This window comes from Leiobunum rupestre, chromosome 2 (genome assembly GCF_980474605.1).
Source record: "Leiobunum rupestre chromosome 2, qqLeiRupe1.1.hap1, whole genome shotgun sequence".
Classification (NCBI taxonomy): domain Eukaryota; kingdom Metazoa; phylum Arthropoda; class Arachnida; order Opiliones; family Sclerosomatidae; genus Leiobunum; species Leiobunum rupestre.
In genome coordinates, this window is record NC_143385.1 from 16,819,555 (window position 1) to 16,880,502 (window position 60,948).

At 37.5% G+C, this 60,948-nt stretch overlaps 1 protein-coding gene and 1 long non-coding RNA gene across 2 annotated transcripts; one reads left to right on the forward strand and one right to left on the reverse strand.

Moving 5' to 3' along the window:
• Positions 1–34,618: 34,618 nt before the first annotated feature.
• On the reverse strand, positions 34,619–35,899 carry LOC149956243 (uncharacterized protein F54H12.2-like). Its single transcript, XM_090166814.1, has one exon. It carries the CDS (start codon positions 35,897–35,899, stop codon positions 34,619–34,621), a length of 1,281 nt encoding a protein of 426 aa, XP_090022940.1.
• An 11,832-nt stretch (positions 35,900–47,731) lies between these two features.
• LOC149956244 (uncharacterized) lies at positions 47,732–48,058 on the forward strand. The gene is made up of 3 exons (XR_016478254.1): positions 47,732–47,824; positions 47,884–47,961; positions 48,018–48,058. It is a non-coding gene; the product is annotated as an uncharacterized LOC149956244 (long non-coding RNA).
• Positions 48,059–60,948: the final 12,890 nt, after the last annotated feature.

The following is a 60,948-nucleotide window of genomic DNA, read 5'->3' on the forward strand; positions in this document are numbered from 1 at the left end:
AAGAAGGTACCAGTAACTTCTCTTTGACAGTAGTTTATTTTTTAGTTCTAATTTTTTCGTCGCGTACCCATTTTACCCAGAAATTGCACCACTTGCTTAAAAAAAATTAAATAATCCGCGTGGACGGATTTGAAAAAATTGCGAGGGGGCTCCTTAATTTGGGGGTGGCCCTCCAAATGGTTGGCCTACCGCCCAAAAATCCTGGCGCCGCTACTGGACAAGGACGATAGCTATCGTACGTCTGTCAACGCTGCCCTCAATAGGGAATTCATGGAAGCGCAATGAGCAACCAACGGTGTTTGAAGAAGAACCTGCTTTTGGCCTTGAGCGAAGGCGGTCTGTCTCGCGACTCGAGAGACCCGGGATTGAATCTTGATGCTGCCAAATTTGGAATTGTTAACGAATGGGTAAAATTTAAACGGCACTTCGATAATATCTATAAAAGTGTGTGGCTTGTGTAACATCTAACTACTATCACATTTTTTACAAAAATTCCCATCCATAGAGTAAACCACTCACATAGAGGGGAAAGCTATCAGCGAAACTTGTTAACACTTTTCGTACCCAACGTCTTGTTTTCCAGGCGTGAAATAAACAAGTTTACCTTAAGGTAATGTACAATATCTAGATAAAACAGTCAGTTTGTACTCTAAAAAATGTAAAAACAACACCATCGCTCTTCGGACTATATTTATTTTCGCCTCGAAATCAAGTTGACCCGTTAGGACGAATGTTTCATGCGCTTCCATTGGGCCTTCCACTCTATGTTCCCATCCTTGTTCAGAAGGATATTTCTCAAAAAACCGCAAATTTCATCTAACGTTTTTACCAACTTTTTAAAGAATTACTTTATTGAATTTACTAACATTTGTTGATCTACCTGCAAATTTGAAATAAAGGTATTAAAAAAAATTAATTGTTAAAAATACTCGCAAAAAGTATAATCATACCACCTTATTTCAGTTATCCTAGTTGGAAATTATTGAATAAACCATCGGCTACCAAGTGTTTTTTCTATGTAACCCCAAATTATCCACCTAATTCTGGCGGAACCCCAACTCATTTTGTCCCCTCGGAGGGGTTATACAATCACCGTATCTGTCTGACTGTCTGTGGGCTGCGAAAGCGTTACCGGGGGCCCGGGGCAAAGTCCAAAACGCGTTACCGGGACGATGTCGAAAAAACGTGTTTGCAGATTAAAGGGAAGCAAAACCAACGTGTAACGGTGAGCGTTAACGGATGAATTTGTGGTTGGGGCGGGTTTGGTTGTTTTTTTTTTCGTTAACGCTCACCGTCTCGACTCTTTTTATTGGAAATTTTGTTATTGTAATGGTTATGTATATTGTGGGAATGTAAAATTTGTGTTAAGGCGGTTGTGGTTGATGAGTTTGTTGTGTGTTCGTTTTGTATGTATGGGTATTTATTCTCCGACTTCTTCTTATTGACTTTTGGGACGGCCCGAGTGCTGAGGGTTACGGTAAACGTCTCAACGTCCAAATGGTGGGGTTTCCACCAATTGTCCACGGTATTCGTCTTAGTATCAAATAGCGATTGCTTCGAGCGGGATTCACACCCGAGTCCTCCTGCGTGACAGGCAGACGTTCTGCCACAGAACCACCGATACACGTTACGGTACATTGAAAATGATAAACTCAGCATAAGCGGAAGATTATATCCACCCAAAAACCATTCGGTTAAAAATGGCAAGGTCCTTTAAACAAAAACGTCACGTCCTATATTACTCTAGGCCGTAAAAGTAGTGAAATCAAATAACGGGCAAGATCTGTAATTATATTCCCATAAACGTCAAAAACTGGACATATTTAACGACAAGTGATGTGCTCTGAAGTAATATGCTAGTCCTTGCGCGTCCTAAGTTTTTTACTGAGTTAAAATCCTTTGTACAACCATAAAACATATATTGTTTGGATCGAAGTATATTATCTACTCTGTTTAGATTTACTCTTTTACCTTAAAAGCATAGTAAACGAGTTTAAATAATCAGAGTCAACATAACTTGGCAGTGAAATAAACGTTGGCACGTGTTTAATTCTTGTCTCGCTCAAAGTACAACCTTGGCCAACCGAGAGAAAATAAAAACACTCGATAAAATTACTGAAACTGTCCGTACTAGTGGTACTCGAACATTTCTGTACATTATCGATAGGTGGCGCTGCGACTATTGAAACTGGCAATTACTGAAAGCAGACAAGTTGTTGACTGCAGTGTTGTAATTACAGCAGTCAACAACTTGTCTGCTTTATTTAATTATGGTTTTAAGGTAAAACAGTAAATTTAAACCAAGTAGATAATATATTTTGATCTAAACAATATATTTGATACAATGCGATGCGATTCTAATAATAGCCCATCTCTTTGAAATGTTTTATGGTTGTACAAAGGATTTTAAATTAGTAAAAAACTTAGGACGCGCAAGGACTAGCATATTACTTCAGAGCACATCACTTGTCGTTAAATATGTCCAGTTTTTGACGTTTATGGGAATATAATTACAGATCTTGCCCGTTATTTGATTTCACTACTTTTACGGCCTAGAGTAATATAGGACGTGACGTTTTTGTTTAAAGGACCTTGCCATTTTTAACCGAATGGTTTTTGGGTGGATATAATCTTCCGCTTATGCTGAGTTTATCATTTTCAATGTACCGTAACGTGTATCGGTGGTTCTGTGGCAGAACGTCTGCCTGTCACGCAGGAGGACTCGGGTGTGAATCCCGCTCGAAGCAATCGCTATTTGATACTAAGACGAATACCGTGGACAATTGGTGGAAACCCCACCATTTGGACGTTGAGACGTTTACCGTAACCCTCAGCACTCGGGCCGTCCCAAAAGTCAATAAGAAGAAGTCGGAGAATAAATACCCATACATACAAAACGAACACACAACAAACTCATCAACCACAACCGCCTTAACACAAATTTTACATTCCCACAATATACATAACCATTACAATAACAAAATTTCCAATAAAAAGAGTCGAGACGGTGAGCGTTAACGAAAAAAAAAACAACCAAACCCGCCCCAACCACAAATTCATCCGTTAACGCTCACCGTTACACGTTGGTTTTGCTTCCCTTTAATCTGCAAACACGTTTTTTCGACATCGTCCCGGTAACGCGTTTTGGACTTTGCCCCGGGCCCCCGGTAACGCTTTCGCAGCCCACAGACAGTCAGACAGATACGGTGATTGTATAACCCCTCCGAGGGGACAAAATGAGTTGGGGTTCCGCCAGAATTAGGTGGATAATTTGGGGTTACATAGAAAAAACACTTGGTAGCCGATGGTTTATTCAATAATTTCCAACTAGGATAACTGAAATAAGGTGGTATGATTATACTTTTTGCGAGTATTTTTAACAATTAATTTTTTTTAATACCTTTATTTCAAATTTGCAGGTAGATCAACAAATGTTAGTAAATTCAATAAAGTAATTCTTTAAAAAGTTGGTAAAAACGTTAGATGAAATTTGCGGTTTTTTGAGAAATATCCTTCTGAACAAGGATGGGAACATAGAGTGGAAGGCCCAATGGAAGCGCATGAAACATTCGTCCTAACGGGTCAACTTGATTTCGAGGCGAAAATAAATATAGTCCGAAGAGCGATGGTGTTGTTTTTACATTTTTTAGAGTACAAACTGACTGTTTTATCTAGATATTGTACATTACCTTAAGGTAAACTTGTTTATTTCACGCCTGGAAAACAAGACGTTGGGTACGAAAAGTGTTAACAAGTTTCGCTGATAGCTTTCCCCTCTATGTGAGTGGTTTACTCTATGGATGGGAATTTTTGTAAAAAATGTGATAGTAGTTAGATGTTACACAAGCCACACACTTTTATAGATATTATCGAAGTGCCGTTTAAATTTTACCCATTCGTTAACAATTCCAAATTTGGCAGCATCAAGATTCAATCCCGGGTCTCTCGAGTCGCGAGACAGACCGCCTTCGCTCAAGGCCAAAAGCAGGTTCTTCTTCAAACACCGTTGGTTGCTCATTGCGCTTCCATGAATTCCCTATTGAGGGCAGCGTTGACAGACGTACGATAGCTATCGTCCTTGTCCAGTAGCGGCGCCAGGATTTTTGGGCGGTAGGCCAACCATTTGGAGGGCCACCCCCAAATTAAGGAGCCCCCTCGCAATTTTTTCAAATCCGTCCACGCGGATTATTTAATTTTTTTTAAGCAAGTGGTGCAATTTCTGGGTAAAATGGGTACGCGACGAAAAAATTAGAACTAAAAAATAAACTACTGTCAAAGAGAAGTTACTGGTACCTTCTTTTAATTTTCAGTGAAGTGTAACTGTATCCCTGGTTCTGCGGTAGAACGCTCACCTGTCGTGCAAGAGGGCTCGGGTTCGAATCCTGGCCGATTAAATAATTATACTACACCCAATGACAAAAAGAGGGCGCTTTTGGAAAAACCTTTTCCCTGATTCTAAGAAACTGCGAACGCTTTCGCAGGCCTGACAGACAGACCCACACAGACAGACAGACAGACACGGTGGTTGTATAACCCCTCCTAGGGTACAAAGTCCCCTCGGAGAGGTAAAAACAGCAGTGTCGTTAAGCGAATCACTCGCATTGAATATTGTAAAATTAATAAATAAATAAATTAGTTCGCAAACAAATTACACGATTTTCTGATATTAAATAATTTGGGGCCCATATATTATATTTTAGAGGCCCCTTAAGACGAATTTTTGAGGCCCGTACCGAAATTTCAAGTAGGCCCAGGCCTACCCCGGCGCCGCTACTGTAATTGTCGATAATATTTAACCACTTTTTGGAAATTAATTTCAAAACTTTTCCGCGACTCTATCCTATCCGGGCACTCGGTCACTCACGGCTTATTATTATTATTATTGCCAATTTGAAACTTCTAGTTAGAAATAATTTCAGAATAGCTTTTGCTTAGAGCTCCGTTATTTAAGTAAGATGAAAAATATTAACGTTAAATCAAAAGTATCAATATTGGAGTGTATAACGTAAAATCATAAGTAACAATGCCCAAACGTACGACACTAAATGAAGCTGTGTAACGTACAATCTTAAGTAACAATATTCATAGGTATGACTTTAAACGAAATTGTGTTACGTACAATCATAAGTAACAATATCGAAAGTACGACACTAAATGAAGCTGTGTTACATACTTATATTTATATATATATAGAGATATATATTTTTTAATTGCGGCTCAATTATTAAAATTGTAGAAGTTTTTAAGATGTAGCCTTTTGAACATGAGATTCCAAATTGAATTAGGGATGGTATACTTTTCATTTCTTTCCGTTGATTTTCGATATTATTTCACGGAAGCTAGTTCCACCACAAGGGGTTGCGGTGCTTCCGTGCTTGTATTATAATAGATCGTACGGTGTACTTAGCCATAATTAGTAAAAATATTTCAGCATAATCTTTCGTGGAATTTATCCAAAACTGGAACACTGTGCGGGGGAAAATTCGCTATCGTAAAATGTAGATTATATATAACTTAACTTCCCATAAATTAACATAATGTATTATTATACATACAAATATTCAAACACGATCTACGCTCTAAGGTACTAGATTTGATTATAATGTATGAATTTGTAGGTCCCTACACTGCTAGATTATCACTTTTTGAAACAAGAAAGTGTCTTGTAAGAAAACGAAATTCGAGAGTCTGAGTGAATTAACTTAAATGGAAAATCTGACTTCAAGTTACAGATTTAAACGTAATTAAGTTAAAGAATACACATAATACCTGCCCTAGATTCAAAATCATGTTATCGCGCTAAGTCCATATCGTTTACCAACTAACTGCCGGAACTCCGGAAAAATTAGCTCCGTAGTTACCAACTACAGCAGCCAATTCGTCGGAGGTCACTTGTCGGAAGTGTGTAATCGCTTCATTATAAAACTGTCAATCCCCCTGTAGCACAAAGAGTCGATTTAGGGTCGGGCTTTGGTCGAAAAGTCGCTTTTGGGTCGTGATTTCGTCATCTTTTCGCGTCTGCTACGCAGTCGGTTTTTATAAATCAGGCAGGAAATACGGATTTTTTACTTTAAAGGCAGAACACCACATTATCTTTGGTTCAACCAAGAATGTATTTTTTTGCGTCACTCGTGCCAGCTGTTATTTTAAAGGAACCAATGAGATTGCAGTATTATTTGAATTGTTTTAAGCGGAGGAACATACCGAAAGTCCCAACGGGTGGAATTGGAGAAACGCTTAAAATAATCTCGACATATTCATTCTCCCTGAGTATAAATTAATTAATTCTTTGTTAAACAGAAGTAGAAAAACATAAATTGAGAAAACTAATGTGGAAAATAAAATTAATGATTTTTATGAAAGTATTATAGGATTAAAATGATTAGAAAATCAGACTAGTTTATAAGAATTTAATTTTATTTCACTTTAACTACATTATTACAAGTTTGAAATTAAGTTATTTTGTGAATTTCATATTAAGAGCACGTGCATATTGACAAAAATTGGATTAAGGTCAATAGGGGGCTAACAAAAAGTAAAGGCAGAGTATACATTCATTGCGGGCTTGCCTCTTTGCAAGAGCAAACGTTTCCCGTATTCCCTTCGGCAAGTGTTTGAGGAGCACACCCAACTGGTTTCATTATTCCTGAACAAATTTCGGTAAGGGTATCCGACACGGAATTAGTGCAATCATCACCCGGACTGCAGGGGCACAAACAACTTCTATACTGGTCCTTATCAACCTCCGCGCATATTGCCGCAGTGGAACCGGGACATGAAATTTTAGTGCACTGTGAATTACTTGTGCAGTGTGAAACAATAAAAATAAAATGAAGAACGACATCAAAGGGTTTCATCAAATCAATTTAGGTGTGATCTTGGGTATTGAGTACTTGTGACCTTACGTAAGCGGTTTTCTTAAAAGGGTCTCGAAAATTTTAAGTAATTGTCCACCGAAAGGTCAAACAAAGGGCCCCAAAATAAGAACCCACGAACAGAGCAAACTCTGTGAATATTTGATTTGATTAAATGATAATAATTTTTATTTTATAGCAGAATTCTCGGCAGCACTTAAAAAGGCTTTTTTGAGTGAAGCAAAGTACACGACGACGCATTACGCGGTTAAGACAAGTGTACAAATTGACTGTGTTTTCAGCTTATTATTTTGCAATTCCAACGATTTTCTTACAATATCCGGTTACCTCGTAAGAAATTCTTCCACCACCACTGGTCACTCTCCAGAAAACTCTTTAGACTATTAGAGACCGCTGGGCCAAGCTGTGCACTCCGCGCCTCTCAAACGGCTCAGTAGCCTCTAGAATCGGGGGGACCCTGGTTATAAAGGTATTACCTTTATTTTCCTTACGTAAAGACGGGAATGTATCTCTATTGATGTCTATAAATCCAATTACCCTTATAGTAAATAAAATGAAAGCCTAAGAAATCGGAAACATTCCTATTTAGCCACACAGCGTCATTTTAGCAGACGAAAATCCATCAGATAAATAACCTTCTCTTCTTGGCCGCTAATTAAGGCTACGGTTTAGCGAAAAAGGCTAATTGGGATCCCAATCGGGAACATGGGTTCAAAGCAAAACACGAATAACTTGAGCGCGTCGTCCCGTGCTTATTTCCAACCTTTTTTCTAGGATATTTCTGTAAGACTGTTTATACAGATGAGTGCAACCAATAACAGATGCAAACAGCGAAGTTATAACATTACCTGTGTCATCTATTTTCGAAAGTGCATTATGAAATGCCAGCAGGAAAATTACGCAGGGAACGACTAAAGTCATCTTTAGCCTGAAATGAACAATTTCAATTTTTATTAACCAAACAGATTGACTCAAAAGTTTAATAACTTTCACTTTCTTGGTTAGGTATATTTGAAATATATTGAGCTTAAGAAAACCTGTTTGAAGGATTCTGCTCTACCATTTTTTCAGCCTGCTTAACACGAAATTATAACTAGGTTTACAGATTTTACACATGGAGATTCTATTCCAACGCGACCCTATCGAATGTAAGAAAAGCTCACCTTCAGAGGTTAATATTTCCTTGGACTCGAAAGGGAAAACTTGCACGAATGTCGCAACAACTCAAAGTGACTGCGATGAAGGAAAGAATGAGATTGCTTCGACTAACTGCTTCGTTATATCTATTACGTGGCAGATGGGGTCCGATTGGCAGCCGTCATGCGCAACTATCCCAGTTGACACGTGACGCGCTCACTTTACTCTGTGGCACCTTCAGAGCCCACCCTCCTGGTCTAAATTTATGGTTTAGCGTGGATTGGGGTACGTGGTTTTTAATGGAGTATTGTTGTAATATTTCGTGTGATGGCCGTGAAAAACCCGTGCTTTGGAAAACCTGAAGTAGATCGCTATACAGTGTCGCTGTAATTGAACATTTCACAATTTTTGTAAGTGTATGTTATATTTTTGTTATAAGGCTGCACTTATCTTTTGCACCAATCAATGTCATCGTACCAGCAGTTCATCAATTTTGTAGTATGGAACATTGAACGACGTATATCGCATCATCATGCCTCAACGCAAGAAGTCATCGATAAACCTATAAAATATGGTAATAAGAGGGGGTGGAATCAAAAGGAGTCGAACTTCTGTTTGGGGCCAACTTATGTCGTTTCTGCCTACTTGTTTGTGGCAAAAATTGAATGTTAACTGCTAACATGATCCGTCGCTCTAAATTGGTAAAAGCAGTAATTTCAACAGATGCCGCTAAAATTTACAAGACGTAGCGACATAAAGGTTGTTCTTCGAGTATTGTTGTATTATTTCGTGTGATAACAGCAAAAGGTGTGTTTTGTAAAACAAAGTAGAACGTTATACCAAGAATGTATTTATTTATACTCAGGGAGAATGAATATGTCGAGACTATCGACGGACACGTTGAGGCCCTAACCCCGTCAAGCTAAGGTGGGGGGAAGGAAAAACGGAGGCGGTCTTTTTTTTGCGTCCTCGCAGCAGCGTTAATCACTTCTAAAAACGTAATTTTTGAGAACCAATGAGATTGCAGTATTATTTGATTTGATTAAAGCGGAGGAGCATACCGGGGGCCCCAACGGGTGGAATTGGAGAAACGCTAAAAATAATCTCGACATATTCATTCTCCCTGAGTATAAATATATACATTCTTGGTTATACAGTGTCGCTGTAATTGAACATTTCACCATTTTTTATATTATATTTTTGTTGAAAGGCTGCACTTAACTATTGCGCCAATCAATGTCATCGTACCAGCAGTTCATCCAATTAGGAGTGTGCAGCATTGAACGACATCTATCAGATCAGCATGTTTGAACGCAATAAGTAAGCGATTAATTTAAAAAATATGTTATTAAGAGGGGGCCAAATCAAAAGAAGTCGAACTCCTGATTGGGGACAACCTGTTTCATTTCTGTCTACTTGGTTTGGGTCAAAAATTGAATGGTCACTGCCAACATGATCCGTCACTCTAAAATTAATTAATTAAAATTTTTATTTTCGGTTATTATTACGTTTTAGTTTCAACTTGGTAAAAGCAGTTTAACTATAACATTGCTTGACAGTAATTTCAACAGATAGCGCTAAAATTTCCAACACGTAGCGGATTGGTAAAGGTTTTTCTTCGGCAAAACGCTTGACCAATCCATGGGCAAACTACTACAGGACTCGCAATGTAAGGCTATAAAACTTCGTCTTCCAAATGTCGCGTGGATATTTTACGTGACGGGCAGCGCCACCTAGTGAAGTTCTTTGGACTTAAAGATTTGGAACAAGATGGCGGCCTCCGTGGAGTTAGAGATTGTGTTATTGAAAGGTAAAATTAATGCCTAATTTTCATGTTGAGTTATTCTTTTCCATTTTATAAACTAATTTGATACGTTTTTCAATATCATAGATATTCTTGATGATAGATTTCAATCTATTCTTTGTGAAACGGTCGAAAAACTTGAGGATGCCCAAAATAGCCCCCGTAACGAAACTTCTAAAAGCCTTTTAAATTGCTTAATATTGAATGGATATTCATTAGAATATTTTAAGTTAAAGAGTACCGCTCAAGACGTTATATTAACCTCATTAATCACGAGTAAAGCAAAATTTTCCATTAAAATGGGTATAATTCTTCAAAGTCATGATCTTCAAATGAAAGCACGCCAAGTTTTATCAAAAATTAGTCAAAAATGCATAGTGAGTGTTTTTTTAATTACCTGTTATAAGTACAATAAATTTAACCCAACATCCTTAAATTACAGACTTCACCCTTTGATTTGGGCAGCATTCTTAAGACGACTTTTAATAGTAATTAATTACTATCTGGAATCTGGAAAATATAATTATATTTCAGCTCCCAAATCAAGCCAAGATAAAGAAAATGTCTCTGAAGAAGCTTTACATTATGTAATTGGATTTGTAATACAATCACTAAAAAAAAGATAAAAGGTAGGATCTACGCAAAGACGTTAGTTTTAAGACTAATTAGCAATATGACTTCTAAATTTGAAGAAGAAAGACATGACTATGATGACCTCAGCCGGTCTCTTAACCGTGGAGATCTATACAATTTAAATGAGTCTGCGTTCAAGATGTTTCAAGTAATGGCAGCTATTGCAATGAAATATTATGATTCAGCGGGTTGCAAGTTCATAGAAAATAGGAAAAATAAAGCAGAAAATGACATTATGAAGAACCCAGCAGTATTACATACATGGGAAATTGTCTGTGATGGCCTTCCAAATGAATTTAAAGAGAAGGCTTTAAAATGTGTCATAACCACGTACCTAAATACACATGGTAAAGCACTTACAAATTTGCTAACTGAAAAATATCAACGCGATACCACGTAAAATATAAAATCTGTTCCTAGTCTAAGAAAAGTTTTAAGTAATTGTGAAAGCAATGCAATATGAAAATTTAGAACGAAGGCATTGATTAGGTGAATAGTTAAATAGAGAGATTAAATACGGTTAAAATTCAAGATATATTTATTTGTTTTGGAGGAACTATTCATTCAGGGAGGAGGAATAGTTCCTCCAAAACATTGGATATAAAATATATTATGAAATTTAACTGTTTTTGTTTTCTCTTTAATATGAAGCAATGATTTAATAAAAAAGATTTTAAATACCTCTGTAGATGTGTTTCCTCCTATTGCGTTTGGAAGAATTTCCTTTAACAATCTCAATTTCCCAACATTTTGACCATATTGGTTGACAGTGGGGTTAGTATTAGAACCGCAAAGGCTTCTGTGCTTCCCAAACTCCTGTTCTATAGGATCTTGATTTAGTTTTCTGGTTAGAATATATTTAGCTCCTTTCGAAAGCATGTATTTGATAACCTTTATCATTGACCAAGCTGTACAAAAAATATCAAATAATTCCAGAAAAAAATTACAGAGCAAGCTTATAAACAGTTATGAGCTTACTTGTTATTTTGAGTACCTCCGATGTTTCAGTGCTTAAAAGCATACTCTTGCGCTGTGCATTAGTATATCCCTCTAGAGCTGCTACTTCATCCTCCCATTCTTTAAAGTACCCCAGAAAATCATTATCAAGCCACTAATGAAAACAAGAAACTAAATAAATATAAGAGAAGAAGAATATATAGATTGCTCATCTTACCGTTAAACGACTATCATCTGGAAGCTCGTATGGTTTCAAATTAGTATTTCTTTTAAAGCGCGATTTAGAGAAACTAGAAACATTCATAACATCAAAGTATTTGTTCATCATCGAACAGAATTTCGCTGTTTCCTTGCCTTCTTCTCCAACTTCTTTCCTAATTCCAGTAGCCACCTTATCGGACAACACTTGGACTGCATACTTAACTCTCATTTTACCACGTGATTTCAAATTAATGTGGGTAAGTCTTAATTTTGGGTAAAGTCTAGGAATTCTCTTTGCATCATTGTAATATACTTTACGGATATGGTCCCATAGTATATGTTTCTTGTTTTTCATTAAGAGTCTTGTGGGCACCTCAACTTTGGGTTTTGTTGGTGGTTTTTTAGGTGAAGTTTTCCTCTTTCTTTGGGTCTTCTTATTTAGAGTACTGCATTCCACATTATTCCGGCTGGTTTTCAAAAGGTGTGGATTGTCAAATAGGAAAAATAGTGGTCTAGGATTTTGCTCGTTTGCAAAATAATTATGCACATAATGGGCTAAACTATTATCATCTGGAGTTACCATATTGTTCTTAAAGAAAGAACGGTTTGTATTGGCACCATCTCCAATAACTGTTAAAACCCGACAGTCTATGGCTTCTAATCGTTCAATAGCTTCCCAGATTAGAGCATTTAAGTCATCAGCGTGTAGACCGCTACATGGGAAAAAGGCCAATGAGAACTGTAATTTGGTTGTAATGCCTTTGATCATTATTTGCAATACATTAGTGGCCAGGTCGATATTATTTCTCTTCTTCTCATCATTCGCATCACTTACACGTCTTACTTCATTTAAACTTTCACCCATATCTACAAAACCTATAAGATCACCAGTTGTACGTTTATAAACTAGTTCTTCTTTGATTTTCATCTCATCTATTAAGATAGAGACGTATTTTGTATGCTCTTCATCAAAACATTTCAATTCACTCATTTACTTTTTTAATACGGTAAAAGATTCCGCTTGAAAACCTGGCTTTGCGGTCAAGGGCAACGCATAATTGTAAAGTGTTCTTTGGCACGGTAAAGTAAGAGCTTTAGTTTTTCTCAAGCATTCATAGGCACTTGGCGATTTACTATGAATTAATAAGCACCACTTTATTACACTGGGATGCCATCGACGTGCTCTACTATTTGTCACCTTAATAGCTGATAGCTGTTGTTTTAAAAAAGCATGTGAAAAGTCTTGAGTCGAATCCATATTTGTTTAAACAATTTTTTCAAAGATGTCACTGTCTTTTTTGGATATTATGTGGGCCTCTTCACGAATCATTTTGCGGTACTTCAGTCTTATAAGTTTGGTTTGTTTTGAAAAATACATTTCCCTTCTGTTTCCCTTCTTTACGCTAGAAATTAGCTGTTTTTTAGTCATGAAACTTAATCGCTTCTTTGGGGCAGAAACTTTATTTCTCGATACTAGTTTCCGTAAAACATTGCGGGTTTTGCAATTTGTACAACGCTGAACTCTACCATCTTTTTGGAACACTAGTAAACATTCCTTCGAGTGAAGAGAGTCACTGAGATGATTATAAACACCACTTCCAAATGTTACAATATTTGAAAAAACTCCCTTCGAATTCCCGGGGCAAATACAAAATTTTTGAAGATATTCAAGGTTCTTGGAAATATCAGCAATATTTTCTATTTTATTCTTTATTTCTTCTATAATCCAATTTGAAGAAGGTACTTCTTTCCCCAAAATAGTCAAGCGAGTTGTTTGATCTTTATAAATATAATACGACAAGGCCAGAACCTCTCCTTTGGCTTTAGAATATTTGTCTAGGTCGTAGTAAGTAGTCCAATTTGTAGGACACCCAAACTTCTTATTTAAAAGATCAATTGAAAATAGTTCCACATTTTCATTATAGAGGGAAGAAACTGCTATTGGAAAGTCATGAGTTTGTTTACACTTTTTGACGATATTGACTTCTACTTGATATGGATCACTCCTTTTTAGTGACACTGAAGTGGAAATGTCTTGCCGCTCCTTTGTCTGTAATATAAACTTAATCAATTTTCAAGAAATGTGTACATTTTTGGAAGAAGAAAAGCGTACATTTGAATTTTCATATTCAGGGTCATTTGCATTTTCATATTCAGGCTCATTTGCATTTTCATATTCAGGCTCATTTGCATTTTCATATTCAGGCTCATTTGCATTTTCATATTCAGGATCAACACTGATTGTCTCGGGCAACTGAATATCATCACTAGAAGTGGCACTTGTTTGATTAATTATCACTGGAATTGTTTCTACATAATCCTTTATGATAACTTTTCTACGATCATTCCAGATTACAACCTATAGATAGAAATACAGATAATATTTTAATTTCTTTAGTATATATGTATAACAAATGTAATTTTAATATCTGATTACCTTTCCATTTAGTTGAACTGGATTCGGATTTAATTTCGAAGGCCCATCGCTACCAAGAAAATGTTTCGAGCAAACATACCGAGCCGATTTTGAATAATTAAATTTTTCAGATGAAGCCAAGTCCCAACCACTGGACTTTAACCATTGCTCAAACTTTATGGGTTGCTTTTGGGGATTAGGATATCGATAAAATTTCAAATTTGCACCTTTTAATAACCTAGTATCACTTCGACAATCACCGTAATAACATTTTTTAGGTGCCATAGCTAAAAAAATTATATCTAAACTCTTCAATCAGGCCAGGGAGATACTCGCCATTTGGCCGACCGATTGTGTTCTAGATTTTTAACTCCCGGGAATTACGCATGACGGCGCTCCAGTCGAATACCGCGACCGTTCAGAGAGAAATACTCTATGAGAGCTTTGTACAACATTGCGAGTCCTGTAGTAGTTTGCCCATGACCAATTCCTGTTAGTACACACACCCTATGTAGCACATTGGAGTCGGGCCGACGTCGGTCAAAACCCTCAAATGGCTTCGTTTTTACAGTCGAAACGTACCCTTTACCGACTATAAATGTGATCGTTAACCGAGTCCGACCACGTCGCCGGCAAGACTCTATAAAATTGCCTATTTCTGACTCAAATTTAACTATAATAATGACTAAATGTCATCTACTACATGAATTACAAATCAAATAGAACAACGGAGGCCTTTTTTTTCCTTCTAGTTAACGTATCATATACATACAAGTATATACATAATGTTTTTATTTGATCACTCAGGCAATTTGCTCTAAAACTATAATACCTAGAAATGTGAAATTTTCAGAATGTACACCATCGGGGAAGGTCGTTGTTATTTGTAAATTTGAGGAAAATCGTGACATTTTTCATGTATTAGGAATTTATATTTTTTTTAACGCTAGGTGGAGCATAATCGAAAACCTTAAATTAAATTGGTTAAGCCGGAAGAGCTCAATTTATTATTGAGATATTAGGTCATGAAAAATAACTTGTTTGTAGTAGGTGGCTCCAACCTTTCCATAACTAATTAAAAAAAAACTTTCTAAATTGTAATGTTTGTATGACTGCTAAATAAATGAACGTTTTTTAAACTTATTTTTTTAAAGGTTTAATATTTTGAGATTAAAACAATTCCCGAAAGTGTCACAAAATTTGAAAATGTACCAGTCTTATACTAAATGTGGTTCAATAATTCCACCATCCGCTGCTATCTACACACGTTCGTGTGCAATGTACCATATTTTGAAATGAACCACGGACCATATCTCGCTACCTGAGAGCCAAAGTCAAGTAAGTCGAGATACGTGACTATTGAAAGAAATTCAAAATAAGAATCCGTGAGTGTTTTTAAATTAAGGTGCCTCAGTACAAAATTTTCAATCTATATTTTCACTCTATTTTAATCAATTTCCGTTATTAGATTATCATTGTTATTATGGTAGTCTTGCTAGATTTCGAACTTAAAACTGGTTTTACACAAATAGGGGTTTTCAGACTTGCTTGACTCTTGTTGTAGTGATCTAGTCAAAACGCTGCAATAATTTCCTGGCGCAAGCCTTCTTTGCTAGTGACTGGCGTCTTATAAACTTCCTCCTCCCTGAATCCGTACAGGAAAAAGTCAAACGGTATCAAATCTGTGGACCTATAGGAGGCCATCGCACTGGACCGTTCTTTCCAATCCAACGCCCAGGGAACTCGACATTAAGGAATTGTACTACACCTCATTTCTGAAACCAAAGGTGTGGGATGTCAATCAAAGGTACACATATGTTCCAACGCTTCTGCAAGTTCATTCTGTATAGAAGACCAAGACGTTTTCCCCATTAAGCCGTTTCAGTATAAAAAATGGTCCAATAGCGCGATCTCCTAGTAGATCAGCCCACACGTTGAAGCGAAATTGGGCGTCATTGTGGTATAAGATAAGTGTGAATTTTCATTGCTCCACATGTGGCTGTTCTGTCTTTTAAACGGGCGGTCACGAGAGGCACACGGAGGAAATTATCGATTGTATCGGCCATGGTTTGGAACCAGTTGCGAAAGCCCAATCTAAGTTGCCTATCACCATTGTGAACTTCTTGGTGGAGCGTGGCACGATATGCATGAAAGCTATGGTGGTCAAGGAAACTTTAGACGTAATACGTTGACAAGTCCAAATCGGAGTATGCCGTTCTTATATTTTGTCGAGGTTAGGTGACAAAGTAGGCGATGACTGTGTCTTGATATCAATGTTCTGATATCCCCGTCTGCGGAATCTAGGATTCACATTGCCATCATCTTCAAAGTCACGAACAGCACGGATAATAGTGTGGTGATCTGATCGACTGTCAGGATAGAACATTTGAAAAAACTAACATACTAGACGTGCGTTTTGATGGCCATCACCGTAGTATAACTCTATCATCTTGGACCGGCTAAAACGAAGTTTTCGTAATTACTGAAGTACGTTGAGATAAAAATTTTGATGTCGGTGACTACGCACTTTAATCAGTTAAATAGGAACAAAAGCTTGACGAAGTGCAAATGCTGAGAAAGCTTTGGTAAATTCAATTGGATGTAGACTTCTTACAACGTCTTTTTATAATTTCGTAACACTTTCAGAAATTGTTTTTTATCTCAAAATTAATTACAATAAAAAGATTAGTTTTAAACAAGTTCATGTTTAGCAGTCATACAAACATTACAATATATATATGTTTATTTTTAAATTAGTTGTGACTTAATATCTCAGTGACAAATTGACTTATTACGATCAAACCAAATTCATTTATGGTTTTCGAGAATGCTCTACAAATTGGACAGTTTTCGTCTACCACCTAACGTTAAAAAATTAAAAATTCCAAAACCGTGAAACAAGTCATGATTTTGTTGAAATTTACAAATAACAATGACCTTCGCCAAAGGTGTTTATCCTAAAAATTTCCCATTTCTAGGTAATATAGGTTTTGAGCAAAATGCCTGGGGCAATCAAACTGAAACACCCTGTATATGTATACATTTGAAATGTGAAAAGGAAACTATGGTTTTCCTAATGATTCTCAAAAAGCGTGGTATAGTTACCGCTGAGATTATTCGCTCGCAACGAAGGCTAGCCAACGTCTTAGATTCGACTTAGATTTAGCTCCGCCCTTGCGCAGAACACAATGTATAATTTCCCGGAATAATTCGCTAGCTTCTCCGATGTAGTTCCTGTGATCTAGAATTTGCTACAGACAAATTAAAAAAATTCATAAGAATGTTTTTTTAAATGAACTTATCAAATATAAGCAGACGATGTAAAAGTTATATTAAAATGAAAACATTATTTATAAAGTCGAATTTATGAATAACGATTAGGGAAAACTAACCTATCTAGGTTTCAATGGCGAACAAAAGGGGGCGAAGCGATAGTTTTCGGTCGCGAATATTCCCCGCCTACTCACAGAGAAAGAAAGAGAGAGAGAATCTGTGATAGTATTGCCCCCCTCTTACCTGCAGAAAGGGGTAGGATTACCCGAGGAAATACAATCCCTTATTGATTTAGTTAGTACTAATCATTTCTGAACTACGTTTTCGGTTGCATTAAGAAATTTTATTTTTAAGTACGATTTCTGGCCAATTCTCGGGAGCTTATAACCCGCGTACGCACTATGGTCATATTTGAGTTTCGTACCAATTGATACATTCGCCATCTAATTCGTTCACGTTTTCTCTAAGAATTAATGTAAATTAACGTGCTCTCATTTCGCTACCTTATTTCCAAAACCAGGTAAATCAAAAATTCAGTTTGTCTATAAAATACTTTATTTTAACGTTTGTTTCGCTTCCTTATTTCCAAAACCGGGTAACTCGACAATTTAATTTTCGATAATATTCCTCTTGGGTTAATTAATTTAATGTACAAGATGATTAAAAGTCGTAAATCAGTCTCGTACTACAGCGCCATCTTTACACTAATATTTTATGAAACTTTATAAAACACGTAGTGGCTCACGTGGTAGTCCGTAGTTGACGGAAATTCTTTTTGCGATTAACCCTATGTCTGTTTGGAGTATTGTATTTTCGCCATGGAAAGTTGTTAATGTACAACCAATTGCCTCAGTGAAAAGAGACGAAACGTTTGCACTTTCCGAAAAATAAAAGTTTTTGGGCGGAAGCATACTCCGTCATCGCACATTTCTTGACGCGCGCCGCGCCTCTAGTGGGAATTATTGAAAACAGAAGGTTGACTGGCTAAACGGGGATGCAAGTTTCACCCCTTACGAGCCTAGTGGAACCCTTTAAAGAGAGATACCATGTGGCGAATTCACTTAGTATAAGAGATATTGTGATCGGTAACTTTGGATCATCAATATTATTCTTTAATAAATTTTATGGTTTGTTGGATGTAAAGTTAGGGTAAAGACTAGGATTAGATACCCTTCTATGCTAACTTATATTGTTTTAAGGAATAATTTTAAAATTAAAGAATTTGGCGGTGTTTTATCCTCCTAGAGGAACTTGTCCTGTAATCGATGTACCCCGATAAATCTTACCCTGGTTTTTATTAAGTAATTGAGTTTATATACCGTTGTTGTTGGATTACATAGCTAAATAAATTGTTAGTTTTCATTATAGATAGGTTGGTTTTGTTACTTCAAATCAAGGTGTAGTTTATGCTTGGGTAGAGTTGTGTTAATTTAGTAAAGGTTTGGATCATGAATTGAATTTTTGTGTGAAAAAGGATTTATTAGTAAATTTTTATTAATAAGATGAGTTGAATCAGGCTCTAGAACATGCACCTATCGCCCGTCACTCTAATTTTAATATTAGATAAGTCGTAACAAAGTAGATGTAAGGGAACTTGTATCTAGAGGTTAGAGTAGAGCATTAAAGCGATTTATTTACATTAAATAGTTCTTTGTATAACGGAGTGCTCTTATGAATATTTTTTAGTTTGAGTATTAGGGGAAATTTGGTTGAATAAACTAATTGTTTTTTTGCTTTATTAAATCTTTTTGAAAAAGTTAGATAAGTGTGAACTGTGAAGGTGTTAAAAGATTTAGTTAAAAGTAAAACTTTTTGTACCTTTTGTCTCAGGGTAGATTAAAATTTTAGATATATTTTAGTTTCCCGAATTATAATGAGTTAGATGCTTAAGTGTTAATTGTGACAAAATTAATGGAATAAGTATTTAGTAGTGAGATGCTAATCGAATTTTAGGTTATCTGGTTTCTTTAGAAATTAAAAAGGTAAGTGTTATTCAGTCACAAAGAATAGCAAAAAGTTTGTCAGGGTTAAGCTTAACATATGATTTTTATATTTTTTTAGGGGTAGTTAGTGAGGCTTAATAGTGGCTTGTTGTTTAATAACATTTTTTTGTTAAGAATTGAAGGGTTATAAAGAGAAGATTTTAGTTTTAAAAAATTTTTCATAATGATTTAATTAGTTGAGATAAGAACTGGTTCTTTTTTGGTCAAGTTTTAGTTGAATTAGTTTGAATTTAAGTTTAATAGAGGAACTCGGCAATCATTTACCTTAACTGTTTATCAAAAAACATTTCTTTAAGGATAGTTATTTAAAGTAAATTCTGCCCCCTGGTTATACTAAAGGGCCGCAGTAGCCTGACTGTGCTAAGGTAGCATAATCATTTGGTTTTTAATTGAGATCTGGTATGAAGGGATAAATAAGGTGTGTCTATCTTTTTTAAATATTTTGAACTTAAGTTTTTAGTAAAAATGCTAGAATTAGTCTATGGGACGATAAGACCCTATAAAGCTTAATTGTTTTAGTTTTAAATTTTTTTTCTAGTTTTACAGCTAAGCTAATTGTACTGGGGCGGTAGCTTATAAACTTAGTTCAGTTAAAATTAATGAAGATCCATTTTTGGTGAAATAAGACTAAGTTACTTTAGGGATAACAGGATGATATACTTTTGGAGTTCTAATCGAAGAGTATGTTTGTTACCTCGATGTTGAATTAATGAAACTGTAAGGTGAAGAAGCTTTACTAGTTAGTCTGTTCGACTATTAAAAAATTACATGATTTGAGTTCAAACCGGCTTAAGCCAGGTTGGTTTCTATCTATAGTTTTTAAAAAGTTTCTTAGTACGAAAGGACCAGAATCTATGAATTATTTATATTATGTTAATTAGTAAAAATTTATTTGGTTAATATGGCAGATTAGTGCGTTGAATTTAAGCTTCATTTATAAGACAGTGTCTTTTTTAACAATTTTGTTAATTTTAAACTATACTTTGATGTTAGTGTGTCTTCTGGTGAGTGTCGCTTTTTTACTTTACTGGAACGTAAAGAATTAGGTTATATTCAGGTTCGTAAAGGGCCTAATAGGGTGGGTTATATGGGTCTTTTACAGCCTCTTTCAGATGGCTTAAAGTTAATGACTAAAGAGCAGGTTTGGCCCTTATATAGTAATAAAATGATTTTTTACTTAAGACCGGTGTTAGGCTTATTTTTAGCTTTAGCTTATTGAGTTTTATGTAATTTAGGGGATATGTTTTTTTTTATCAGTATGGTGTAATTTATTTTTTAGTTTTGTCGAGTTTAGGTGTTTATTCTCTTCTAGGGGCTGGTTGGAGCTCCAATTCTATTTATAGAATGTTGGGGTGTTACCGGGCTGTGGCTCAAACTATTTCTTATGAGGTAAGTTTAGCTTTAATTTTATTGAGTATTGTCCAGTTGGTGGGAAGTTTTAATTTGGGGGAGAGTTGGAGCTTTTCTTTAGTAAAGTTGGGTCTTTTACTAGTTTTATTAGGGGTGTGGATTTTATCCTGTCTTGCCGAGACTAACCGTAGTCCTTTTGATTTTGCTGAGGGGGAGTCTGAATTGGTGTCGGGGTTTAATGTTGAGTATGGCTCGGGGGGCTTTGCTTTAATTTTTATTGCAGAATATGGAAATATTATTTTTATAAGTTTGCATAGTTGTTATTTGTTTTTTAATATAGACTTTTTTTATTTTTATTTATGGTCATATTTTTCTTTTTGTGAGTGCGGGGTTCTTTCCCCCGTTATCGTTATGACAAACTAATGATGTTAGCTTGGAGGTGTATTTTGCCTTTGATTTTAGGGTATTTTGGGTTTTTATATGGAGTGTTAGTATAAGTTTTTAATTACTTTAAAAGATAGATTGAGTTAAATTTAGAATTTAAATAGGGCTTAGGTCGGGTAATAGTATTAATAAGAATGTTAATTCTCCCTTTATCTCTTTTGCTTATGGGCGTTGTAAGATCTAGATTAGAATTAAATAAATCATTAGGTTACCTATATTTTGCTTTCAAAACAAATTGCTTTTACTTAGCTAAATGATTAGTTTAGTCTATTATCTTTAATCATTATAGCTAGAGGTCTTAATACGAAGTAGGCGAAGTATGCCACTGTAAAAACTTGTCCTAAATTGAGGTAAGGTTCCTCGATGGGCGAGGCTCCAATTCATGTTAATAGAATAACTAAGGTAAGAAAGCTTCACGATATAATTTGGATATGATGAAAAATTGACTGTCTATCCCCCCCCATCTCCTTCTATTAAACTGTGAATTATTTTAACATAAGCATACTATCTCAAAAAATTAAAAGTAAATTATTATAATAAGTAGTAGAAGGAAAGTAAGGGCGACACTCCGATCCCCGGTTCGGGTTTGGGTTCGGGATCGAAATCCGGGATTTAAGGGGTGAAATGAGGGTAAAATCATCGAAAAGTCAATGTATTTAGGGTATTTCTCGCGACGATTTGTTTTCCCGTATATCAACATATTGTGTCCAGGCCAACTTGTTCATTTATCTACGCTTATCTCGAAAGATACTTGAACGTATATCTTATCAAGTTTTATCGTACGGAATAAGTTGAAATGATGTAAAAATTGATAACCTAGGCGACGCGTGCGCAGATTACCCCGGGGGACGCGGTTAATTTGAATTTAAGAGTGTTTTGACGTCATGGAATATTCGTTGTTAAAGTAGAATGGAAATATTTTTAAACTTCATTTTAATATCATTGTAGTACGCTTGACACTTGAACCAATCTCACGAGTATTTCTTAAAACGAATATCTCGATCGCGTTTTATCGTACGAAATAAGTGGAAATTATGTAAGTTGTATGATTGATAACCTAGGCAGGAAGATAGCGCGCGCGTGCACGGATTACCTGGGAGGCGCGGTTAATTTGAATTTAAAACATGGATTCCCTCTCCGAAATAATTCATGTACCCAAAATTGGACCGCAAGTTTTTTTCTTTTAGGGGAATCTCTATGGGAGTTTAACATTAAAATAAAGCTAATAGGTCCAGTTTGGGGTACTTTTGGTCCGAAATGGGGTACATAGGGCCGAAAATGGTGACTTTGGTCGTTTTAAGGGTACTTTTGGTCTATTTTGGTCCATTTTTGGGTACATCAGAAAAGCAGTTGGAAAAACGAAGAGCCTTATTTTTTTTTCCACCCATCTCCAAACTCCAAAAATTTATTGCTATAATTTATTTATCCCTTCCGTAGGTATAAAATAAGATAAAAACCACTTACCTATATTTTAATTACGGTAAATTAAAAATACTTAATTAGTGTACTAAGTTACGTTTAAAAGAACCTTTTGTAACAATTCCAATATGTAAATATAGGTATAAGGATTGAAAAAATACTTAAAGTGGTTTTACTGATAAACTCTAAAGGAATTTAACTTTAAAGGTATCTTAGATTATTGTTTTTAATTTTATTCAAGTTGAAAACGTATTAAGAGTCCTTCAAAGTACTATAAAAGGATTTTATTTACGAACTTAATTCATATTTTCTTCAAACTTTCAATTCGCTTTTATTACTATTTAAATACGGTAAAATATAATTCTTATACACAAATATAGTCAGAAAGATACTATAAAACACTAAAATTAAAATTAAATTAAATTTGTGTGGATAAGATTTGTAAATATCATTTTGAAACTAATAACTTTCACGCTTTATTTAAGTCAAGCCAATAAAAACAATTACCTATATTTTAAATACGGTAAAATATAAATACATTTCCGATATGTAAATAGGTAGAATAACACTATGAAAAGTTCCTTTTTCTTCTTTTAATACGACAACACACAACTCTGATACGCAAATATATAAAGAAAATATAAAAAAAGTTTACTCTACGTTCGATACGTTAAAATACATTTCCGATACACAAATATAGATAAAGAAATACTATAAAATGTAAAAAGGTAGAAAAATACTACACATTAACCATTATGAATTTAAGCTTACAACATCCTTCACGTATAGAGCATAACATATATGTTCAGAGTTAACTTGTTTCCTCGTTATCTTAATCGCATGTGTTTTAAATAGCGTATGGAATAAGTTAAGAATGTACTGAAATGGTGTATGTTTAAACCTCGTAGAATAAAGAGTAAAACATATGTTCAGAGTCAGCTTGATTACTAAAGCGAATAACACAGAGACGTTTCCGGTGTAGTCACGTAGGAAGAAAAATACTACAACACTCTCTATACTCTACATTCAACACGTTAAAATATACTTCCGAAATGCCAATATAGGTAGTAAAATACTACAAAATCTCTATACTTTACCTTCAATACGTTAAATTACATTCCAATATGTAAATATAGGAGGAAAAATACTACAAAAGCCTCTTTTCTTGGCGTTCAATATGTTAAAAAAGATTTCTGAAATGCAAATGTAGGTAGTAAATACTACAAAATCTCTATACTCTACCTTCAATACGTTAAATTACATTCCAATATGTAAATATAGGTAGTAAATACTACAAAAGCCTCTTTTCTTGGCGTTCAATATGTTAAAATAGATTTCTGAAATGCAAATATAGGTAGTAAATACTACAAAAGACTCTTTTCTTGGCGTTCAATATGTTAAAATAGATTTCTGAAATGCAAATATAAATAGTAATTACTACAAAAGCCTCTTACTCTACGTTCAATACGTTAAATTAATGATATGCCTCCGATCGAATCGTTCATTTTTTCCTATTTAAATATACGCATTTAAATTAGAATTGCTTCTAGTGTTCGGCAGTCGATTAATTTTTATCCACAAATTTTCCGATTTATTTAAAAAACGTTGGTAAAAAGAATATCATTTTAACTTTTTTAATTGTGTTTTTTACCCAACCAAGCATTTATTTGAATAAAAGTGGTATTTATTTAAATAACCAATAGTTAAATAAAAATTGTTAAATGTTTAAATAATCGAAAGTGAACAAGCCTATTTTTTAAATAAAACAAACAGACTTTAGAGTTGATAAGATTTGTAAATATAATTTGAAACTAATAATTTTCACGCTTTATTTAAGTCAAGCAATTACATTTTTAAAAATGAAAGAAGTTAAACAATATAAAAATTTGTAAATATTGTAAATATTTTTAGGTAATAAAGAAATTAAGAAATGTTTTAATTAAAATATCAAATGCATAATTTAGTGAAGCAATTCTTATTTAAATACTTTTATTTAATTAATTTGTGTATCTGAAATGTAAATATTGAAAAATAAGTGGGTTTTACTATTTATCACGGTATATATATATATATATATATATATATATATATATATATATATATATATATATTGGAATTGTTACAAAAGGTTCTTTTAAACGTAACTTAGTACATTAATTTATTTTGGAAGTTCAAAACGTATTAAGAGCCCTTCAGAGTACTATAAAAGGATTTCATTTACAAACTAAATTAATATTTTCTTCAAACTTTCAATTCGTTTAAATTTGAATTTAAATGAAAACATCATGGATTATAGCTGCGTAATCTACTATTAGACCGAACGGATTAAAAAATACTTAAAGTAAGTGGTTTTACTGATAAACTAAAGGAATTTAACTTTAAAGGGTATCTTAGATTATTGTTTTTAATATTATTCAAGTTCAAAACGTATAAAGAGTCCTTCAAAGTAATTTAAAAGAATTTTATTTACGAAATAAATCCATATTTTAGAAGTTAGTTTGTATGAAATACTTACTAATACCTGAAAAATGGACTTTAGAGTTGATAAGATTTGTAAATATCATTTGAAACTAATAATTTTCACGCTTTATTTAAGTCAAGCAATTACATTTTTAAAAATGAAAGAAGTTAAACAATATAAAATTTTTTAAATATTGTAAATATTTTTAGGTAATAAAGAAATTAAGAAATGTTTTAATTAAAATATCTTTCATTTTCTACTACATTTTTAAAAATGAAAGAAGTTTAACAATATAATTATTCTAATATAATTTCAAAATCAGGTATTATTTAAAGTACAAATGCATAATTTAGTGAAGCAATTCTTATTTAAATACTTTTATTTAATTAATTTGTGTATCTGAAATGTATTAATTGAAAAATAAGTGGGTTTTACTATTTATCACGGTTTTATATATATACTGTATATATATATTGGAATTGTTACAAAAGGTTCTTTTAAACGTAACTTAGTACATTAATTTATTTTGGAATTTCAAAACGTATTAAGAGCCCTTCAGAGTACTATAAAAGGATTTCATTTACAAACTAAATTAATATTTTCTTCAAACTTTCAATTCGTTATAATTTGAATTTAAATGAAAACATCATGGATTATAGGTGCGTAATCTACTATTAGACCGAACTAATTAAAAAAATACTTAAAGTAAGTGGTTTTACTGATAAACTCTAAAGGAATTTTGGAATTTTCTAGAATAGCAAAGTAAAACTAAAACGTAAACCAAGTTTAAAACGAAACTAATAACTGGGAGAAAGTTTGAAGTAAGTAATTTTTTTGATTTTTCGTTTTTTAATTTTTGAGTTCGCTATATTATTATAAACTAAATTAAATATAATTTTTGAAAATTTGTGATAAAAGATCTGCTCCTTCGTGTTTTACATATATTTAAAAACTCGAGATTTTAATTAATTGTTTTCAAAGCATGAAAAATATAGCAGATCCTTTGATTTTAATTGTAGTTAGTAGTTACTTAAAAAAAGTCGCTAGCTGACTTGGAGCTGGTGTAGTTAAATTTTAAAAATGTGTATTTTAAATTTTGTTTGTAAAAGTTTTTTTTTTTAAAAGTTTAGTATTATAGTTTAAATTTATTAAATAAAATAAAATGTAAATTATACATTTGGTTTAGTATTTTACTATTGCAAGTAAAATTAATAGTAATTTAAATTACTTTTTTAGTTTTTTTTTTGACAAATATGCAAACTATTTAGTTATTTCAAAAACAAATACGTCGAATTATTTGGTATTCGAAATACTATTGGTTAGTTTTTATATCTTTAATTTTATTTTTCAGAACAATTTCTCTTTGTCTAGCTTCTTCTAACTTTAATTTAGATGGCCTTAAAGCCAAGTATTTAACAAATTTTGTAACCAAGTAGATGGAGCTTTAAACAATTTTTCAGTCATGTAGTCAAGGAAATGTTCAAATATACGTGTATTTGGTCATTTTTATGGTCAAATAGCCCAGTATGGAACTGCGAGATGATAGTCAGACATTGAGACGCGGGTGGCGCCCGTGCCCCAGCGTCCGTGCCAGCCCCGTCGGTGCCCCATTTCACATTTCAGACGTCGACGGAGGCTCGGGGCACCATCAGGGCGAGGGCGCGGACGCTGGGGCACGGGCGCCACCCGCGTCTCAATGTCTGACTATCATCTCGCAGTTCCATACTGGGCTATTTGACCATCAAAATGACCAAAAACACGTATATTTGAACATTTCCTTGACTACATGACTGAAAAATTGTTTAAAGCTCCATCTACTTGGTTACAAAATTTGTTAAATACTTGGCTTTAAGGCCATCTAAATTAAAGTTAGAAGAAGCTAGACAAAGAGAAATTGTTCTGAAAACTAAAATTAAAGATATAAAAACTAACCAATAGTATTTCGAATACCAAATAATTCGACGTATTTGTTTTTGAAATAACTAAATAGTTTGCATATTTGTCAAATAAAAACTAAAAAAGTAATTGAAATTACTATTAATTTTACTTGCAATAGTAAAATTAATAAATAATACCTGATTTTGAAATTATATTAGAATAATTATATTGTTAAACTTCTTTCATTTTTAAAAATGTAGTAGAAAATGAAAGATATTTTAATTAAAACATTTCTTAATTTCTTTATTACCTAAAAATATTTACAATATTTAAAAATTTTTATATTGTTTAACTTCTTTCATTTTTAAAAATGTAATTGCTTGACTTAAATAAAGCGTGAAAATTATTAGTTTCAAATGATATTTACAAATCTTATCAACTCTAAAGTCCATTTTTCAGGTATTAGTAAGTATTTCATACAAACTAACTTCTAAAATATGGATTTAGTTCGTAAATAAAATTCTTTTAAATTACTTTGAAGGACTCTTTATACGTTTTGAACTTGAATAATATTAAAAACAATAATCTAAGATAACCTTTAAAGTTAAATTCCTTTAGTTTATCAGTAAAACCACTTACTTTAAGTATTTTTTAATCCGTTCGGTCTAATAGTAGATTACGCACCTATAATCCATGATGTTTTCATTTAAATTCAAATTATAACGAATTGAAAGTTTGAAGAAAATATTAATTTAGTTTGTAAATGAAATCCTTTTATAGTACTCTGAAGGGCTCTTAATACGTTTTGAACTTCCAAAATAAATTAATGTACTAAGTTACGTTTAAAAGAACCTTTTGTAACAATTCCAATATATATATATATATATATATATATATATATATATATATATATATATATATATATATATAAAACCGTGATAAATAGTAAAACCCACTTATTTTTCATTATTTACATTTCAGATACACAAATTAATTAAATAAAAGTATTTAAATAAGAATTGCTTCACTAAATTATGCATTTGATATTTTAATTAAAACATTTCTTAATTTCTTTATTACCTAAAAATATTTACAATATTTACAAATTTTTATATTGTTTAACTTCTTTCATTTTTAAAAATGTAATTGCTTGACTTAAATAAAGCGTGAAAATTATTAGTTTCAAATGATATTTACAAATCTTATCAACTCTAAAGTCTGTTTGTTTTATTTAAAAAATAGGCTTGTTCACTTTCGATTATTTAAACATTTAACAATTTTTATTTAACTATTGGTTATTTAAATAAATACCACTTTTATTCAAATAAATGCTTGGTTGGGTAAAAAACACAATTAAATAAGTTAAAATGATATTCTTTTTACCAACGTTTTTTAAATAAATCGGAAAATTTGTGGATAAAAATTAATCGACTGCCGAACACTAGAAGCAATTCTAATTTAAATGCGTATATTTAAATAGGAAAAAATGAACGATTCGATCGGAGGCATATCATTAATTTAACGTATTGAACGTAGAGTAAGAGGCTTTTGTAGTAATTACTACCTATATTTGCATTTCAGAAATCTATTTTAACATATTGAACGCCAAGAAAAGAGGCTTTTGTAGTATTTACTACCTATATTTGCATTTCAGAAATCTATTTTAACATATTGAACGCCAAGAAAAGAGGCTTTTGTAGTATTTACTACCTATATTTACATATTGGAATGTAATTTAACGTATTGAAGGTAGAGCATAGAGATTTTGTAGTATTTACTACCTACATTTGCATTTCAGAAATCTTTTTTAACATATTGAACGCCAAGAAAAGAGGCTTTTGTAGTATTTTTCCTCCTATATTTACATATTGGAATGTAATTTAACGTATTGAAGGTAAAGTATAGAGATTTTGTAGTATTTTACTACCTATATTGGCATTTCGGAAGTATATTTTAACGTGTTGAATGTAGAGTATAGAGAGTGTTGTAGTATTTTTCTTCCTACGTGACTACACCGGAAACGTCTCTGTGTTATTCGCTTTAGTAATCAAGCCGACTCTGAACATATGTTTTACTCTTTATTCTACGAGGTTTAAACATACACCATTTCAGTACATTCTTAACTTATTCCATACGCTATTTAAAACACATGCGATTAAGATAACGAGGAAACAAGTTAACTCTGAACATATATGTTATGCTCTATACGTGAAGGATGTTGTAAGCTTAAATTCATAATGGTTAATGTGTAGTATTTTTCTACCTTTTTTTACATTTTATAGTATTTCTTTATCTATATTTGTGTATCGGAAATGTATTTTAACGTATCGAACGTAGAGTAAATTTTTTTTTATATTTTCTTTATATATTTGCGTATCAGAGTTGTGTGTTGTCGTATTAAAAGAAGAAAAAGGAACTTTTCATAGTGTTATTCTACCTATTTACATATCGGAAATGTATTTATATTTTACCGTATTTAAAATATAGGTAATTGTTTTTATTGGCTTGACTTAAATAAAGCGTGAAAGTTATTAGTTTCAAAATGATATTTACAAATCTTATCCACACAAATTTAATTTAATTTTAATTTTAGTGTTTTATAGTATCTTTCTGACTATATTTGTGTATAAGAATTATATTTTACCGTATTTAAATAGTAATAAAAGCGAATTGAAAGTTTGAAGAAAATATGAATTAAGTTCTAAATAAAATCCTTTTATAGTACTTTGAAGGACTCTTAATACGTTTTCAACTTGAATAAAATTAAAAACAATAACCTAAGATACCTTTAAAGTTAAATTCCTTTAGAGTTTATCAGTAAAACCACTTTAAGTATTTTTTCAATCCTTATACCTATATTTACATATTGGAATTGTTACAAAAGGTTCTTTTAAACGTAACTTAGTACACTAATTAAGTATTTTTAATTTACCGTAATTAAAATATAGGTAAGTGGTTTTTATCTTATTTTATACCTACGGAAGGGATAAATAAATTATAGCAATAAATTTTTGGAGTTTGGAGATGGGTGGAAAAAAAATAAGGCTCTTCGTTTTTCCAACTGCTTTTCTGATGTACCCAAAAATGGACCAAAATAGACCAAAAGTACCCTTAAAACGACCAAAGTCACCATTTTCGGCCCTATGTACCCCATTTCGGACCAAAAGTACCCCAAACTGGACCTATTAGCTTTATTTTAATGTTAAACTCCCATAGAGATTCCCCTAAAAGAAAAAAACTTGCGGTCCAATTTTGGGTACATGAATTATTTCGGAGAGGGAATCCATGTTTTAAATTCAAATTAACCGCGTGCCCGGGCAATCCGCGCCTCCCAGGTAATCCGCGCACGCGCGCGCTATCTTCCTGCCTAGGTTATCAATCATACAACTTACATAATTTCCACTTATTTCGTACGATAAAACGCGATCGAGATATTCGTTTTAAGAAATACTCGTGAGATTGGTTCAAGTGTCAAGCGTACTACAATGATATTAAAATGAAGTTTAAAAATATTTCCATTCTTCTTTAACAACGAATATTCCATGACGTCAAAACACTCTTAAATTCAAATTAACCGCGTCCCCGGGGTAATCTGCGCACGCGTCGCCTAGGTTATCAATTTTTACATCATTTCAACTTATTCCGTACGATAAAACTTGATAAGATATACGTTCAAGTATCTTTCGAGATAAGCGTAGATAAATGAACAAGTTGGCCTGGACACAATATGTTGATATACGGGAAAACAAATCGTCGCGAGAAATACCCTAAATACATTGACTTTTCGATGATTTTACCCTCATTTCACCCCTGAAATCCCGGATTTCGATCCCGAACCCAAACCCGAACCCGGGATCGGAGTGTCGCCCTTACTTTCCTTCTACTATAAGTAACGATATAACGTTATAACAAATTCAGGCCACGGGAAATCTAGAGTGTATACTTCAGTTTGATAGCACCCACACTAGAAATTAACGTAAGGCTACCTTTAGCAGTGTTTTCATGCGGCAGCGCAATTTGAATGGACCCTTTACTTATGAATGATATAATTATTTAACAAAATTATTAAAATGCCCTCATTTGACCTTTTACTATTTTATGAGGTTTAAAAATAAAATAGTAAAAAGTCAAATGAAGAATAACTATATAGTCTTTACTGGAAGTATAGATCTATTAATTCGTTAAGTTTAATGTCTATATTAATATTAAGTATAGCAATATACTCTTAATATAATAGTATTAATAAGAATGTTAATTCTCCCTTTATCTCTTTTGCTTATGGGCGTTGTAAGATCTAGATTATAATTAAATAAATCATTAGGTAACCTATATTTTGCTTTCAAATCAAATTGCTTTTACTTAGCTAAATGATTAGTTTAGTCTATTATCTTGAATCATTATAGCTAGAGGTCTTAATAAGAAGTAGGCGAAGTATGCCACTGTAAAAACTTGTCCTAATTTGGGGTAAGGTTCCTCGATGGGCGAGGCTCCAATTCATGTTAATAGAATAACTAAGGTAAGAAAGCTTCAGGATATAATTTGATTTAACGGATAGAATTGGAGTCCCTGAAAGTTTCTTTTTAACAAGATTAAGATAGAGAAATAGGCCTGGCCAAGGATAAGCAAGATTATAGAGCGATTTTATAGATAACCAGAATTATAGATAAGGTCCCTTATCCATAACCACATTTTTTATAGATACCAAAATTATAGAGCGATTTTTATAGACCCATCGAATTTATAGATCCAAAATTTCGGAGCCCTCTAACTTCACCTCATTTTATGGATACCTCCACTTACCTATCTATATGGATACCTCCACTTACCTATCTTTTTTTACCTAAAATGTATTGGAAAAAAATAACGAGACGAATATTATACTAAATCATTTTTTATTACACTTTTCTGTACATGTTTTAATAAAATAGGCTGTAAAATATTATTAAGTAGGGAGATTCTTCTTTTAAAATGGAAATTATTTAATAAGGAATAGTTAGTTCGATCTTCTACATTGAGGGAAAAGAAAGTTACGGGAACGAGGTCAAATTTTACGCGATGTTGAGCATGAATGATTTTAAAAAGACGTTCCCGCAATAATAGTTTTTTGCAAATTTGCAATCGGGAAATAGTCTCCCGTGTTCCAGAAAGGCATCGTCTTCCGCACCCCAATCTCCGATCTCACCACCGCAGAAAAAACACTTCACGCAGTCCGTAAAGTTTGTGTAGAAAAAACCCGCGTTGGTGAGTTCCATGTGGCACGGCTTCTCTAGCGGGAAACTGGTGAAAGTCTTCAACCGGTCGTCCGCATACCTCATAGGGTCTAGTTGGGCATCGTAGGTCTCCTGAAGCTTCGCGAACTCGAGCTTGGCGTACTCGCACTCGGGGAACAAGGCGGTGTGGCAATGTAAGGGGTTAGATCCCAGCTCCCAATCCCGCACCAGACCGTCGCACCAGAAGCAGATAGTGATATGCTTATGCCCGATAAAGAAGAAGCCCGCCTGAGCCAGTTCGAGAGTGTCCATATATTCCACCGGGAACTTTTTAAAACTAGTGACTCGTTTCGCCAGGGTATTCATTTTTTTTAGAGGAAGTTTAAAATTTAGTCCGACACCTTCGTAAACTAGCGATCGAATGATTCCTACCGAACTAAAATCCCGGGGAAAAATCTCTAACTAGGGGGGGAGAGACCCCGAATGAAGGAATTTCTCAAACCGTGAGAAAGTTAGGGAAAAGAGAGATTCCCACGGCCTTCAAAACCTATTATCCAATTGTGCAAAAATGTTTAGTCTCCAGTCGTTTCCGTTTATCACCCTCTAAAATGTCAACCACCTCTTTTAAAAAACAGTATACTATGGCTTTCTCGGCAGTCGAAGAATAAGGTGGCTGGTTAGTTTCTACAATATCTTCGTCAGCTATAAAATGAGCTACGTTTCCACATTCTTCCCCTAATAGAAATTTACAATGGGGGAAATATTTCCAATGCTCACCGAAAGGACTATCACCTTTTTCCCAAGCCATAAGTTCACCCTCACACGCGAAGCATTTAACAGAATCTTTATAATTTAAATAATAAAACCCAGCCCGAGCTAAGGCTTTACCATCTATGATATTAACAGGGAATCCCTTGTTAAACGAACGAATTCTCTCAAGCTCATGGCGCATAGGATTTAGCTCCGTCTCATCCGTCTGCTCTTTATCGTCTTTCGGCAGTGTTAGGACGGGGACATTCCCCGTATTCTCGTCATTTACGAATTAACATAAGCGATTCTGCTCGATATGTTTCAGCAACGGGACGTCATTAGTCATCCACCCCTTGACGACCCTCTCGCAAGAGAAGCACATGACGTTATCATTATGTCCTGTGTAGAAAAAACCCGCTTTCGTTAGCTCCCTCACGTTTAGAAACTTACAGGGAAAACCCTTGAAACTAGCGATTCTGTTTTTTTCAAAATTCATCTTAAAAAAAACGTCTACCTCTTACTTCTCCGACTTCGGGAATGACCCAGGGAATGATCCGGTACTAGACGTTTAAAAAAAACGAGTTTAGGCGTGTATGTTGAATAAGAAAACATAAATTCGAACGAAACATTTATTAACACAAAGGAAGATATTACAAAAAATGATAACAGTGAATATAAGAAAAATTATACGAAATGAAAATACGCGCGCGAATTGAGAAAATTACGTAATGGTTTTTTAAAAACATAAGAGTTCGAAAAATAATTAATTGTTTTTTTATAAAGAAAAGTTTTAAAAGAATCCTTCGTCTTCCTCGAAGAGCGGCGAGGGAGCCGTCTGGTGATGGGTCTCCAACCACTTGGCAAAGCGGCAGGCCTTCTCCCGCGCACAGAGAAGCGTCGGGCTCCCTCGTCGATGAAATCGACACCGATAGTTCTGGCCGATGCTGATGTCCTTGGCCTTGGGGCAACCGATTTCCCCGAGTTCGATCACCTCTTGGGGGATGAGTTTCCTGAGGACGTGACATTTCTCCTCTCCCTTGCAGTAAACGAATTCGGAGTCTTCGGTTAAGGCCTTGAGCCGATGTTGTAGCTCGATGTAAGGGGAATCGCCGTGGTTCCAGAGGTAACCGTTGATATGGGTAAAGACCCATTGATTTTGCCGGGCTACGTGGTGAGAAAGACCGCTTCCGTGGTACGGAGGTTTAACGAATAAACTTTTAACTAGGGGAAACTCCCCGACGAACGCGACGGCAACTTCTTTAACGACCGGTTCGTATTTCGCGCCGAGTAAGAATTCAAAATCGACAACTACCAGCGGTCTTTCCATGATGTCGCTGTTGGCTGATACCCCCTCTGACTCAAGGTAAGTTAAATCCGCTTCTTAAATAGGGTCTCCACGCGATTGTCATTACTCCATTGGTTCCTCGTGAACCTATCAGCGAAGGAGGTCAAACTCCGCCCCCTATAGCGATGTTCCAGATAGAGCACGCAGTATTGTCCGCAAACTTTGCTTCCCACGGCCTGTAGACGACGTCTATTGTAGAGTATTTTCGAGGAATTTTTTCTCAGGAACTTTTTTATCGTGGGGAGGGTCACCGGACGACCCGCCGAGTCAAAGTACCCGGCCCTCCTGAAAGCGTCTAGGTAAATAGCTACCCAATGAGTCCCGGGCCCATCGTGAGGATCGAGGTTAACGACCAGGGAGGCGGGGAAGGAAGGGATATATTCGGGGAGTCTATCGGAAGCAAAGGCACCTTGATACCCGGGTAAATGCCCGAGGATCTCGTTTATTTCTAATGTGTTCATTTTAATAATCAATCACCACGTTGCGATCTTTATCTATCTGCATTAAACTATGGAATTCCCCGTAAATAACGACCGAAACCGATTCCGTGAGCGGGGTTTCGAATCCCAACTCGATACGTAACTGTCCCCGCCTTACGGGGTTCCAATGAGAGTTGTCACTTGCGGAAAGATCAGGCGTGATATCAAAGGCATATAGAGTATAACCCCTCGGATATTCTGAGTGCGATATATTATTCCCATCATCTTTAAAGTGTATATTCGTCCCCGTAAACAAGGTGTAATATTCACGGGCAAATTGATTCTGGGAAAACTTGGGCTGGAGAGGTTTACTCGGAACCGCGTCCGAATCAACGTAGAGAGATAAGAAATTTAACCCGAATGGTTGAAAGTTATAAGGATTTTTATGAAAATCGCCCGCGCAAGCCGTATGCGAGACTAGCCCGATTATAACGCGTTGAGGGAGCGGTCCCAGCCACACATTGTCGAGACTCGTATTTGAAACGCCGGTGAGCAGTACGTGGCTTTTCACTTCGGTCCTGGTAAAGGGGTACTTCGCTGTGGCGCCTAAGAGAGCGTTTTCGTGAGCCAGAATGATTTGAGGACTTATCTTGCATTTCCGTATTTCCAAAGTAGCGTCCGTTATAGCGATCTTAAAATTTCCCACGTTTAACGAGGGGTCTCCCATAAGGACGAAGGCCGTTTTACTCCTAGAAAGTCGAACTTTAATTTCCACCCCGCTTAGAAGGTATTTCAGAATGTTGAAAAGGTCGGCGTATATTGCCCCTACTAAGGAAATTTCCTTTGAATCCTTAATAGCTGCTTGACGAATCTTGCTCCCCGAGTTGGTAATTATATCGTCAAACTTTCCGGCAGCGTCTTTGGCGTAGAGACACGAAGTCAGGTGAGAAGTTTTAGCCTCGCCGGAATAGTTCAAGAGCGATTCTAAATAGGCTCGGTATGAATATCGACTTGCCGAGGGCGTGATTAAATTGTCGTTCAAGTAAATTTCAATTTGATCGAAGAGACTATGCATTAGGTTATTACAAGTTGATAATTTAACGTCGGGGTCTAAATTAGCCCCATTCTCCCGCGTTACTTTACATTTAACGTGAAGGAGACTCATCGCGAGATCCGTATACTCCGGGCTTTTAGGGATACAAAATTCAATTTGGGAATCATCTCGTAGCGTAGAGATCGGTCGATAGAAAGTTGGAGTCGCGCTTTCGACGCTAGTTTGCACGGGGGTGACCGAGAACAGGTTCAAGGCTTCAACTTTGTACATTTTGGTTCTTTTAGTTGAGGGAAAAAATGTCACGAACATGTTTCGTGGACTTCCGACGAGCTACTGTCCCGATTCTGCGTTTAACGGTCCTTTTTCTAGTTTTCCTCCTGCTCGTTGTTTTCTTCTTCTTGCTTCTCGTTTTAGTTCTCCTACGCTTTTTCCGCCCCGAACCGCTTTGTCCGGTTATCCCTTCTAGCGCTTCACCGAAACGTTTCCTCGCCGAAGATTTTATATTTTCCCCCGCAACGGCGTCATTGAGAATTTTACTGCCGACCCCCAACGCTTGTTTTCCTATATACTTCGCCCCTTTAACTAAAAGAGGGGAGGCCCAGCGGAAGAGCCCCGAGAACAGACTTCCGAGACCGTGTGCTTTCTGATAAGCCGCTCCTTGATAGAAATTAGACCCCCCGGTTTGGGCTTGGTTAAGATAATAATTTTTATAGCGACAGGACCCCCGCGCGTCGAGGACATCCGGCTTAGGCATCTTGTTTCCGTAGATGTAGTTTAACCGTCAGAGACCCGAAGGCAAATGGCGCTGGTTTCCCCTGAGGGTTCATTATATGTACTTGGATCGTGTCGAAATAGCGTTTGGAGACTCGCACGTAATGAGGTACGTCGTATATTTTCCCGACGTTATCCCCGAACGAGCCTTCTACGGGGACAATCCTAACGAGAGGAACGAGAGTGTCACCCACCATTTGATCTTCGACGATATTAGTGTAAACGTAAAGTTGAGGGGGGATTTGAAAGCCTATAAGGGCCGGTCTAACGCCCCGGTAACCCCTTTCCAAAGATTGAATCCCGGGATCGAAGCCCAATGTCATGGCTAGACCAAAATGAAATTGCACTAGTACGTTATGACGAAAGGGGCTTATTCGAACTCGGCGCGTGATCTCGTTATATTGAAGAGACGTCTTCATATCTTTAATAATTTCGTTTATTATCTTAATTAAATGTTCGATAGAAGAATAGTATCCTATGGGTACCCTATAAACGTGGGAGGTCCCTCTGGGTCTTCTAGGCTGAGCCGCGCATTCGGCGATCTGAGCTTCACCTGTAAGAGTTTCACCGTTTTTGGCGACTACGAAAATCTGCTCCGTGTTTTTTCCCTTTCGGATTTTTTTTCCCCGGCGTGGTAATTTTAAGCGTTATTCCCAAAGTAGGTTGATCGGCTTGAGGCGGCTCTAGGTTTTTTTCGATGCTAGTCTCCGGTTCATTTTGCTTGACTTCGATTGGAGATGGGTTACATTCGACAGGAGGGATTTCGTCGACAACCATGAAAACGATAGTGTTTTGTCCCTCGAGGACGTTGAAGAACGCGCTAGTGTAATTTATCTCAGCTAGTCCGCACTCCCAAGACCCCCCCAATTCGACAGGTTTCGGTAACGCGGAGGTATAGGAGGCCATCGTATTGTCGGCGTAAACCCGCATGCTAGCGTTTGAAGGTAATGTCAGATACATCTTTTTTCTTGACCCACGAGTTCGCGTTCGACGGATATCCTACAAAACTGACAAAGTATTCGACCTGATTTTTGCGTTTCCGAGACTTGAGAATTTTATCGATCTTGTATAGTCGAGGTTTAGCGACTAATTGCAGTTGTTCCTGATAGTAACGTCCCTTTATTGCCTCCCCCGTTAAATCTTCGATCGTGTAAAGGGGCGGGTCTAAATTTACGAGGCGGGTGATTTTAAAGACTTCCTTTGACCAAGTACCGGGATAGGCTTTATCAAAGACCCCCCTGTATTTGCTGATACGACAAAAGTCACCGACTTTAAGTTTAGGTTGACGCCGGCTTTTCACGGGGATTTCCTTGTTAATTGTTTTAAATACTTTCAGGATATTATCCGGTTTCACGTCTAGGGGTGACATTTTTATCGTAGAATGTTTTGTGGTATTGTAGCTATGAATTAAATCAGGGAGGACGTCCAAGTATCGATAGGTGTTATTAGCGGTGAAATAGTTATACATTTTAGACTTTAGCGTACGATTTAGTCGCTCGACCATACACGCTTTGATTGTTTCGTTTTCGCTAGTAAAGAAATTAACTTTTTTTCTTTTAAGGAAATCCTGATATTTTTTCCCCGTGAACTTCCCCCCTTTATCGGTTTGAACTTTAAGAGGGGTGAGATCCTCGAATATTTTCTCGGTCGCCGCGATTACGTCTTCGGCTTTCTTACTTTTTATAGGGACTGCCCACGCGCGTCGCGAAAATGTATCGATACATACTAGTAGGTAATTAAAGCCGGAATTGTGTTCGGAAATGTCTCTCATGTCCGCTAAGTCCATTTGAAACTGGTCGCCAATATTAGTTACAAAAACCTTGCTCCTTTTAAATTTCCGATAGGCGGTCTTATGTAACGTGTACGATTCTTGCTTCGTTAACCATTTTTCTACCGTTTCCCGGGGAATACCTCTGTATTTCACGGCCTGATAAAGTTTTTCCAATCCGTCGAAACTCGCGGGATGTTTTGGATCGTAATAAATTTTTTTCAAGACTGCCTCGGGGTTAGAAACTCTTCTCATATTGGTTGTTCCGTTTTCCTTTTTTTAGCGCCTCTATTGATAACCCCTTTCGATAAGACCCGGGGTTTAAATTGGAGCGGAGTCCGAACGACTGATGCTTTTCTAGGTTTCGCCGAAAATGTAATTTTTTTCTTCTTCACTCGCGGGATGGTTTTCTTGAATGATACCGTAGGCGTGAACAAGGCGTCGAACTCATTCCAACCGGTGGGGGGAGGCGTTCGTTTTCTATTTATAGCCCCAACGGCGTAACTTACGAGCGTAGCGATATCTGACCCGGGCACGCGCGTTTGATCTATAAACAACTCGCCTTCACTCGACCACGAAACTTTATCGCCTAAGCTAACCAATCGGCTAATTAAGTCCTTCGCACTCGCCCTAAATTGAATCGGTACGACATTTAAGAAGGCCGTGTCCTGCCCGGTTTCTTTTCTATTTTTTGGCTTCGTCGCTATATCCTTAATGTTTTGATATCGGTGGAACATCTGCTCGAATAATTTAACTTTATCCCTAATGTCAAGATTGGAATTGAGTACGTCGGTCATGCTATTATTTAATTCATCCACGGAGGACCCTAACGGATGTGGAAACGAAAATTGAGGGGTATCTCGAGAGGGGATGAGAACATTTTTATTATTATTATTATTATTATTATTATTATTTTTTCCTAACGAGTCGAGGGGGACTAAGGCCAACTTTTGAGCGTACATTTTTTTATTTCCTTAAGAACGACCTAAAATCCCGCTGAGGGCTGAAATAACGGTGGGGATGAGAATACTTAGAATCCCGTGACCTTTTTGAACTAAAATTAATTTCTTCTTACGCCAGGCTACTTTTTTAGAGGCTACCTGTCTAATGAATTTCTTTTGTTTAGCTAGTTTTCGTTTCTGACAAGGGTTTAACTTTAAATTCCCTTTCAAAGTATTATCGCAGCATTCAGCAATAGCATCAATTAAGGGTTTTTTAGCGTGATGGAGAATAGCGCGTCGTTGTTTAAAATTTGATCTACCTAGGGCCGAGAGAAAATCTTTGTGTCCGGCAACCTGGGCCGGCATTTTCGAACTGGTTAGGGACTTCTTCCTCTCCGCTGACTTTATACTCCCTACTTTTTTTTCTTAGGGATATAGACCATTTCGGTTTCGTCGGGGAAAATATCCGTTCTTAAACGGAAGTCATCGGGGCACTCCTGCCTATTGTCGATAAGAATATAGCCATGAGGGCGTTTGGTCGCGTCGAGATAGGCCTCGATAGCGAAGCGGTAATTGGCGCCTCTAAGTTGACGGAATAATATAGCGGGTTGAAGTTGGTCACGAGGGTTCTTGAACAAAACAATGTAATTCGCGTTCAGCGAAATTTCGCGCGCATCCTTTGTTTTTGGGAAAATGTTCTGGGTTATAAATACGAAGCTTATATTACGGTGGTGAACGCCTTTCGTGAAGAAAGCTCCGATTTGACCATTGTTCTCGTTCATTAAATCGTCGGCGATGAGGAGAATGTGTTCGCCTTCTTCACCAGGGTAATCATCGAGATTTGGGACTCCTTCTCGGAACACTACGGAGTCTTTTAAAGTGTCATAAAGTGTTTGCCACTCGCTATAATGCCAAAATATTTTTGTCGGCGGGGGGGAAATCATTTCATCTTTATTTTTTATAATTCGCGCCATCAAAACGGACTTCCCGCTACCGCTCGGCCCGCTCAGAAGAGCGGAGAAAGGACCATACAGTGGTAACATGCTTTTATTAAATGAGGTCTCTAAGTTAAACTACATCGATATTTAAGAAACAAACCGTTCGGGTAAAAATAAAAATATGAGTTTAGCGGTGTTCTTTACTTAATACTGATGCTGCCATTTTAAGTGGGACTCATCGTCTAATATGGGTTACATTATAGGTTAATAGTTTTAAAGCCATAACGACTTATCTTTCGAATATGATGGATAAAAAACAGTTAATACCGAAACTTCGCGTATAAGGGTAATTAACCAATAATCCCTTTTACAGACAGTCTATAAACGGGTTATACCCGAATATTAGGATATGTTTTTTTCATTCTGAACTAGTCATTTTTTTTAAATATTATTCTTTATATCCGAACGGTAATGTTTCGAAATTATCGATAACGCGTAATTTATTGACAACTGGTCGATATTTTTTAACTTGATTTACAGTTACCACTGTATGATCATTTAACCGACAAATATGATGGGGGATTTCGATTTCTTTCTCGAGAGTGGGCGCGTCTACGTCGATTCCGAGCATCCCTTTCAACGAGTCCATAGAGATAGAATTTCTAGTGGAATAGTTCTGTCTGAGACCTTTAGCCTTGACGACCTCCTTAATTTCACCGGTATCGCGGTTGAGTACGCGGAAGGCGTAATTTTTCGGGCCGCCCGAGCAAAATTCGGTAATATGACAATTTGGACCAAATTCTGATAATTGATCCGTCATATCCCCAAGGAATGTTCCTTCCTGCACTAGCTTATTGCCATCGCGTGATCTATATATTAAACTATCCCTATCGTGGTATAGTATACTATCCCCTAGAGCCTCTAGATGACTATAGAGCCTCATTCGGGCAAAAGCGGTGGTATAACAGGCTAAAACTACGTTTACATGGGCCAAAGCCGGATCGATTTCCTTGAGATGTTCCCATTTGACAAGCAACGTCTTATCGTTTATCGCCAAGACACTTTTCCTTTCGATATTCGGGTCGTTAAATAGTTTAAAGAATTGTTCTCGATCCTTAACGATCTCGGTTTTTACGAGGTTATTCCGTTGTCCCCACTTACCGTAAAAAATATTTAACATTAACTTCGCGACGGCACGTTTACCGGGGTTTAACGCGATCTTAGCGGGATCGAGTTTAACGCCTTCGTGGTCCTCGAAATCTGAGACGTATTTGTTTTTTTCGTCGGGGGTAGTGATCCCCGCTGGAAACCCCGAAGCCTCGGCCTTCATTTTGTACATGGTCTTGATGTAGTCCGAAAACAAGCCCCCCTCCTGGGTCTCCTTGTTATACTGCGTTGTTTGATAATGCCAAGCTTCGTACGTTTCAACCACTTTGTAACCTCTGGAAACGGCTAGTTTCAGTTCGTCGGAAACGAATGTCCCCACGAATGCCCGCTCGGGATCGGAATGAGGACACCGTCCTTGAAATCTTAGACGTGCACATGTACCACATAAAACGAAAAGAAGTCGCGAATTACAGTGCATGGGTAGAATAGGGTGAAAAAGTTTAGGAGGGGCGAGAACGCGGCACTGAATTAACCCGTCCAGCGAATCGAGATCTCGTAAATCATCCGGGTCTAGTAAAACTTTCGGGTGACCGACGGGTATTCTATCTAGAAGGTTGACAGTCGGGTAAAGTGAAAGCATGTCGACGTTAAACGCGCGTTCATCGCCTTTGGCCTTGTAGTAAAGGACTGTCGCGTTAACTCTCCCTCCGAAAAACGCGTCTCGAGGATTCAAGGGTGAAATTATCATGGCGCGTACTTTTCCGAAAAACGCCTTATCCTTCGCTTGACGGCGAAGCTGGTAAAAATCGCATTCCCAGATCTCTATAACGTTTTTCTTAAGTTTCCGGAGTTGAGCAACGACCCTGACTGTTTGTTGGTACCTGAGGTTGAACGTTTGAGAGGGATCTGACCATAGAGGTCTGTCTCTTCCGACTACTTGACAGCGAACGCACCCATGAAAATAGCAGCCCTGGAACATGTAAACGTCATTTCCGTCAAGACCATCCACTTAAAATTTACCTACCATAGCCTCCCGCCCCCGCATAGCTGACACTATTCTTATACCCCTGCGTTTTTCTTCCCAGGCGAGCCATTCAAAAGCCGCGGTTGATTGTCGGTCCCTATTTCTCATCCCTCCGGGGGGGAGTATCCCTATCGTGTCAGGAATGAGAAAGCGTTTCCTAAAGACGTAATTGCAGGCGCCAGGGAGCGTGATGGCAGCGCGGAAAGGGTCAGTGTCGCAGATTTCCATGAATTCACGTCTAAACGTTGCGCATCCCAGTCGGAGTATATTGACATCCGCCGTGCAATACGAAATCGCGTCTTTTAGAAAGTCAAAGTGACCGCCCGCGGCTATTTGCTCCCCGTGCCATTTAAGAAGGGCCGCTCTTTCCTTTACCCCTAGATAGTTAGCCCCGTACGCTTCGAGGGGCGGAAATTTATCCTCCTTCTCGGTCGAATAATTAGTGGTTACGGGGTCAGCGGGATCGAAATTATTTTCGACAAAATTAAACAAAAGGTGAGGGAATCTACCCTTATCCATGGAAGGCCCTAGTCCAAACGTCTTCCTAAACGCGGCGAGTCCCATGGGGATGAACGAATAGGAATCGAGAAAATTGAAATTAAAACAGTTAAAGAAGAGAATTTTAGTCCCGTTTACTATTACAAAGGGCACAAAGGTCTCGTCGATTGATAGAACGGCTTTGAAAACGAATTGGAGATCATAACATTTCGCGGCGTGGGCGAATAAGTAAATTTTTTTAATATCCGCTAGAGTTCTGATATAATCCACAAACTTCCCCACAACATTCCCCCCGTAAAAATTTTTTTGTCGCGAGCTAAAGCGGATGCACACCCCGCAATCGAAGTTGGAGTCTCGCTCGTCGATACACGCGGGGCATACAATTTGAGATATTAGAAGGAACGGCTCATGCTCGAACGCCCCCTTTTTATTTACGTGTTGTTTATTCTGAATCGACTCGATGTCATAAAACACAAAAAGATAAGAAGGCACGCCCCCTAGTGATAATCTTCGTTTGGTCATGTCAGGCTCGGGGTGGTCTTTAATTCGTTGGACGAAGCAAAGGTGAGGATGCGGCGCGTGCTTTTTACAAATACGACAGAAAACTTCCGAACAAGAATGGATAGTTTCCCTAGAGCGATAGTCCACGTATTTGTAACAGTCTTTGCACACTTTAACCTGACTACAGAGGGAGGGAACCGATTCGCGATGGCTTTGGAAGCATTCCAGTCCGTGGAAGGAGCGAAAACAATCGGCGCATTTGACGAGCTCGCCGGAGCATTTCTGATGTCTGAAACAGGATTTGCAGAAAATCGCGCATTTGTGGCGTTCCAATTTATCGTATCCGACCAAGCAGATGGAACACGCATAATTAGTGGCGAAGAACGACGTCAATTTCGCGATTACGTCATAATGTTTCTGATTATAAATTAAATAAAGTTTATTTTCGGAGTTCCCCCCTTCCCCTTGGAATAAAACCCTAGGTCTATCATTATAAACCTCAAAAACGATTATTTGATAATCAGAGAGAATAAATTGGAAATGCACTAAACTCGTGAAAGCCCCGCATTCGCGTTTCGAAACGCCGGCCTCGACGCGTAACTCTTCGGCTTTTTCCCTTTGTTTTCGCGAAGAGGCCTTGTACAAAGCCTTATACTCCTGGAAATATTCTTTATTTCTTGGGTTTCGCGTTTTCTTTAAATGAGCGATAGCAATAATTAAAGCACGCGGAAGGCATAATGTGTCTTTGTTTTGGACTGAGATAAAACTTCTTTTATCGCGTATGTAATCAATATGCTTTTTAAGTCCGCGTCGCCTCAATGACCCCCCGTGAGGTAATCTTACCACGTTTAACGTGAATAAAATGGGCGAGTTCCAGAAATCATCTCGCTCATCCAGATAGATCTCCCCTTCGAGTAAATCGAAAACATCACCGGGCTGAAGTTGCGATTTCTGACGGAAAGAAATTTCGAGCACCCGCGCCGGGAAAACTTCCGAGGTACACGAAATTTGAACTCGGTCATCATCGAGAAGTTGATCGAAAATAAAGGTCACGAACTGCGTAATCCCGAGCTCTACATCCGCGATGAAGCGCACTTCAACGTATCTTCCAACGAGATTGAATAGCGGGTATTCTTTCGTTCCATCTTGGATAATTTCAAAATTCGCGGGTAGTTCCAGCTGAAGACCCTGGCCATCTTGTTGAACGGGCGGATCCTCGATGCCTTGAAGCGGGATGAGTGGGAGCTGTAGATGATCCTCTTCTTGAAGAGCAGGAAGGTCTTCAGGCTGGGGTGCTTGAAGAGGCTGAGCGATTTCCGGTTGATTACCTCCAGCTTGAATCGGGGGTGGTTGGTCGATCTCTAGTTCATCGAGTTGAAATGCTTGAGGGGGTGGAACATCATCATAATCGTCCGCGGGGAGAGGCGATAAAAGAGGAGGAATATCTTCGCTCGAATACCAGTTAAATGATGAAATCGAACTTTCGCTATCCCACTTCAAGATTTTATGTGATGGCCCCGCTTGATCTAGAAAAGGGTCCGGGTTCTTACGCGGTTAAGGCGAAAACACCGGACATGGAGAAAAAGTGTCTCTAACAAATATCGCGTTAGTGGAAGTCCCGACTCGCGGTGAAACTTCCCCGGGAACCGTTAAATTAAGTGCTAGAAGTTGCGATGAAGATCTCCTTTTTCTAGAATGAACTATGTTATTAACGATTGGCCCCTCGTGAAATTCTGGCGTAATATTCAAATCGAAGGGTGGGGTTTCTACTTCCTGATTCAGACACCTAATTTTATGAGTAAAGACCCGAGAATGCGAATCGCCGCGAGAAACAGTCTCTCTAAGAAATACAGCGTTAGTTTGAGGAAAAGTCCCGGGTCGGCACGAATCTAACCCTAAATCCGCTTCAGGAACCGAGTTATTATGGGTTAGAAGTTGTGAAAAAGATCTCCTTTTTCTAGAAGGAAGAAGGTTATTAACGCTTGAACCCTCGTGAAATTCCGACGAAATATTTTTCAAGCCGAGAAAAGTATCTACTTCCGGATTTAAAATTTTATTTTCCTCCTTATTAAAATAGTTAGCGCCGTCGACGCCAGATGGCGATAGCGCTCCTATATTTGGCGAGGCAAGGAGCGACTCTCTCCTCTCCTCCTCGCGCGCGGAGGATTCCGGAGAACCGACAGCTGAAGCTAAGCCACGTGTCGCGGGGCTGTCAACTGGGAGTTTTGACGTCTCGTTTAAAGGGAATTCCACTAACCAATTTTCTTCTTCAGGCGGTAAAAATAAGTCGTCATTAAGCGAGTCTAAATTGTTTTCCGGGGCCCCCGTTTCATCATTGTTTTTAAAAATATTCGTTCCTTCAAGCTCAACCCCTATTGTTTCTCTAATAATATCCGCTAGTAGGGAAGTCTTTGAGGGCTTAAGGTCCCGCCTTGAAGGACATTTATTGGGGGCGGTAGGTATAATATTTTCGAGGTCTACCGAATGTCCGCTGGTTTCGGCTTTGCCGTTAATTAGTAATGCTTTTTCAAGCTAAGAAAATTGCGAGAATAGGCTGGAGTGCCCCCATTCTGGGCTTTTTTCCGGGGAAAGTCGAGTAATTTCTAGAAGGGGCGTCGCGGGACTAGACCTGATTAGTAAAGTTTTTTCAAACTGTGAATATTCCGGTGGGAGTGAAAAATCGTCCGTAAATGTTTCGGAATTCGTAATCTCTTTTTCGGGGTTATTTAATTCGGGTGATTTTTCCGAAGGGTTAAAACATTTTATGAATTTTATCTCGTCACTCGAACTGGAAGAGCTGTCGTTATCTGATATCTTTTCAACCGGGGACATCCATAAATTATTTGAGAACGGGAAATCGGCGTCTAACGAAATGTCATCAACGGGGGCGGGGTTAACCGGTAATTAACGTGGTTGAGTGACCGTTGGATCGTTTGATTGGCTAGACCAATTGTTATCGAAGTCGTCATATTCCCCGAATTCGTTTAATACGTCGCGTTGTTTCTCGCATTCAGCTAAGAAGGTCGGGGTTTTAATCTCGGATGGGACATTATCGATTAGCGATTCCAATTCTCTTAAATTATTACAATTTCGCGGGGCTAGAGGTATAAGTTTAAGGTAGTCAATAAGTTCAATAAAAACGCGTACCAATTCCAAAGCTTTCAAACATTTAGGTAATTCACGCGGTAATTCATGAGGGCAAAGGGTTAACGAAGTCAAATAGAAAAAAAACCGGTATAAGAAATCAAGGCTTACCGGGCGTATATCCGATTTAAAATCGCGGAGTGCGTTAAGAAAATTTAGTTCCATATTTTTCGGTTAAAAAAATTCGAATGGGACTTTTTAATCGGGTCCCGGGTCTATTTATGGTCTCGCTTTTAAGACCCCCCCTTCCCATCGGGGGATGGTATTCCAGACATGTAGGGGGGGTGGAATAATGAATCGTGTCTATCCAAGGCGTAATATTATTCAGGTATAATATTTCCCACGGTTTTTTGAAAAACAAGGCCATTACTCACAATTTGAACCGCTCGTATTACCCCCCCTAAATTCATCGACAGCTTTTCTGATTCGTAAAATCTCGCTTTAGAAATAATAATCGTAACATTGTAAAAAAAATAACATTCCTGTCTTTTGTATTTTTCCCCGTCCGCTATAAAAATTCCTCCTTTTATTGAAAGTTAACCTTAAGTCGTAAACTCTCCGGTTGTATTCAATAACTTGGAGGCGATTTTATTTGGTGAGGAAAACTGACTAGATTTCGTGACAATCTCTAGCGGTAAATTAAGCGTAGGTCCAATGAAACTCCTTAGAGGGTTAACCCCCCTAGAGGTCATCCGGGTTTCGACCCCGCCCCTTAAAATGACCGGTATATCTAGCCTCGCGAATTTACCGATAGTCAGAACAAGTCCAGGAAAAAAATATGGCCTCCGGGAATTCCCGAAAACGCTGGTAAGTTTTTTAAAATTTTATTTCACTTGGTTATTTTAATTGTAACTTTTTAAATTTTATCTAGCCGTACACTCTCTTCATCATCCTCCGATTCCTCCTCTATGGAAGAGCTGGAGGCTCTTACCTCTATTTCGTGAGTTTTTTGATATTTTATATATTTTCGTTATTGTAATTTATATTTTTTTTTACCTAGTTATTCACCTGCAAGCCCCGTTCCGGGCTTTTCTCAATGGAACGATAATATTCTCCTTCCTTCGTCACCTGATGTGGTGATAATTTCTCCCGAGTAGGTTTTTTAAAAAATCTTTAACCCCTTTTTTAAAAAATATCCTAAATCATTTTGTTTTTCTAAAGCCCGCTTTCATCATCTTCATCTCCCTCATCACCTCCGATGGCTCTTTCACCACCGGCACTCCTTGCTCTCCCCGCCGTTATTCCGGGCGACCACCGTTATGTGGCATCTTTAATCTCCTTGGCCGCCGTGTTACGCGGTGCATTTAACGCGACACGTAACATGGGCGACTCTCTTAGGCTTTTTTCGGTTGATCACTATGATTCGCCTTCACTTCAAGCCACCGCTCTGGACTTCCAGGTGGTGGTCGATCTTGCCTGGGCGGCCCAGAACGCCGCGATTGCTCATGTCACCTCGGTGGTAGCGGGCGATTTCGCCGAAACAGCTTTCGCTGCTGATTTGGGGTAATTGATGTTAATTTTCAGATATAAATTAAGGGTTCTAACATTTTTTTCGAAATCAGTTTAATCGCGCCGCCGCCCATCCCTAATTTTCTGATCGACCCCGAAGTCGCCGTTCCTTCTCCCCCAATTATACCTTCGTAAGTTCGTTTTTTTAGAAAAAGTATATTTTTTTAAACTAAATGTTTTTTTACAGCTCTGACCTCCTCAATTCACCGCCTGTTTCGCCTCCCTGGATTTAAAAAAAAAACTTTATTATATATTTTCTTGTAAATTTTTATAAATTTTTATCAATAAAAAATGTTTTTTCGAAAAAAGTGTCTTTTTAAATAATTCCTAGTAAGCTTATTTTTTGACATCTATTTCCACCATTTTACTCCTTTCTATGGAAGAAAAGTCGCGTATTGTCCCCTCGCCGTTTGGCCCGCGGCAGTTTCTACTTGCAGGTGTGGGTGATTCAACCCCTGCGGACACCCCCCTTCTCTCGACTTGCTCATTGTCATCTTTTTTTGACCGCGAGTGCTAGAATTCTCTGACTTCATTTCTAAAAATGTCATCCGAAGACGACCAGCAAGAGTCAATGTAAGCTAAAATTTGGCCTATTTTTTATTTTACATTTCTTAAAAAATGATTTTCGTTAGTCCCGAAGAAGACCGAGCGCAATCCGCGGGGAATGTCGCCTCCCTCCCCCCATTCTGCCAGTAGTGTAAGTTGAAAATAGTCAAATTTCTTTTACAATTCTTTAAAAAATATGAAATATCATAGCCCCGCCGGAGGTCGAGGACGCCTCGAGATTATTCGAGGTTGGGTGGCGCGTGGCCAATTTAATGCCCCCATCGCAGAAGCGTGTGTCGCATTTGGTCTAATTTTTCTACATTTCTTAAAAAATATGATTTTCATTAGTCCAAGACCACTCCCGCAAATTCCGGGGTACGGGCGGGGTATCTTACAACATCCTCGTTGCGTAAGAAGAAATTTAACTAATCTAAATAAAAAATAATAATATTTCTTTAGCCTACAGCCGCGTTACCTGATGTGGTCCTGGACGCGGTACCACCCCCGGTGGTCCTGGACGCGGTACCACCCCCGCGAATTCCGGGGTACGGGCGTGGCCGTCCTGTCCCGGGGTACGGGCGTTGCCGTCCCGTCATCCCCGACCCGTAAGTTATTATCCTAAAAAATATCGGTTATTTTTTTTAAATAAATTTTTATCGCTAGCGGGTGTCAACTCCCCATTGGGCGGGGGATCTTCCAGCATCGTCGTTGCGTAAGAAGAAATTTAACTAATCTAAAATAATAATATTAATAATAATGAAAATAATATTTCTTTAGCCTACCGCCGAGTTACCCGACGTCGTTATAGACGCGGTCCAGGCCATACTAGCCGCGGCGCTGGCCGAGAGGGCACATTAATGTCTTGAGTATGTCTTACTTTTTAATCGCTGCTCCGGAAATTTTATTAAAACCTATTTCTTTTTTCCAGGTAAATTTTTTAAAAAATCAAATACTCGTTCTTATTCCACCTATAATTTTTTTTGATACAATGAGTGATGGAAGGGTAAAAAAGAAGCCCCCTAGTATAGTTAGAAACCCCTTTAGTACTTATACTAGCTTCTTTTTTTTGAAATTTCAGCAGTATATTTCGGAATTTACTTAATAAAAAATCTTGTCCGGGCGCGATATATTTTTTTTCCCCGGGGTGCATGAGTCATCCGAGAGATATTAATACCGGGGGGAGCTCTCGGGTTTGCGTCATTTCGTATTCGGGTTTCGAAGCGTTAAGATGTCTTACGATTTGGGTAGCAGGAAACAAGATGTCAACTTTCAGCGGAAAATCAATTTTCGCTGGCGTTTAGGAAAAAATTCGTGTCTATCAATTGGTTTAAAAGGTGAGGACCTGGAAATATTCTTTTTCAACGACGTTACTTTCCAATCCTCAATATTGAATCACATACTAGAGAAGTTGAGAAAAATAAATTTAGTCTCGAGCTTGCCAAAATTGGGGGTCGTACTTTTGAACTTTTAGCTAGTAAAGGAAACGTTACTCTTTTGGCTTATAAAAGTTTCGGGAAAAAAGAGGAATTCCAACTTGGCGAAGCGGGTATCCTAGCTTTAAATTTATGTATCCACGCCGTCGACAAACATTTGACTGAAATTGAGAAGGAGAGGCCCTGTATTGAAGCGATGTTCGAAGTTCTCAAACTTCACGTTCAACGCGTTGCCGGCTACCCTGACAGCGAAGATTTTGAAGAGATCCATTTCGGCCAAGGAGATTCTGATATATTTCCAGACGTAATGCGTAAATTTGGTTGTTATTCAAGTCCATTTACCATTATAAGCGATTATACTAATCTAATTGAGAGGCGTAACCTGACATCTGCTCTTCAAGCGTATAACTTGTTCTTCTTGTGTTTTACACAGTTACCAAGTCTGGTGTATTATCAAAATGAAAAAATAAAAAAATGAAAAAAATATATGTCTTGTTATTCAACTAATATTAGGCAATTGAATGCGCGTCGACTTATTCCTACAAAAAGAGCGAGTAACATTCTTGGCTTGCTATTGTCGGAAAAAAAGAGGGGGACCCCTGGCGCGTAGAAGTCAGCGGCTTTAACGGTCATTGTAAGTATCCATAAAAGGACGGGTGGTGAACGAGGCTCTGGCGCGTCGACTTATTCCTACAAAAAAAAGAGCGAGTGACATTCTTGGCTTGCTATTGTCGGAAAAAAAGAGGGGGACCCATTGTAAGTATCCATAAAAGGACGGGTGGTGAACGAGTCAAAAAAAAGGCGAGGTTAAGTACAGTGGATCTATAAAAATCGCTCCATAATTTTGCTTATCTATTAAAAAGGTGAGACCTTATCTATAATTCTGGTTATCTATAAAATCGCTCTATAATCTTGCTTATCTATAAAAAAGGTGAGACCTTATCTATAATTCTGGTTATCTATAAAATCGCTCTATAATCTTGCTTATCCTTGGCCAGGCCTATTTCTCTCACGCGATAGAAACGGGCGATGCCAAGCCTATTTTCGTTCACCCCCATCCATGCAGCTAGTAAAAGAAAGTGAGAGGAGATTGACAAGGCGTTTGATGAGTTTGATAGAACCCAGTGCCTCGCCTTGGGCTGCGCCTATTGTACTAGCGAGCAAGCTGGATGGTACCAAACGGCTTTGCATTAACTTTAAGGGAATAAACGGGGTAACGGAGTCTGACTGTTAACCCATGGCCTCTATCCCAAATATTTTGGCGTATTTGGGAAGCGCGAAGTATTTCACCACGTTTGACCTTTCGAAAGGCTTTTATCAAGTCAACGTTAGGAAGTGTGACAGGCCGAAGACCGCCTTCGTCTGTCATCGGGCACGTGCATGCGTCTGGTGGATACCATTTTAGCTCCTTACAAATGGAAAATTGTTTTGGGATCGTACGATGATTTCGTCGTTTATTCCGATCATTTGATTCACATTTGAAAGGTACTAGAGCGTATAGCCAAAGCGGGATTAACAGTTAACCCGGACAATGTGCAACTTTGCGCTGACGAGGTGTCGCTTCTGGGCTAAAAGGTCGGACCGGGGTACTGCAAGCCAATCCGGATAAATTTAGAGCTATAGAGGATTTCCCTCAGCCCAAGAATGTAACGGAGTTGCAGCGATTCCTCGGAATGATCGGGTATTATTGGCAGTTCATCCCGAATATGGCGGGAACTGCCAGGCCGTTGTATGACTTGTTGAAAAACGATGCAAAATGGCATTGGGAAGATACCCATACCAATGCTATGCGGGAACTAAGTAGGCACGTTAAAAAACGGCGGAGTTGGCGCTCCCGGATTTATATGGGAGCTTTCTCATTAAATGCGATGCGAGTTTAAAGGGCTTAGGCGCTGTGTTAGAGCAGAAAGGCGGGAAAGGGATGACCCCTATAGCCTTTGTAAGTCGGGGACTCGTATCGGCGGAGCGCAACTACGCGACGACGGAATTGGAATGTCTTGCTGTGGTATACTCCCTCAATAAATTCCAAATGTACGTCGAGGGTACTGACTCTGTGATCGAAACCGATCACCAAGCGCTGAAGTGGTTACGACACCTTAAGGAGCCGGTGGGCAGACTTGCCCGCTGGGCCTTGGAGCTACAGCCGTATAATTTCGAGGTGGGATACCGCCCAGGGAAATTGAACGTTGTAGCGGATGCTTTATCCAGGGCCCCTCTCGATTCCGAGAATGGTCAGGGAGAAGCGGTGGCGATATTGGTGGTTTCAGAGGAAAACTCCTCTGTCTCCGCAGAGGGAGAAAACCCTTCCAGGTAGTGGGGGCTGCCTTTCGACAGGAAAGCCATCATAAGTTCGCAAGTTACTGATATAGGGTAAGCGAGGATTATCGCTTAATTTGAGCGGGTTAGAAGGTCTGGGAGTCCGAATACAGCATTGGAAGCCGGGACAGTACTAGATCAGTATATAATGGCCAAAGATGGCCTATTGTTTAGGTACTTCGCTCCTTGGGATGAGGAGGATGAAGACGGGCTTGAAAATGCTTGGAAAGTGGTGGTACCTAAAAGACTTAGAGTACCATTCATTAAGTATTTTCATGACGATGCGCTTGCCGGCCACTAGGGGGTTTGTAAAACATTTAAACGTTTGGAAATCAGAGACACGTGGTCGGGGATGAAACGGGACGTTATGAAGTATGTGAGGGGTTGCGGGGTGTGCCAGAAAAGTAAGCCATCCCAGCAGCTAACCCCCGGGTCACTCTCTAGCGTCGCCAGTGAAAGGCCTTTTGAATTGGTAACCGCTGATTTAATGGGTCCCTACACTCGAAGCGCCAAGGGAAATCAGTAAATACTCGTCATAGTAGATCATTTTCAAAGTGGGCAGAACTGTACCCACTTACGAAAATGACTACTGAGAAAATATGGGAGAAAATGTATGAAGTTTTCTGTCGATATGGATTCCCACGACAGGTGATAACTGATAATGCATCCGTATTTTCTAGTATAAAGTTCAAAAGGGCCTGTTTGGATTTCGGCATATGCCCTAAGACGACGGCCCCTTATCACGCTCAGGCAAATATGACTGAGCGGATGAATAGAACTATAAAGCCAATGATAATTTCTTATGTCGAATTGGGCTTTGCTTTGCGTTCAGGCGAGAGCAAAGCGACATGGTATTCGCCCGCCGCTTTGAACTTAGGCCGAGAGCTTCACGCACCCCTGGATTGGGAGTTCATTCCAGGGAATAATTCTGGAAATCGAAGCGCAGGCACGTACGCCGAGAAACTGAAAATTAGGCTGCATAATGCAATCGACCTTGCACGCTTGAATTTACAGGATTCGAAGCTCACGCAAAAACTGCACTACGACAAGCGTCATCGAGCTGTTTTCTATACAAACGCGGAGACCTCGTATTGCGCAAAACTCATCTTCTTTCCGACGCTAGTCGTGGTATCACGGCTTCGTTGGGAGATAAGTTTTAGGGGGCGTTTGTAGTGCAGGAAATGACGACTCCTTTGACATATCGGCTGGGGGACCGGAACTCCGGTGATTTCATCGGAGTACCGCACGTGTCCCAGCTAAAGACTTTCACCCCGCCGTGGCAAGGAGATGACCCTACGTGTGACGAAACCGGTAGGGGGGCGAAAACGCCGGACGAAAAGAAGGAAACCATCTCTCGTCCCAAGAGGAAGAGACGGCGTAGAAGGGGTGAGAGCACTGTAGACCCCCCTAAGCATCGCTACAATCTACGTTCAAAGGCTAACACCTAGTAACACTTTTTATTCGAAGTGACACTATTGCTATGAATGTCATTAAGTGTTGGATGTGTGTTTGTTTGTGTGTTTGTTTGTTTATTGTGGAAAGCGACGACATGGTAGATGGAGCTGCGAAAAATAATTTCAAATTTTGACGATACCGGGATTCGAGCCGAGATTTCTGACCGCGTAGTCTCCAAAACTGACGCCATATTAATAATAATAAATAATAATAATCAGCTAGGCTAATACCCAAGGCACCACCTTAGGCCTAAGTCATCAAGCGACTTTTGAAGCCATTAATTCAGGTGGCCGGGTTACAATGCGTAGGAGGGTGGTGGCCACACCGTCCTCTTCGAAATCTTGCTTGAACTTTTAGCGTTGAACACTTTTATAGGTTGTATAGTTGGTCCAGAGATGTCACTCTTGTCCGAAAGTTTCAGCGCGTTTTTTGTTTGAATATTTCATCGAGCAGTTAGTTTGGCGGGTAGTTTGAATTAAACCCAGGTCTCCTGAGGGTGGGCGGGTTGGTTTTTTTTCCGCCCCTTCACGCGTGCCGTTCATTTTCGCCCCCTTCGATCAACCCCCTTCAAGGAAGAGTGACCGAAAAAAACAAATTGGTCTCATTCGATAGAACTCTTTGACGCGCAAGCAGTGCCGTTAATTTCCGCCCCCTCCGACCAACCCCCTTAAAGGGAGAGTGACCGAAAAAAATTAGTTGGTATCATTCGATAGAACTCTTTGACGCGCACGCAGTGTCATTAATTTCCCCTCCCTCCGACCAACCCCCTCAAAGGGAGAGTCACCGAATGGTACGATATCGTACGCCACGAAAATTGTAATACGCCCTAGGGTCAAGTCTCATTTTTCGCGCCGAACAATACCCTTCCGCATTTGTATTTCAAAAATTACTACACCTAAATTACTACACCTAAATTACTACACCTAAATTACTACACCTAAATTACTACACCTAAATTACTATACCTCTAAACTATGTGTAATGTTTCAGCTCTGTCAGGTAAAGAGGCAGCGCAATAGCCCCCCTTTCTCTATTTCGGGCTTGATATTTGAAATTGATTTGCTTTTAAATTTTGTTTCACTTTTCTTATTTAGGATTAGTTACTAACATTACAAAAATTAAAACAATTGTTTTGTCGATTCTTTAAAGTTTTATTATTTATATAAAAATTTATAATTCCCAACATTAATTTCATTTTATTATCGTCATTCTGATCTCAACGACCCAAGTCGTCTGGCCTTTGACGGCGACGCCCATGTTCATGTTTTGCTAACCTATTTCACCTTTGATACTTTCCGTCTGTCAAACGATAGGAAATCACATGGCCTCAACAGCTTTTGTATTGGTTTGCCCACCCGCGTATCCTGAGGGTGGGCGGCATCCACTCTTTATCTTAGGATGGCAATTTATACAGGGTGCCTACATTTGATCAGCCCAGGCATTGTTCTCAAAAACTACACCTTCTAGAAATGTGAAATTTTCAGTATGTACTCTCTCGGTGAAGATCGTTGTTATTTATGAGTTTCAGAAAAATCTGGAAATTTTTTACGGTTTAAAAAATTGTAGTTTTTGAACGCTAGGTGGTAGACGAAAATTTTCAATGAGTAAGTTGTAGAGCATACTCGAAAACCTTTAAAGGAGTTGGTATGATCAAAAGAATACATTTTGTAACTGAAATAATAGGTCATGAAAAATAACAAGATGGTACTACCCAAATGTTTTTACGCCTCATGTTATTGTAATGATTGTCTGTGAAAAATGAACACGTTTTACATTTACAAATTAATGGTTAGAACAATTGCAATTTTATAAGGAATTACAGGAGGACCCCACACACATTTTTTAGGGACAAAAAGTTGGTGTTTTTTACTAAACAAGAAAAAGTAGGTTTTATGGTCTACAAAATGTCTAATTTATGCCAACTGAATTTCCGTAAGCTTTTTTTTGCACTTCTGATTCGATTAAAATGCTGGTCCGTATTAGTATTTAAAGTACCACATTATCTCTACGTAATCCGGTAAAAGAGTATGAATCGTTATATTCATGAACAGCGGTCTAATATGATCATCGAAACGCACGTTTAACAAGTCGGTTGTTATATCCTGACAGTCAACCAAATGACCACACTATTCTCCGAGTTGTTGCTGACTTCGAAGGAGACGGCAATGTGAATCCCAGATTCCGCGGACATGGACGTCATAACACTAATATGGAAGACACAGTCATCGCCTACTTTGACGCTAACGCTCGAGCAAGTATAAGAATGGAATGCTCCGATTTGGACTTGTCAAAATATTATGTCTGGAGTTTCCTTAATTACCATTAGTTTCACCCATTTCGTGAAACGCTCCACCAAGCACTTCACGAAGGTAGCTGGTTCAGTACCAGGGCGGATGCCAACGAAGATTTCCTCCGTTTCATCCTGGCGTTCGACGAGTGTTCCTTTGGAAGGGCGGCACATTAAACCGCCAGAATAACCATATGTCGAGGGATGTAAATCCGAACTGGGGATTTCCACATCACAATGAAGTACAATTCCGCTTAAACGTCTGGGCAGGTCTACTAGGAGATCGCGTCATTGGGCCATATTTTCTTCCTGATCGGCTTAATGGGGTGAGCTACTTGGCGTTTCTACGAAATGAAGTAGCGGAAGCATTGGAAGATGTCCCTTTAGTCGACCTGTCACGCCTTTGGTTCTTGCATGACGGTGCACCTCCTCTTCAGGAACGACATGTGGTGCAATACCTCAACACCGAGTTCCCTGAGCGTTGGATTGGGAAGAATGGTCCAGTGCGATGGCCTCCTCGGTCCCCTAATTTGACACCGCTGGAATTTTACCTGTGGGGATTCGTCAAGGAGGAAGTATACAAGACGCCAGTCACTACACAGAAAAAAAGGTGTTTAGATACTAAACACTTTCTTAAACACCAAAATGCAACAGAATATTTATCATGTTTAAAAACGATCATGTTCAGGCGATAGTGGTGTTCAGCTTTGCAACATCATGCGTTTAGAAATTAAACGTGTTATTTGCTTATCATATTTATCGTTAAAACGTGTTTAGATAGAATACGTTCAGAGATTAAACATATTAAATGATTTTCGCGCTTACAATGAAAACCCGTCTTAAGATTTTTAAGATTAGTTTCTAAACGTGTTCAAAGGTTCGGGTGTTGTGGTTTAAGACATGTGTTAATTTGCCGTATACGCCACTCTTTGAGTAGCCCTATATTTGAGTGTTTTAATTACGATCTACAATAACATTAATATTAATTGGCTACGAAATAATAAAACCTACTGCCTATACTGTCGATTTCATTTCTTTAACTGCCTGATTATATTTTAGCGCTTAAATCACATCAAAAGTAGTGTTATTTTATTAATTTTTAGTAGTTCATTTTCAATTAATGATTTATATACATTAGTGTTATTTAATTAGTCTTAATAACCAATAACTTAAAATTATGAGATGATATAGGAACCCGGTCCATATTGTAGTTAACTCTATTAATATATCGGTGATTAACGAATATTATTTTTTTTTGAAAAATAGAAAACGAAATTAAACGAAATATATAGACAACGCGAAATATACATTAAACTCGTAACGCAATATACACTTAGTAAACATCAGTGTTTAGCATTATGTTTAAAAACCACGAAGTTTAATTTTTAACATGACCTCTTACCAGCTGTTCCGGTTTGGAACACTACCGGAAAGATCTTGGAAGATTGTTTGAGATCCTCGTTTTATTTAAACAGATGTGTTTAAGGAAACAACACCAACTCTTACCCATGTTTAGCTTTCAAACATGTTTAGATGTTAAAAACCTAAACACCTTTTTTTCTGTGTAGGATTTTTCATAACATCCTAAATAGGTGCTAGGAATATTTATAGAGTTTCAGACCGAATATTATAATTTAGCTAACAAAGTTTAATTAGTATAGTTAGTTTTAAGTCGAAAATACGCAATTTTATGCAGTCGGCCCGACGACGATGTCGGAGTCGATTAACCATCACATTTATAGTCGGTACACAGAAAAAAAGGTGTTTAGGTTTTTAACATCTAAACATGTTTGAAAGCTAAACATGGGTAAGAGTTGGTGTTGTTTCCTTAAACACATCTGTTTAAATAAAACGAGGATCTCAAACAATCTTCCAAGATCTTTCCGGTAGTGTTCCAAACCGGAACAGCTGGTAAGAGGTCATGTTAAAAATTAAACTTCGTGGTTTTTAAACATAATGCTAAACACTGATGTTTACTAAGTGTATATTGCGTTACGAGTTTAATGTATATTTCGCGTTGTCTATATATTTCGTTTAATTTCGTTTTCTATTTTTCAAAAAAAAATAATATTCGTTAATCACCGATATATTAATAGAGTTAACTACAATATGGACCGGGTTCCTATATCATCTCATAATTTTAAGTTATTGGTTATTAAGACTAATTAAATAACACTAATGTATATAAATCATTAATTGAAAATGAACTACTAAAAATTAATAAAATAACACTACTTTTGATGTGATTTAAGCGCTAAAATATAATCAGGCAGTTAAAGAAATGAAATCGACAGTATAGGCAGTAGGTTTTATTATTTCGTAGCCAATTAATATTAATGTTATTGTAGATCGTAATTAAAACACTCAAATATAGGGCTACCCAAAGAGTGGCGTATACGGCAAATTAACACATGTCTTAAACCACAACACCCGAACCTTTGAACACGTTTAGAAACTAATCTTAAAAATCTTAAGACGGGTTTTCATTGTAAGCGCGAAAATCATTTAATATGTTTAATCTCTGAACGTATTCTATCTAAACACGTTTTAACGATAAATATGATAAGCAAATAACACGTTTAATTTCTAAACGCATGATGTTGCAAAGCTGAACACCACTATCGCCTGAACATGATCGTTTTTAAACATGATAAATATTCTGTTGCATTTTGGTGTTTAAGAAAGTGTTTAGTATCTAAACACCTTTTTTTCTGTGTATAGAGGCACGTTTTGAAATTGAGTTGATTGTGGTCACTGGCCCTACGTCGTTTTGGAGTTGGAAAAAGGTACATTTTTAGTCGGCAGAGATTCGACCTTTAAAGATTGGCCGACCCAAACTCCCCAAGGACATTTAGACTCTAAAGCCATTTGACGTGAGCAAAATTCTGAGTACTAAAACAACAGTCAGAGTTCAAGGGTCAAAACTTTGCTTACTTATAAATAGAGTTATTAAAGACCGTGAGTTGAATTGACGGATCTCTGTGTGAGCAATCTCAATCTCAGCTAAGCGATTCTCGCTTTCTGCTCGCTAGCTCTCTATTCAGCGAGCGAAATTTATCTAAGCGTGGAGATGCCGCGATCAACGGAAGCCGCTTTGGGCGCGACGAACGAGTCTTTCGCGAACGAAGAGGGCTTTCGCTCCCTGTAATCGCGCTCGGCGCAGAGAGAGAACGCGCCCGAAAACCTCACCGTCGCGTTCGCATGTAGCTGATTTTTATTGAACGATGGGGCCATAAATTAGGATTAATTTGAGAAATTTCAAATACTGGCCTAATCGTCAAACGCGCGATTTAGGGAGCCAATGAGGTCACGGGTTTTAGGGGGAGAAACACGCTCAAATACGGATCAACATATATTCATTCGCCCGAATTAAATTTCCCAAGTGAATAGTAAATAAGCTTTTCTATAAAATTACATTGGCCCTCTTGTTTTGATGTTGGTGCTGCGTCACGCGTCACGTGTTGATGACGTTAAACAACGAAAAGTCCGACACATAAGTTTCAATTCGACGAGGCACCCTGTTTTTAAGTATTAAGTGAACTGAGTTTCTGCGTGTTCGTGTAAACTTAGATTAATAAAACAATGTAAAAAGCAACTATAGTAATTGAGTGGCTAAAGTGCCAAGGTGCTAGGCTAGAGCTAGAACCGCTTTAAATATATCCTCAAATATCTATTGGTTTATCGCATACCATCGTTCATTCCGAAGTTTTACAAATTCATCTTTATTGGCTTCGAATCTTAAGTAGGATTAATAATAAATTAATAATATATGATATAATGTAATCGTATCGTGTCAATTGAGGTCAGGTTAGGTCAGGTGAGATTAGATTAAATTAGATAAGATTAAATAAAATTAAAATTGATTAAATTATATTTGATAACCATTCCTTTCCATTCAATACAATACAATACAATATAATTAATTTAAATAATAAATAATGAGTAATTTTTTAGTTGAAATTCATTGTAAAAATTAATAATGAACGAAAGAGAGCTTGCGCTACGTCCCTTTAAGATGAGCTAAGTTACAAACAAAGGATTTCATCTTATTAATTTCCAGATTTAAACCATATGTGTCAAATGAAATTCTTAAATTTAGGTTATCTCACATTTTACGAGATGTGATGCAGCCTCTGCGCATGCGTGTGTAGAGTGTATTTGTAACAGCGAAACGAAAACAAGACCATTATCAAAGCACAGGTAGAGCAATGTAAAGCGAAAACACGACGCACACGCCGCGAAAGAAGAGACTTAATTGCTATTTCAGGCCACCGATTCCACGTTGACTTAAATTTACTTTATTCCATAGGCGTTCATTTATAAATAATAAATGAATAATAAAAAAATATAAATAATTTAATTTTAATTTATAATTAATTAAATTAATAATAAAACCTTACTACAAAAATATTGAGATCTTAATCTTGAGAATGATAATCGTGATCTTCAAAATGGAGATCTTTACTATTGAAATCTTTTGGGTAGTCAATCTATTAGAAATGAAAAAATGAAGTTTTAGTTTGTGTTAGTAACTTGAAAGTATAATTAAGAAACTGTTTAATGATACATTTAGAATTTCAAAGGAAAACTATGGGTTTTATGGTATCCACATAGGTTCTAATAGAAAAAGGCTTGGTTTGACGCCGACATAATTCGGTCGAGGCTGGGACCAGCCAACGTCTTAGACTGGACTTAGTTTGACCCCGTCCATTCACTGTGAGTTATTCCGAGTGTAAACGTGTGTAATTTCCAGTTATAAGAGAAAGGCTCCAATTTACGTCTAAGATTCGACTTAAAGCCTTAAAGGGAAATGGTACTGCGGGCTTTAGTTTTGCCATGACAACCGAAAATGTATGAAATATTTAAAATTTTCATTTGTCTAAAAAAAACCTAAGGTGGTAAAATTTGGGTATATAAAATTGGATATGTTTATGTAAAATATGTAAATTTGGGTTAATGCAAGTGAATTCTTAAAAATTCGGGAAATTTAAAGAAATTGACCAAATGGTTGTAAATTGCCCACATTCCGCATAAAATAAGGCACATATCCTGGAAATCTCTGAAAATGGGTAATTTTATTT

Excerpts from the sequence above, each read along its gene's own strand:
- LOC149956243 (XM_090166814.1), bottom strand. The coding sequence starts at position 35,899 with ATGTACAAAGTTGAAGCCTTGAACCTGTTCTCGGTCACCCCCGTGCAA.